Below are 72,089 nucleotides of genomic sequence, written 5' to 3' on the forward strand. Positions count from 1 at the left end.
ACCTCCGCAACCTTTAGTTGCACCTTTGGTAGCTGTAATACAGGCTCCTTTACCGCACTCACCGGCTACTCTTCAGCTGGCTCCTGTTTCTTTGGCACAGCCTCCTCAAGGCTCACCGATCGCATCTACTTCTCCTACCGTTCCTTCTAAAATTTCGCCTAGTGCTCCTTCTAGTCTCTCTGATACTCGTTCTACGAACATTTCTGTTTCTGCTTTGCGTGACTCTGTTCTACTGCCAGCTATTCCTTCACTTTCACCTTCCGTCTGGCATAAAATGGCCAGCATTGTTACTAACTTTCCTTCACCACTTTTTCGGTCGCCTAAAACGACCCCTAACACGGAACGAAGACAATTACGAAGCCAAATGCCTGATTATCAGGAAAGGGAAACATTGAATAAGTTAGCACGAAATTGGGCTATGGATACAGAGAGATATGATGTAGAGTCTGTCATGAACGTTTTCCGTCAATGGGATGAACCAACGCAAAGATACGTCTTTGAGCAGATGTGTGTTTTCCTGTGTGAGGATTTGGAAGATAATGGTCAGAAGAGCAACCTGCAGGAGTTGTGTAGGTTACGATTTAAATTTGGGGAGGGTATGATAGTTGGTCCCGACGTTGAAAGAGCAGTAGAGATATTATTATCACATCGAAGTACAGGTGGTAATTCTGGGTCATCCTCTGACAGTGGTACATCTAGTAGGAAAAGAGCGAGACAGTAACCTATGAGAGAGGTTCCTCCGGTTTGGAGGGAAGGTGATGCAAACGCAGTTCCACCGGTTCTGCCTCATTTCCAGCGTGTATGGGTACATGTCCCCTGGAAAAGATCAGAAGTTCTAGCACTCAAGCAGACACTACCCGATCCCCGTAAAAACCCGACTGGGTATTATAAGGAGTTGTCCCAAACTGCAAGCTCATGTATAATGAATTTAGCGTATATAGATATGTTGTTCGGGAACATTGTTCCACATCCTTTATGGATTAAGATACGTCATACGGATCATGACCAAGAATTAGGTGACTCATGGGCGAACATTGCGACTACAGATGCTAGACAAATCGGTGGTTTCAAGCCTGAGCCGTTAATAGCTGAACTTCCTGGTAGAATTATTGCATACATGAAGACAATTATGCCTGAAGTACGTGTAAACTGGGACAAGCTATCCGCGTGCAAGCAGAAGAAAGACGAGAATGTGTCTGACTTCTTTACGAGATTTGAGGAAACTTTCACTGACCATAGTGGTCAGGATATGGCTACCGAGGGTGGCCAAAGACTGTTTGTAGACAAGTTTGTACACAATTTGCTTCCTGAATTGTGTGCTAAACTAAAAGACTCAGAAAGTGCTTGGGCTGTCTCTACGTCAGCGCAGATTCTAGCAACAGCCCAGTACTATGAAAATAGGCGTAAAGACGAGTTAGACAAGGCAGACAAAAAGACGAAAGATTTGAAAACTAAAGTTCTTCTCCAACAGGCCTATCAGCCTCGTATGGCTAGCCAGCCTAATTATCAACAGAATCAGCAGTACTCTAGAGACGCGCAAGGAAACAAGCTTTCCCATCAGCGTCCTACGTATGGCCCGAATCAATGTGCGTATTGCAAAGAAGAGGGTCATTTTAGGAATAATTGTCCGGCTCTTGCACCACGTTTAAACGGTGCACAAGGTGTAAGGGGAAGAGGTGTTCAGCATGCCTCTAGAGGTAGAGGCCGTGGAAATTTCACTCAGAATATAACTTCTTTTCCACCTCAGAAATCCATGAATAGCTTTGATCAACAGGGTAATTCATCGTCCAAGTCAGCTCAGTACTATGCTGACGACTATTACACCGAACACGACAATGAGGGTAACGATCACTAGGACAGCCATGGACAAAGAGAGGGAGTTGTTTCAGTTCCAGTAGATCAGGATGGACCTTATGTCGAGGTAATTACCTCAGGAGTGTCAGAGCCATTTCTGCTGGATACTGGTGCTACAAAAAGTTCTATTATGCACTCAAAACTTCCTGGCGCACCTTTGTCTGGCGAAATGAATGTCTCAGTAGGCTTCTCTGGCGCCCCTGTTAGAAACCCGATCTCTAGTCCAGTTTCCCTTTCTGTTGGCCCCTGTGAATTAGAAGCACCCCTCATTCTTACAACAAGTTGCGGTGAAAATTTGTTAGGATTGGATTTGCTAAAGAGGTTGTACGCGACTTTGTACTGTTCTCCCTCGGAAGTACAGCTTACTTTAGGGAGAAAAGTCATTTCTCCAATGTACTTGTCAAAAGAAGGTATCCCAACCGAATTGTCATCACTTCCAGATATACTATGGGCTAATGGTTCCAACGATGTAGGTCGTTTAGAGATAGCACCGTATGTCATAACTTTGAAAGCAAACATCAGATTGCCACGTATTCCCCAATACAAAATTTCTAACGACTGCGAACAGGCATTGTTAACGATCGTTTACGATTTGATCGATAAAGATGTTATCGAAGAAACAACAGGAAACATTTCCCATGGGGCACAGGGTCAGCGCTGATTTGCATATCGCCATTGTCTAACCCAGGGTGGTGTGGAGTGGAAAAACGATGGATTTGGGCCCAGATCTTTGGACTGGGGTGAATGTGTGACATTGATCCACATTCTGTCCATCACTGTTGTGTTTGCAATTACCGCTCTAAGTGTACTGGGGATGCTCAGACGTGAGTCCCAGGCACTCCACACCACTGGATTCAAGCTAGCCGGGCTGAAGAGAGGTGTTACCTCGAAACCGGGCCGGTCCTCGGATGCTTGTTTCCGTTCTGGGAAGGACATGGCTTTTGTAGTTCGGACTGGACTGTTCCCATGGGGCACAGGGTCAGCGCTGATTTGCATATCGCCATTGTCTAACCCAGGGTGGTGTGGAGTGGAAAAACGATGGATTTGGGCCCAGATCTTTGGACTGGGGTGAATGTGTGACATTGATCCACATTCTGTCCATCACTGTTGTGTTTGCAATTACCGCTCTAAGTGTACTGGGGATGCTCAGACGTGAGTCCCAGGCACTCCACACCACTGGATTCAAGCTAGCCGGGCTGAAGAGAGGTGTTACCTCGAAACCGGGCCGGTCCTCGGATGCTTGTTTCCGTTCTGGGAAGGACATGGCTTTTGTAGTTCGGACTGGACTGTTGTGGTTCCCAAAATCCGGACCCTGTGGTTTTCCCGATATCGAGGTCCAATACCCGTGTCACGAAACCTCAACGTACCGAGACGATTTTGGTGTCTACGAACCGATAATGATTAGGACATCATTCCTATGTATTTGCGTTACAATCGAGGGTTGCCAACACCCCTAAATCACAGTTTCCGTCCCATCCCTTAAACTCCATTTTATGAACGGCATCCATCTTGCATCTTGCCCTCATGATAAGTCAATTAAAGGTCGAGCTTGATCCAAATAGACACGTCCACCTTTCGTGACTTTCCCCTGACCTGTCCCAACTGACTCCACTGTCTTCGGCCAAACCTGTTTAGGCAGCTCCTCGCCCAGTGGCCGAATACGATAGCATCTACGCATAACATTCCACGAACCATTCACTACATACAGCCCATGTTTCCTTCAAACACGCACCTGTCCCCGTATCTTGTTTATGGCCCTTTTTATGGCTGGGTTGTACCTTCCTTTATTGGTGGTTCATCGATATCTGATGGGAGTTCCCGATCCAACTGGGTAATCTATCAGCAAACTGGACATCTAAAATATGGGCTTGCTTACATGACTTCGCTCTTTGTATTGTTGTAGAAATATGTGTGTTGCCATACCATAAACTCAAGAATTCTTGCTTGAAGCCCTATATTTGATATATAAGGAGACGGCTGGTTCTGTAAAAACGAACAGTCTCCCAAGAACCTACTCTCTGTGTGGTGTACTTCTGGGACACGTGTTACTTGGTAGCTACCAATAAAACTTGATCTTTGACTGCGACTAGAAGACTACGTGTTTCTGTGGTCCGGAACAAGGGAACTCAGAGGTCTTCGGGTGTTATCCCCTGACACCAGCGGGTTCCTAAAAACCCGTTACCTCAGTTGGCGCCCAACTCGGGGCGATATCAAGCGGTGACGGTCCAAACCAGATGTTCGTGAGGAGCTTCGTGTGAAAATTCCGGAGGACGGCCAGCCACTTCAGCGACCCCTGTATGTCGACGTGGTTCCGAAGGTCTTTGCTGCGAGGTTCCCCGCGTCCCGACGGCTACGAAGGACTGCTGCCCTGACTATCGCCTTGTTTTGGACCCAGTGATCCTTGGTAGAGCGGAACGATAGACGAGTCTTCTAGCGACGTCATCGATCTTCCAATACTTCAGTTAAGTATAAGTGGAGCTTCTCCCAGTCCTTAGTTTGTTCTTAGTTTTTGGTATCCTTGAGATACGACTTGATTTGGAACTTGCAAGCCCCAAAGCCGAAGGACTCGTGTATTCACGAGAAATATCGTAATAGATAATCCTTTGAAGTTTGAAGCTAGACTAGTGAGCGAAGATGCCTGGTTTTAGCAAACTTGGAAACTTGTTTTGTCTTGGTTGTAGTAAGGACTCCCAATTGGAAGATTCTTGTCCGGTTCCTCCAATTGGAACTCCAACTTATGAACTCTATGTAAAGCACGGCGTAGGTCCTATAACATATAACGAGGTATGGATAAAATACACCCGCAAGGATGGTGTTTTAAAATGGCCCCAATATGGTAGTTTCGACCAAGAAATATTAGATAACTTAGAGGTCAAATTGTTCAAGAAGAAAGCCCGGCCGGCAATGTTTGACTCTTTCCGCTTATGGCGCAAAGAAGCCAAACAGAAAGAAATAAGATTAGCAAAAAAGAATAAAAGAGGTATGTCAATGGTGCAAGCTGCCGTTGCATACAGAGATAACGAGGAAGAGCAGGAGAGCGAACAGATGCTTAGGAGCAAGAAACTAGCGATAGATAAATGTTACCCGATGCTGCCAAATAGAGGAAAAGGTCAAAAGGAAGGATCCGAGAAAGATCCATTAATGTCCCACCTATTAAATTCTCCGCCACCCTATGCACAAAATGCCACAGCACCTCCGCAACCTTTAGTTGCACCTTTGGTAGCTGTAATACAGGCTCCTTTACCGCACTCACCGGCTACTCTTCAGCTGGCTCCTCAAGGCTCACCGATCGCATCTACTTCTCCTACCGTTCCTTCTAAAATTTCGCCTAGTGCTCCTTCTAGTCTCTCTGATACTCGTTCTACGAACATTTCTGTTTCTGCTTTGCGTGACTCTGTTCTACTGCCAGCTATTCCTTCACTTTCACCTTCCGTCTGGCCTAAAATGGCCAGCATTGTTACTAACTTTCCTTCACCACTTTTTCGGTCGCCTAAAACGACCCCTAACACGGAACGAAGACAATTACGAAGCCAAATGCCTGATTATCAGGAAAGGGAAACATTGAATAAGTTAGCACGAAATTGGGCTATGGATACAGAGAGATATGATGTAGAGTCTGTCATGAACGTTTTCCGTCAATGGGATGAACCAACGCAAAGATACGTCTTTGAGCAGATGTGTGTTTTCCTGTGTGAGGATTTGGAAGATAATGGTCAGAAGAGCAACCTGCAGGAGTTGTGTAGGTTACGATTTAAATTTGGGGAGGGTATGATAGTTGGTCCCGACGTTGAAAGAGCAGTAGAGATATTATTATCACATCGAAGTACAGGTGGTAATTCTGGGTCATCCTCTGACAGTGGTACATCTAGTAGGAAAAGAGCGAGACAGTAACCTATGAGAGAGGTTCCTCCGGTTTGGAGGGAAGGTGATGCAAACGCAGTTCCACCGGTTCTGCCTCATTTCCAGCGTGTATGGGTACATGTCCCCTGGAAAAGATCAGAAGTTCTAGCACTCAAGCAGACACTACCCGATCCCCGTAAAAACCCGACTGGGTATTATAAGGAGTTGTCCCAAACTGCAAGCTCATGTATAATGAATTTAGCGTATATAGATATGTTGTTCGGGAACATTGTTCCACATCCTTTATGGATTAAGATACGTCATACGGATCATGACCAAGAATTAGGTGACTCATGGGCGAACATTGCGACTACAGATGCTAGACAAATCGGTGGTTTCAAGCCTGAGCCGTTAATAGCTGAACTTCCTGGTAGAATTATTGCATACATGAAGACAATTATGCCTGAAGTACGTGTAAACTGGGACAAGCTATCCGCGTGCAAGCAGAAGAAAGACGAGAATGTGTCTGACTTCTTTACGAGATTTGAGGAAACTTTCACTGACCATAGTGGTCAGGATATGGATACCGAGGGTGGCCAAAGACTGTTTGTAGACAAGTTTGTACACAATTTGCTTCCTGAATTGTGTGCTAAACTAAAAGACTCAGAAAGTGCTTGGGCTGTCTCTACGTCAGCGCAGATTCTAGCAACAGCCCAGTACTATGAAAATAGGCGTAAAGACGAGTTAGACAAGGCAGACAAAAAGACGAAAGATTTGAAAACTAAAGTTCTTCTCCAACAGGCCTATCAGCCTCGTATGGCTAGCCAGCCTAATTATCAACAGAATCAGCAGTACTCTAGAGACGCGCAAGGAAACAAGCTTTCCCATCAGCGTCCTACGTATGGCCCGAATCAATGTGCGTATTGCAAAGAAGAGGGTCATTTTAGGAATAATTGTCCGGCTCTTGCACCACGTTTAAACGGTGCACAAGGTGTAAGGGGAAGAGGTGTTCAGCATGCCTCTAGAGGTAGAGGCCGTGGAAATTTCACTCAGAATATAACTTCTTTTCCACCTCAGAAATCCATGAATAGCTTTGATCAACAGGGTAATTCATCGTCCAAGTCAGCTCAGTACTATGCTGACGACTATTACACCGAACACGACAATGAGGGTAACGATCACTAGGACAGCCATGGACAAAGAGAGGGAGTTGTTTCAGTTCCAGTAGATCAGGATGGACCTTATGTCGAGGTAATTACCTCAGGAGTGTCAGAGCCATTTCTGCTGGATACTGGTGCTACAAAAAGTTCTATTATGCACTCAAAACTTCCTGGCGCACCTTTGTCTGGCGAAATGAATGTCTCAGTAGGCTTCTCTGGCGCCCCTGTTAGAAACCCGATCTCTAGTCCAGTTTCCCTTTCTGTTGGCCCCTGTGAATTAGAAGCACCCCTCATTCTTACAACAAGTTGCGGTGAAAATTTGTTAGGATTGGATTTGCTAAAGAGGTTGTACGCGACTTTGTACTGTTCTCCCTCGGAAGTACAGCTTACTTTAGGGAGAAAAGTCATTTCTCCAATGTACTTGTCAAAAGAAGGTATCCCAACCGAATTGTCATCACTTCCAGATATACTATGGGCTAATGGTTCCAACGATGTAGGTCGTTTAGAGATAGCACCGTATGTCATAACTTTGAAAGCAAACATCAGATTGCCACGTATTCCCCAATACAAAATTTCTAACGACTGCGAACAGGCATTGTTAACGATCGTTTACGATTTGATCGATAAAGATGTTATCGAAGAAACAACAGGAAACATTTCCCATGGGGCACAGGGTCAGCGCTGATTTGCATATCGCCATTGTCTAACCCAGGGTGGTGTGGAGTGGAAAAACGATGGATTTGGGCCCAGATCTTTGGACTGGGGTGAATGTGTGACATTGATCCACATTCTGTCCATCACTGTTGTGTTTGCAATTACCGCTCTAAGTGTACTGGGGATGCTCAGACGTGAGTCCCAGGCACTCCACACCACTGGATTCAAGCTAGCCGGGCTGAAGAGAGGTGTTACCTCGAAACCGGGCCGGTCCTCGGATGCTTGTTTCCGTTCTGGGAAGGACATGGCTTTTGTAGTTCGGACTGGACTGTTCCCATGGGGCACAGGGTCAGCGCTGATTTGCATATCGCCATTGTCTAACCCAGGGTGGTGTGGAGTGGAAAAACGATGGATTTGGGCCCAGATCTTTGGACTGGGGTGAATGTGTGACATTGATCCACATTCTGTCCATCACTGTTGTGTTTGCAATTACCGCTCTAAGTGTACTGGGGATGCTCAGACGTGAGTCCCAGGCACTCCACACCACTGGATTCAAGCTAGCCGGGCTGAAGAGAGGTGTTACCTCGAAACCGGGCCGGTCCTCGGATGCTTGTTTCCGTTCTGGGAAGGACATGGCTTTTGTAGTTCGGACTGGACTGTTGTGGTTCCCAAAATCCGGACCCTGTGGTTTTCCCGATATCGAGGTCCAATACCCGTGTCACGAAACCTCAACGTACCGAGACGATTTTGGTGTCTACGAACCGATAATGATTAGGACATCATTCCTATGTATTTGCGTTACAATCGAGGGTTGCCAACACCCCTAAATCACAGTTTCCGTCCCATCCCTTAAACTCCATTTTATGAACGGCATCCATCTTGCATCTTGCCCTCATGATAAGTCAATTAAAGGTCGAGCTTGATCCAAATAGACACGTCCACCTTTCGTGACTTTCCCCTGACCTGTCCCAACTGACTCCACTGTCTTCGGCCAAACCTGTTTAGGCAGCTCCTCGCCCAGTGGCCGAATACGATAGCATCTACGCATAACATTCCACGAACCATTCACTACATACAGCCCATGTTTCCTTCAAACACGCACCTGTCCCCGTATCTTGTTTATGGCCCTTTTTATGGCTGGGTTGTACCTTCCTTTATTGGTGGTTCATCGATATCTGATGGGAGTTCCCGATCCAACTGGGTAATCTATCAGCAAACTGGACATCTAAAATATGGGCTTGCTTACATGACTTCGCTCTTTGTATTGTTGTAGAAATATGTGTGTTGCCATACCATAAACTCAAGAATTCTTGCTTGAAGCCCTATATTTGATATATAAGGAGACGGCTGGTTCTGTAAAAACGAACAGTCTCCCAAGAACCTACTCTCTGTGTGGTGTACTTCTGGGACACGTGTTACTTGGTAGCTACCAATAAAACTTGATCTTTGACTGCGACTAGAAGACTACGTGTTTCTGTGGTCCGGAACAAGGGAACTCAGAGGTCTTCGGGTTTTATCCCCTGACACCAGCGGGTTCCTAAAAACCCGTTACCTCAGTTGGCGCCCAACTCGGGGCGATATCAAGCGGTGACGGTCCAAACCAGATGTTCGTGAGGAGCTTCGTGTGAAAATTCCGGAGGACGGCCAGCCACTTCAGCGACCCCTGTATGTCGACGTGGTTCCGAAGGTCTTTGCTGCGAGGTTCCCCGCGTCCCGACGGCTACGAAGGACTGCTGCCCTGACTATCGCCTTGTTTTGGACCCAGTGATCCTTGGTAGAGCGGAACGATAGACGAGTCTTCTAGCGACGTCATCGATCTTCCAATACTTCAGTTAAGTATAAGTGGAGCTTCTCCCAGTCCTTAGTTTGTTCTTAGTTTTTGGTATCCTTGAGATACGACTTGATTTGGAACTTGCAAGCCCCAAAGCCGAAGGACTCGTGTATTCACGAGAAATATCGTAATAGATAATCCTTTGAAGTTTGAAGCTAGACTAGTGAGCGAAGATGCCTGGTTTTAGCAAACTTGGAAACTTGTTTTGTCTTGGTTGTAGTAAGGACTCCCAATTGGAAGATTCTTGTCCGGTTCCTCCAATTGGAACTCCAACTTATGAACTCTATGTAAAGCACGGCGTAGGTCCTATAACATATAACGAGGTATGGATAAAATACACCCGCAAGGATGGTGTTTTAAAATGGCCCCAATATGGTAGTTTCGACCAAGAAATATTAGATAACTTAGAGGTCAAATTGTTCAAGAAGAAAGCCCGGCCGGCAATGTTTGACTCTTTCCGCTTATGGCGCAAAGAAGCCAAACAGAAAGAAATAAGATTAGCAAAAAAGAATAAAAGAGGTATGTCAATGGTGCAAGCTGCCGTTGCATACAGAGATAACGAGGAAGAGCAGGAGAGCGAACAGATGCTTAGGAGCAAGAAACTAGCGATAGATAAATGTTACCCGATGCTGCCAAATAGAGGAAAAGGTCAAAAGGAAGGATCCGAGAAAGATCCATTAATGTCCCACCTATTAAATTCTCCGCCACCCTATGCACAAAATGCCACAGCACCTCCGCAACCTTTAGTTGCACCTTTGGTAGCTGTAATACAGGCTCCTTTACCGCACTCACCGGCTACTCTTCAGCTGGCTCCTGTTTCTTTGGCACAGCCTCCTCAAGGCTCACCGATCGCATCTACTTCTCCTACCGTTCCTTCTAAAATTTCGCCTAGCGCTCCTTCTAGTCTCTCTGATACTCGTTCTACGAACATTTCTGTTTCTGCTTTGCGTGACTCTGTTCTACTGCCAGCTATTCCTTCACTTTCACCTTCCGTCTGGCATAAAATGGCCAGCATTGTTACTAACTTTCCTTCACCACTTTTTCGGTCGCCTAAAACGACCCCTAACACGGAACGAAGACAATTACGAAGCCAAATGCCTGATTATCAGGAAAGGGAAACATTGAATAAGTTAGCACGAAATTGGGCTATGGATACAGAGAGATATGATGTAGAGTCTGTCATGAACGTTTTCCGTCAATGGGATGAACCAACGCAAAGATACGTCTTTGAGCAGATGTGTGTTTTCCTGTGTGAGGATTTGGAAGATAATGGTCAGAAGAGCAACCTGCAGGAGTTGTGTAGGTTACGATTTAAATTTGGGGAGGGTATGATAGTTGGTCCCGACGTTGAAAGAGCAGTAGAGATATTATTATCACATCGAAGTACAGGTGGTAATTCTGGGTCATCCTCTGACAGTGGTACATCTAGTAGGAAAAGAGCGAGACAGTAACCTATGAGAGAGGTTCCTCCGGTTTGGAGGGAAGGTGATGCAAACGCAGTTCCACCGGTTCTGCCTCATTTCCAGCGTGTATGGGTACATGTCCCCTGGAAAAGATCAGAAGTTCTAGCACTCAAGCAGACACTACCCGATCCCCGTAAAAACCCGACTGGGTATTATAAGGAGTTGTCCCAAACTGCAAGCTCATGTATAATGAATTTAGCGTATATAGATATGTTGTTCGGGAACATTGTTCCACATCCTTTATGGATTAAGATACGTCATACGGATCATGACCAAGAATTAGGTGACTCATGGGCGAACATTGCGACTACAGATGCTAGACAAATCGGTGGTTTCAAGCCTGAGCCGTTAATAGCTGAACTTCCTGGTAGAATTATTGCATACATGAAGACAATTATGCCTGAAGTACGTGTAAACTGGGACAAGCTATCCGCGTGCAAGCAGAAGAAAGACGAGAATGTGTCTGACTTCTTTACGAGATTTGAGGAAACTTTCACTGACCATAGTGGTCAGGATATGGCTACCGAGGGTGGCCAAAGACTGTTTGTAGACAAGTTTGTACACAATTTGCTTCCTGAATTGTGTGCTAAACTAAAAGACTCAGAAAGTGCTTGGGCTGTCTCTACGTCAGCGCAGATTCTAGCAACAGCCCAGTACTATGAAAATAGGCGTAAAGACGAGTTAGACAAGGCAGACAAAAAGACGAAAGATTTGAAAACTAAAGTTCTTCTCCAACAGGCCTATCAGCCTCGTATGGCTAGCCAGCCTAATTATCAACAGAATCAGCAGTACTCTAGAGACGCGCAAGGAAACAAGCTTTCCCATCAGCGTCCTACGTATGGCCCGAATCAATGTGCATATTGCAAAGAAGAGGGTCATTTTAGGAATAATTGTCCGGCTCTTGCACCACGTTTAAACGGTGCACAAGGTGTAAGGGGAAGAGGTGTTCAGCATGCCTCTAGAGGTAGAGGCCGTGGAAATTTCACTCAGAATATAACTTCTTTTCCACCTCAGAAATCCATGAATAGCTTTGATCAACAGGGTAATTCATCGTCCAAGTCAGCTCAGTACTATGCTGACGACTATTACACCGAACACGACAATGAGGGTAACGATCACTAGGACAGCCATGGACAAAGAGAGGGAGTTGTTTCAGTTCCAGTAGATCAGGATGGACCTTATGTCGAGGTAATTACCTCAGGAGTGTCAGAGCCATTTCTGCTGGATACTGGTGCTACAAAAAGTTCTATTATGCACTCAAAACTTCCTGGCGCACCTTTGTCTGGCGAAATGAATGTCTCAGTAGGCTTCTCTGGCGCCCCTGTTAGAAACCCGATCTCTAGTCCAGTTTCCCTTTCTGTTGGCCCCTGTGAATTAGAAGCACCCCTCATTCTTACAACAAGTTGCGGTGAAAATTTGTTAGGATTGGATTTGCTAAAGAGGTTGTACGCGACTTTGTACTGTTCTCCCTCGGAAGTACAGCTTACTTTAGGGAGAAAAGTCATTTCTCCAATGTACTTGTCAAAAGAAGGTATCCCAACCGAATTGTCATCACTTCCAGATATACTATGGGCTAATGGTTCCAACGATGTAGGTCGTTTAGAGATAGCACCGTATGTCATAACTTTGAAAGCAAACATCAGATTGCCACGTATTCCCCAATACAAAATTTCTAACGACTGCGAACAGGCATTGTTAACGATCGTTTACGATTTGATCGATAAAGATGTTATCGAAGAAACAACAGGAAACATTTGTAACAGTCCAGTTTTACCGGTCTTGAAACGTACTGATCCTTCACAGCCCCCTGTGTATAGGTTTGTGATTGACCTCCGAGAAGTAAATAAGGTAGTTATACCGCAGTTTCCAGTCGTCCCCGACATTACTGCTTTATTGACAATGGTTCCAGCTTCAGCAGCTTGGTTCTCGGTGATTGACCTGAAGAACGCTTTCTTCAGCATCCCGATCGCCGAAGAGAGTAGAGACCTTTTCGGCTTCAATTTAGGAGGACGAAGCTTCCGCTTCAAATGCGCTCCTCAAGGCTACTGCGAAAGTCCATCAATATTCAGTCAGGCTCTGAAAACACAACTAGACACAATTGTATTGCCAGATGGGTCAACATTGATTCAGTACGTAGACGATCTACTGATCGCTGCAGACACTGAAGAGATTTGCAAGGAAGCTACGTTGTCGCTATTACGTCACCTATGTGACATGAAGCACAAAGTCTCCCTTTCAAAACTGCAATTTTGTCAACAAGAAGTAACCTACCTAGGTCACATCTTATCGAAGGAGGGAAGGAGACTGACACCAGAAAGAATACAGGCAATCACAGAACTAAGTGCCCCAAGGACACAGAGAGGTGTTCGAGCTTTTTTGGGCATTACATCGTACTGTAGACAATGGATACCGAATTTCTCACTACTAGCCAAACCATTACTGTCACTACTCCGCAAAGACACGCCTAAACCTATGCCTTGGTCTGAAGATTGTCAGACGAGTTTCCGCGAGTTGCGCGATGCATTGTGTTCGGCTCCTGTGTTGGGAAACCCCAACTACAGTAAGCCTTTTACATTGTATGTCCACGAAAAAGAAGGTTGTGCATTATCAGTCTTAATGCAACTCTTTGGGGACAAACAGCGCCCATGCGCGTATTTTTCGGCAACACTGGATCCAGTGGCTAAGGCACTGCCAAGTTGTCTAAGAGCAACAGCCGCAGCAGCTGTCTGCATTCGACAGTCTGCTGGATTAGTCATGAATAACACTTTGATCGTTATGGTTCCGCATGCAGTAGACATTTTACTAAATAGGACAAAGACACAACACCTTACTAGCGCTCGACTATCCAGTTACGAACTTACCCTGCTAGCAAGTCACATCCATATAAAGAGGTGTGATACACTCAATCCCGCTACGTTATTACCCATCCCGACAGAGACAGACAAGATTGACAAGCATGACTGCTGTTTCAGGACAGAGGAAGAGACAAAAGGGAGAGTAGACTTACAGGACACTCCCCTTCCCGAATGCAATGATACTCTATGGGTTGATGGTTCATGTTTCAAGTTGCCGAATGGTGATACGACTACAGCATATGCCGTAACGACGTTACACACCATTGTAGAGACTGCACGCATTCCCCACAGTTCTGCACAAGCTGCAGAGTTGATAGCGCTTACTAGAGCATGTGTGCTGGCGAAAGGAAAGCGAGTGAATGTGTACACTGACAGCCAATATGCCTTTGGTGTGGCTCACAGTTTTGGGAGATTATGGCGTGAACGTGGGTTCCTTACGTCCCATGGTGCAAAGATACAACATGGCCAGCTAGTCAATGAGCTCCTTGAGTCACTCACCTTGCCCCTACAAGTCGCCATTCTAAAATGTAGTGCACACAGAAAGATTCAGGATGATGTTGGCCGCGGAAATGCATTTGCAGATGAGGTTGCGAAAGGAACTGCAAGGAACACAATGAGTCGGATGTATGTCATGGGTCCCGCTAGATGGATTGCTGATGTGGGAATGTGTGAGGACACCATTGAAAGCGTAAAATCAATACAAGCCGAGGCCACTGAGAACGAGATGAATGAATGGAGAGAAAGCACAGGTAGATTGGATGCGAATGGTTGTTGGGTCGAACTATCGGAACACCAGCGATGGTTACTACCTAATGCATACGTACTTGCAGTGGTAACGATGGCTCACGGAATGGCACACATCAATTCGAGAGGAATATGTAAACTATTGGCCCCAGTATGGCAGAATAGCAATATCCCAAAGTACGCAGAAAACGTGGTCAGAAAGTGTATGGTATGTTTGAAGTACAATCCCGGTAGGGGAACGCCAACTCCAGCTGGTCATTTTGCGCCTCCAACGTACCCGTTCGAGGTTTTGCAGCTAGATTTCATCCACATGTAGAGGTGCAACAACCTGAAATACGTTCTCGTTGTTGTTTGCGCCTTTTCAAGGTGGGTGGAAGCGTACCCCCTTAAGGACAACACCGCCTTATCAACTGCCAAAGCCCTTGTCAAAGAGTTCTTCCCTAGATTCGGTATGCCTAGAATTGTCTGGAGTGATAACGGAAGTGAATTCGTAGGATGCGTGATGAAGAGAGTGTGTGAGTGTCTAGGCATACACCAAAAATTCCACGCTGCAAATCACCCCCAATCGGCTGGATTAGTAGAATGCTACAATGGCACTCTAAAACTCAAACTAGCCAAAATCCAAGCCGGTACAGGTCTTAAATGGCCTGATGCCTTGCCTCTAGCACTTTTGTCAACCAGGACGACTGTCCACTCCAGGTTAGGACTTAGCCCCCATGAAATCGTGTTTGGCCGCCCAGCCAACGTCTGGGGCGTGCCAAGACCCAAGAAACTGAGCGAGATAGAGCACCCCGTACTGCTTGACTATTTGTGCGAATTGACAACTAAATTGCGTGTTTTACACCAACAGGTTCACAGTTCTTCTCCACCAGCCTCTGACGATCCAGGTCACCTCATCGAACCCGGTTCGTGGGTTTTGTTGCGGAATTTTCAGCGCACCAACAACGGACAACCGAGGTGGACCGGACCGCACCTGGTACTACTTTCAACAAGATCTGCTGTTCGGGTTGAAGGCAAGAAGAACTGGGTACATGGGACCCACTGCAAACGGGTCCCTCTACCGCTTCCATACGACCGGTGGGTCAACAAAGGACTTGCTGACTCTGAGACAGAATCCGTACCTCGCTTCATCCCTTTCAGCGATGCCCGTTTGAAAGAAACTAGTACCGAAAAGGAGAGTGATCCTATTTTGCAAGGACTTGTGTCACCATCTATGCAATTGGACACTACTGAACCTGAAACGCTGTTTGAAGATCACACCGTACCTGGGAAACGACGATACAACCTGCGGTCTAGACAAAAGAACTAATAAAGTTTGATCTAATGTAATTTCCTTTCTCCCCTAAGAACTATTTTTGGATTTTCAGCTCTCTCGTCCCAAGGGAACTAGCTCATTTTTGATTTTTCGAACCGCCATCCGGTTCTGCTGCTAGGGTCGCGGTTGAAGTCTGGGGAGTGCAACTGGGAAGTTCTAGGTCCACGGTTCTGATTGGTCCACGGGAGTTACCCCGGACTGAGCAGAGCGCGCTCCCTGGGAGAATCAATCAACCACCGCGGGCAGCAACTAGAGGATGGAGTTTCCAAGGGTAGAGAGACCTGTCAGACTCACGAACTTTGAAAAACAGTTATGCACGATACTGTCCAGAAGAAGATTCCTGATATTATGTGTTTTAATGTTATGTAGCATACTTGTGTTTTTTATTGGTTATACTTTGTTCGTATTTAAAGTTACCTTTTCGAATGACACCCAGACACCACCTCCTCCCACTATTTCTCCACACTACTTTCACCCTTTACCTGAACACGAGTCTGCCCGAAGACTCGAATTTGTAAACAACTCTTTCATCCAGCTTCTACACCAACACCAGTCCATATTGAACACGTCAAACTGTTGGATATGCGGACTTATGCCACACACAACCGATAAGGGGATCCCATACTTCATTTTGCCATTTAGCTACTATGGTTCTCTGTGGGCTTTCCAGACCCTGTTCTTATTCGCCCTAGAACCATACCCGACCCGTTCCGCTGCGAGCGACTCCAGTAACAAGGCGCTAATCGCAGGGATAAGGAACATGAGTAGGGATATCGACACCTATCTGACAATGCCCAAAGATGAACTGAGTCCCTACTCCCGTTGGAATGTGACTAAACATGGGGTTTACCTGGTCAAGAGCCAGGCAGCAAAGAAATCTCGCCCAGTTTGGATAGTTCCCCACCGAGGTCACTTATGCTTGCAGGGTATTGGTAGGAACCCCACAGCACAGTTAGGAAAGAGCGTTTGCACGGAAACATATGTATTTGCTTCCCGAACTTCCCCTATACTCCTGGCAGCCAAAGGCACGTATTTCGTTTGCCACGACCAAGCCTACACGTGGTTGCCCCCTGATTTCTCAGGTTCATGTTTTATTTCATTTCTGCTGCCTCCCACCTATACGGCCCGAGCAGATTACCACCGGACAAGGACAGCTAGAGGTGTCGTGAGTAAAGACGACACCGCGGGTCAGGAATTCGCTGACTTCGCAAAGGGTTTTCTGCCATTTTGGGGGCCTATGGTGAACAGCAGGAATATTCGCCAGTTAGCGAGGGTAGTTGAATCCGCCGCGACTACAACGGCCGGAGCACTTGGCAATTTGACAACAGAGCTTCAGTCGGATCGACTTATGACCCTTCAGAACCGAATTGCCTTAGACATTATACTCGCCGATCGTGGTGGTGTGTGTAGAGTCATCCAATCCAGTTGCTGCATTTTCATCCCTGATAACGCACCAACAGTATACCAGGCCATCTCCAAACTACACAAAATATCTGGTTCCCTTCACATTGAGAAAGGGGATTGGTCCCTGCTGGGGTGGTTCTGGGAACTGATCACTGCCTGGGGATGGAAAACTTTGATTTTCATTGGGATGATCTTGGCACTTCTGTTCATGTTTTGCTTGTGTATACTGTGTGCTCCTGCACTATGTGGCCTCTGTGCTACCTTGTGTGTACGGAAGCCTGTGTCACAGGACGAGCTGAGTAACAGAATGATGCTCCAGCAACATCTCCACGAATTTCTTCATACCGATTTGGACTCAGATTAGCATGAGTTATTGCCTTATATGAGGGCAAAAGGAGGGTCTGTGGTTCCCAAAATCCGGACCCTGTGGTTTTCCCGATATCGAGGTCCAATACCCGTGTCACGAAACCTCAACGTACCGAGACGATTTTGGTGTCTACGAACCGATAATGATTAGGACATCATTCCTATGTATTTGCGTTACAATCGAGGGTTGCCAACACCCCTAAATCACAGTTTCCGTCCCATCCCTTAAACTCCATTTTGTGAACGGCATCCATCTTGCATCTTGCCCTCATGATAAGTCAATTAAAGGTCGAGCTTGATCCAAATAGACACGTCCACCTTTCGTGACTTTCCCCTGACCTGTCCCAACTGACTCCACTGTCTTCGGCTAAACCTGTTTAGGCAGCTCCTCGCCCAGTGGCCGAATACGATAGCATCTACGCATAACATTCCACGAACCATTCACTACATACAGCCCATGTTTCCTTCAAACACGCACCTGTCCCCGTATCTTGTTTATGGCCCTTTTTATGGCTGGGTTGTACCTTCCTTTATTGGTGGTTCATCGATATCTGATGGGAGTTCCCGATCCAACTGGGTAATCTATCAGCAAACTGGACATCTAAAATATGGGCTTGCTTACATGACTTCGCACTTTGTATTGTTGTAGAAATATGTGTGTTGCCATACCATAAACTCAAGAATTCTTGCTTGAAGCCCTATATTTGATATATAAGGAGACGGCTGGTTCTGTAAAAACGAACAGTCTCCCAAGAACCTACTCTCTGTGTGGTGTACTTCTGGGACACGTGTTACTTGGTAGCTACCAATAAAACTTGATCTTCGACTGCGACTAGAAGACTACGTGTTTCTGTGGTCCGGAACAAGGGAACTCAGAGGTCTTCGGGTGTTATCCCCTGACACCAGCGGGTTCCTAAAAACCCGTTACCTCACTGTTCCCATGGGGCACAGGGTCAGCGCTGATTTGCATATCGCCATTGTCTAACCCAGGGTGGTGTGGAGTGGAAAAACGATGGATTTGGGCCCAGATCTTTGGACTGGGGTGAATGTGTGACATTGATCCACATTCTGTCCATCACTGTTGTGTTTGCAATTACCGCTCTAAGTGTACTGGGGATGCTCAGACGTGAGTCCCAGGCACTCCACACCACTGGATTCAAGCTAGTCGGGCTGAAGAGAGGTGTTACCTCGAAACCGGGCCGGTCCTCGGATGCTTGTTTCCGTTCTGGGAAGGACATGGCTTTTGTAGTTCGGACTGGACTGTTCCCATGGGGCACAGGGTCAGCGCTGATTTGCATATCGCCATTGTCTAACCCAGGGTGGTGTGGAGTGGAAAAACGATGGATTTGGGCCCAGATCTTTGGACTGGGGTGAATGTGTGACATTGATCCACATTCTGTCCATCACTGTTGTGTTTGCAATTACCGCTCTAAGTGTACTGGGGATGCTCAGACGTGAGTCCCAGGCACTCCACACCACTGGATTCAAGCTAGCCGGGCTGAAGAGAGGTGTTACCTCGAAACCGGGCCGGTCCTCGGATGCTTGTTTCCGTTCTGGGAAGGACATGGCTTTTGTAGTTCGGACTGGACTGTTCCCATGGGGCACAGGGTCAGCGCTGATTTGCATATCGCCATTGTCTAACCCAGGGTGGTGTGGAGTGGAAAAACGATGGATTTGGGCCCAGATCTTTGGACTGGGGTGAATGTGTGACATTGATCCACATTCTGTCCATCACTGTTGTGTTTGCAATTACCGCTCTAAGTGTACTGGGGATGCTCAGACGTGAGTCCCAGGCACTCCACACCACTGGATTCAAGCTAGCCGGGCTGAAGAGAGGTGTTACCTCGAAACCGGGCCGATCCTCGGATGCTTGTTTCCGTTCTGGGAAGGACATGGCTTTTGTAGTTTGGACTGGACTGTTCCCATGGGGCACAGGGTCAGCGCTGATTTGCATATCGCCATTGTCTAACCCAGGGTGGTGTGGAGTGGAAAAACGATGGATTTGGGCCCAGATCTTTGGACTGGGGTGAATGTGTGACATTGATCCACATTCTGTCCATCACTGTTGTGTTTGCAATTACCGCTCTAAGTGTACTGGGGATGCTCAGACGTGAGTCCCAGGCACTCCACACCACTGGATTCAAGCTAGCCGGGCTGAAGAGAGGTGTTACCTCGAAACCGGGCCGGTCCTCGGATGCTTGTTTCCGTTCTGGGAAGGACATGGCTTTTGTAGTTCGGACTGGACTGTTCCCATGGGGCACAGGGTCAGCGCTGATTTGCATATCGCCATTGTCTAACCCAGGGTGGTGTGGAGTGGAAAAACGATGGATTTGGGCCCAGATCTTTGGACTGGGGTGAATGTGTGACATTGATCCACATTCTGTCCATCACTGTTGTGTTTGCAATTACCGCTCTAAGTGTACTGGGGATGCTCAGAAGTGAGTCCCAGGCACTCCACACCACTGGATTCAAGCTAGCCGGGCTGAAGAGAGGTGTTACCTCGAAACCGGGCCGGTCCTCGGATGCTTGTTTCCGTTCTGGGAAGGACATGGCTTTTGTAGTTCGGACTGGACTGTTCCCATGGGGCACAGGGTCAGCGCTGATTTGCATATCGCCATTGTCTAACCCAGGGTGGTGTGGAGTGGAAAAACGATGGATTTGGGCCCAGATCTTTGGACTGGGGTGAATGTGTGACATTGATCCACATTCTGTCCATCACTTTTGTGTTTGCAATTACCGCTCTAAGTGTAATGGGGATGCTCAGACGTGAGTCCCAGGCACTCCACACCACTGGATTCAAGCTAGCCGGGCTGAAGAGAGGTGTTACCTCGAAACCGGGCCGGTCCTCGGATGCTTGTTTCCGTTCTGGGAAGGACATGTCTTTTGTAGTTCGGACTGGACTGTTCCCATGGGGCACAGGGTCAGCGCTGATTTGCATATCGCCATTGTCTAACCCAGGGTGGTGTGGAGTGGAAAAACGATGGATTTGGGCCCAGATCTTTGGACTGGGGTGAATGTGTGACATTGATCCACATTCTGTCCATCACTGTTGTGTTTGCAATTACCCTGAATCGAGTAGGCACCGGAGCGAGAAATGTCGAGTCCATGGACATTTTAGGACTCAAGACTCCGCCGAGCCGGGAATTGAACCCTGGTCCCGGGCTGACCTCTGCTTCCAGGTCTGCCTCCTCTAACCAGTGAGCCACACTTCTCCAGATATGTTTTATTCTCTTTTCAAGTAACGTTTTTACCCACTGTACAGCCTACACCTTCTTCTACTGCCTCCTCACATTCTTTTCACCCTCTGCCTGAATCCATGAACATGAATCCATTAGACGATTAGAGTTTGCCAATAACTCCTTCATTTAGCTTTTACACCAACACCAATTAGTAGTAAACACAACTAACTGCTGGGTGTGTGGTCTTATGCCTCATACAACAGACAAAGGTATTCCTTATCTAGTCCTGCCATTCAGTCATAATGGTTCCATGTGGGCATACCGAACGATGTTCGTGAAGTCCACCCCCTACGTTCTGTAAGAGATAATCCGAAGAATAGTGCTCTAGTGAAGGGTATAGTAGACTTGATCAGAGGAGCTACTTCCTATGAAACTATCCCGAGAGATGAGACACTAGCATATATTGGATGGAACGTAACCGGATATGGAGTTAGTCTGAGTGAGAACCAGCGAGCAAAAAGATCTTCCCCGATTTGGGTTGTACCCCATCAGGGTCACTACTGTCTGCAGGGTAATGGCAAGAATCCGAGAGCTCAGCTAGGGAAGAGTATTTGCAATGAGACATATGTCTTTGCGTCCCAGACTTCCCCTTCGTTCCTAGCAGCTAAGGGTACCTATTTCATCTGCTACGATAGGGCGTATACATGGTTGCCCCCTGATTTCTCGGGCACATGTTCTGTCTCGTTCCTGTTGCCTCCTACGTATACAGCTGCGGCAGATTACCACAAGACAAGGGTAGTTAGAGGTTGTCTTCAGTCAGGAAGACACTGCAGGACAAGAATTGGGAGATTTTCTAAAGGGTTTTCTGCCGTTTTGGGGACCTATGGCAAACAGCAGGAACATAGAGTAGTGGAGTCTACCGTAGTTGAAACTGCCGGTGCCCTTAGTAACCTGACTGCTGAGCTCCAGTCGGATCGTCTTATGACTCTTCAGAACAGAGTCGTGTTAGACGTCATACTTGCAGATCGAGGTGGGGTATGTACAGTGATCCAATCTAGTTGCTGTGTTTTCATTCCAGACAACGCTCCGACAGTGTACCAGGCCATTTCCAAGCTACATAAGATCTCCGATTCCATACATGTGGATAAAGGAGATTGGTCGTTGATGGGATGGTTCTGGGAACTGTTATCCGCCTGGGGATGGAAGATTCTGATGGTCATTGGGGTGATCTTAGCAATTCTTTTCCTTTTCTGTCTTTGTGTACAGTGTGCTCCTACTATATGTGGCCTCTGTGCTACATCATGTGTAAGGAAACCTGTATCGAGGGACGAGCTACATCTCAATGATTTTATGAATATAGACCTGGACTCAGATTAGCATGAGTGTAGGTTATTGCCTATGTAAGGGCAAAAGGAGGGGCTGTGGTTCCGTGAATTCTGGACCCGTGTCATAAACATCGTCGAATCGTGGCGATTTTGGTATCAAAAGACCGAGAATGACGAGTATACTATATACGAGTGTTTTCGTCATGTTCGAGTGACGTGATCACCCTGAAACCAGAGATTCCGTTCTGAACCCTCGGGTTCCGTTTTCTATAGGGCAGCCATTTTGTGGTTGCCCTCACATAGGCCAATGACTAAGGCCGAATGAGTCTTTGGGACATGTACACCTTTTGCTGACTCCTGTGTGACCTGGGCAAGCTGACTCCACTGCCCGAAGCCAAACCTGTCCGGCCAGTTCCTTTCCCAGTAGCCGATCGAGATTAAGATCAAGGCACAGCCTGCCATAAACCCTTTACTGCACACAACTATGTCTAATCTTACACACACCTGTCTCTGCTCCGTTCTTTATGACCTGCTTTACAATGAGGAGGTGCCTGTTTTTATTAGGGGTCCGACCATCTATCTGATGAAGAGTGTTGGGTTTTTTGCCAAGTCATTGATGGTGGGCTGGACGATGAAACGTGGGTTTGTTATGCAATACGTGATGGTGGGTTAGACGATGGAATGTGGGCTTGTCATGCAATGTTTATTGTACACATGGGATTGGTTTACTGTAAGGAAATAATGTTTGCCTGAAGCATAATATTTCGTATAAAAAGGGTTGCCTGACTTTGTAAATTTGAGCAGTCTCCTACGAATATACAGCCACTGTACTTCGTGGACCTCTGTTGCTGGTTGCAGCCAATAAATTTGAACTTTGACGTCACCAAGAAGTTGCCGCATTTCTGTAACTCTGAGACAGGTGCATCTAGGAGATTTCAGGTGCTGTTCCCCTGGCACCACTGTGTCCATAAAAACCCAGTTCTCCATTGGGCATACAGTATAGAATATATTCTATGGCGGTTGGGATATGTATTACGAGTTGGTAGAAAACAGTTTTGGTCTCCGTGAATCTGGAATCGCATATGGGGTAGTAACCTAGACGCTAACATTTTACTGAGTATTTTTAAGTCAGAGTTCAACATAGAGAGGGGTCGAAAGTCCAAAGGCGCCACATCCCACATGCTAGATTTGGGTAGGGGCTCCATCAGAGCCTTCCTCGTTGTTGCGGGAAGCATACCCATTTCATTAACTTCCATGTACATTTCTGTTAATTTAGTCACCAGTTCGCTCATGAACATCTTGTAAAACTCCAAAGACAGGCCATCTGTGCCAGGCGTCTTACCTATCGCAAAGTCTTTGATATCGTTTGTGATCTCCATGTCTGACACTGGGGTGCCTAGTGATTCTTGTTCCGCCTGAGGGAGAGACCGAAGTAGGAGTCCCTCCAAGAGAGATTCCAAAACTTTCGGAAGGACCAACTTCAGCAGGCGATAGAGGGTCACGTAGTAAATTCTGAATACCTCATTAATAGCTCTCATCCGAAAGAAAACCGCCCCCACCATCGGCACTAGGTGAGTAATAGGGGTATCCCTACACTCTGCACAAACCAACCAGGCAAGGGGCTGTTCCGACCTGTCTTCTCTTCATGTACTGTATTTACATAATTTGTATAGTCATGGCATCAAAGCCACTCCAGAGCCACATCATACAGTTCAAGTGTCTTTGGCAACTGTGGAATGGCACCCAGGCTACCACCCAGCTCATTAACCAGCTGAGGCAGATCAGCCTCAAAACTCTAGATGGTTCTCTCCACGTCACATCAGGTACCCACCTGGGGTACCCCAGGCAGCCCCAGGCAGTGCTCCTGCAGCACAACCTTAAATGTCCCCCATTCTAGGCTTTGACTCAATGCCGAACCCAGGTTAGTGGTGAAGAATTCAGCGATTATGGCTGCTACGGAGTCTCTAAAGAAAGCATCCTCCAGTGAAGTTGAGCATAACCGCCATGATGTTATAAGTGGGCATTGATCCACTGGTTTCAGCATCAAGAGGAGAGGGCTATGCTCTGACAGTATTCTGTGTGTAATATACAACTGTTAAGGAACTTAGAGCAAACAAAGCGATCAATTCTCTCATGAACTTGATAAAGGCTCGAGAAGAAAGAGTAATCCCTGTCTGTGGGATGTTGTGTATGCCAGGGGTCCTAGATATCCCAGTGAGTAGTCCAAAAGGCCAATCCAGCAGCTGTTCTATGGGCTGATGCCCTGGGAGCGGCCGAGTCGAGCGGTAAAAAGATGTGGCTAAAACACAATTAAAATCGCCTCCATTGAGGTGAGCTAATCACCAGACAGGGTATAAAGAAATGAGGCCTGATCATAAACACTGCCCAGTACCAGGGGCCTCCTGCAAAGACATAGCTCTTTATCAATATCGACTGCATTTATTTAAAAAGGAAGTCCCACCTGCTCCCAGAGTAGCACCCCATCTTGCAAAGGCAGAGTATGTAGTAGCATGAAGCTGACCAATCCATCGCCTGCAGAGGTGATCAGCCTCAGCCAATGTGATTTGCGACTCATGAATTACAGCAACATGCACACTACGTCTTTTAAGAAACATCGGGATTTCATTCGCAGAGCCCATGCAACGTATGTTTCATGTCATCACTTTTTAGATATTGAGTTGGTTGGCCATAGCGCTAGCTATGTGGTAATCTGGCACAGGACACCACCGTGAGGACGGATGGCAGTAGGACGTAATGTTAATTTGTTTTTGTTAAAAAACTGATTCCCATATATTTGCCCCTTTTGTGAAAAAGTTTATTTGTGTCGAGTACTTGAAACCAATGTAGCATAGTAAGTCAATACTGCTAGCTCACTGAGGCATAAACGTGGGTACTTGTTTTAAGTTTTAGGTCTCACCTAGCGTGGCAGCGCGCATGCGCTGCTCGCTCTGCGAGGCGTCTTGTAATCGATACAATATTAGAAGTGAGTATAGGCTTGGACCTTTTTTCCATTGGCTTGCATCATTGTGCATGCAAAACGCTGGCTTTCAATTGCACGTGAGGCTTTTTAGTCCCTCCTTGTTGCCGTCCTGTCTCCTTGTGGCCCCGCCCATCCGGACTCGATCGTTTACTGGCGGAGTTACACGGTCTCCATTATATGTCTGTAAGCACGCTTTCATTTTCCTTTTCAGCGCGGTCCGCTTCGGCTGTGCTTGTTTATTTACTTATTTATTTTCTCACACAAGCAGAGGCTGCTCCGGCTTTTGGCATTGACGTTTTTCTCTGCCATAAAGAAAGAGGCTTGTTCACCTAGACGTCTATTATTCCAGTCTTTGCTCCCACACATACATTCGCTACATTAATTTTACAGTGCCCAGAACGGACACCTTGTTAGACCGACACAGTGATTCCAGGTCACTTCGCACACGGTCAGCAAGAAAACCAGCTAGAGCGCTACAAGGAATCGACAAGGCAGGCACTATATGCTAATCCTCTCAGCAAAGAGCGCGGCAGTGTGCCATTCTACGACTTGAGGTAGCGGGTTCTCACTGTGCTGAAGTCCGTTCCTCCTATGTACACTGAAGTTAAATAAACTCGCTGTACATTGTAGAAGGAGCGTTTATCAAACTATGCCCAATAAAGCACCAAGAAGCGCTTGTGCTCTTGTTAAATACTACAAAGGGATTGCCAACGGGTGGGAGTTCACAGCCTGTGCTCGCTGCAGCACCATTATGCTCAGATTTCTTTGCATAGTTTAAAATTGCAACAAAGGATTGAAACGTTAAGTTGTTTGTTTATTTTTGTATTCAAGTGTAAAATGTATCATAGATTTAAACCCACCCACTCTGCCATCAACCAGCCTGTACACTCTGTGCATGAACTGGTGCCGCCGCCCGTGCAGTACGCTCCGGGTACCGGAAGTCCTGTTAATTGACGGGTTTGTGTTCGCACTGAGTCTGCAGTGCGAAGGTGGGAGGTTTTGTAACACGATAGGAAGTGTGTGTGGGAGTGAAAGCGGTGGCAGCAGCGCTGACAATGGAACACAAGTAAACCTTTTGTATGAGCAGGTCTCCTGAGGCACTCAACAACAGAGCGACAAAAAGTGAGTAAGTGTAGTGCCTGGGCGGGGCCAAACCCTGATGCATGGATGAGGCCTGTGTGGCTGACGATGGTGATGCTGCCGTCCAAACAGGCGAACGTGGGGTCTTCCACGGGGGAGTTCAGATCATATATTATTCATTAAAAAAAAAATTATTAAATAGAATGCACATTTTGCGCAATTTCTGCATCAAATATTGAGTATATTTGGTTAAGGCTAACGGAAGACTCCATATCTGTAGTGACATCATTTGAGTAATAGGCATTCATTTAACCACACAGTGCATTTTGGGAGCTGGTGTCCTAGTTCACAACTGGCCTAGCGGTACAGATTACAAGGATTTCGAGAATTAAAAACTGGATGGATTATGATCTGGCTATTGTCACGCGGTGCGGGGCTGTCATTAGTTTAACGCAGTGCATTCTGGAAGCTGTAGTCCGTGGCTCACACCAAGTGCCTGTTGGATTGCAGTTCAAGGTGACCGTAATTTTCAGAATAAAGAACCTGTAATCTAAAGGGATAACTGGGTAAACACGTGATCCGCAGAGGTGGGGAGCAGCTTTCCGTCTTCTGGGGGATGGAGGGTTTGGGGAATCTGGATTATCCGTAGGCATTTAGCTGTGAAATGCCTTCTCGATTGGGCACTTACCATCCAGGGGTAGAATAAAATCCACTAGGTTTATTCATTCGTGTCGGCAGAAGCAGCAAAGCCTTTTTTTGACCAGAAATCCCTAAAAAAGGTTGGGTGTGGTACATCATGTTGGATATGATGGAATAGAGAAGTGGGAGAAAAGTGAGGTTTTCAGCAAAGAAGCTGTTTTGTGACGAAGAGGGGATGGTACACGCTAGAAGGAAAACGCGAATAGTCCAAGGTGTAGTGACCTGACGGGCCTGTTTACACTTTTGGTGCTGTATGTATTCTTATTGTGCTCTCAACTCATCAGATGGCTTTTCAGGAAACTTCTTTACCCAATGAGTGGGCAGACTCTGAAAACCGGGTGCACGGAAAAGGGATGTGCATTTGCAGTAAAATCCAGCAGGTTATTGCAGTAAACTAATTTACTGAGTACTATTGAACTTGTGACTCGGTGGTGCTGGGCAGCAGATCTTGGGGATATTGTGCCAAGATTTAACTAACAAAAAAAAGTGGACCACCATTTCTTTTTCTATTTGGTTACTCTTGATTTTTAAGATGCCAGTGTCTAACAGGGGCATGACGGTGACTCCAGTGCAGCTATTTCATAGGGTATACTTACAGCCAATCACACGCTGTCCTGCAAGCTTAAGCCTGCTGTAGCCATCAGTAGAACGCACAACCATCCAATTGCATCAGTCGGGGCTTTAGGGAATAGTCATGAGCTCATCCTCTCCTGCAAACCCTAATCCCTCCCTCTGTGCACGTCGGCTCCATGACCTCCTATAGCAAAGATGTACTGACGCTTCTGGTTCATAAATGCCAGGCCCGCTTTATAATGCACTGAAGTGTGACCGTCAGCATCTCTCACTCCTGTGATCCCACAGCGCTTCGAAGTGACCATGGGTGACATAACAACACAGGACCGCAGCAACTGGCCCATGTAACCCCACTGCCTTGCGCCACATGCACCCAGCCCCTTCCCGGAGGCGCCCGTTCACTCCCCAACCACCTGCTCAATCCACCTCCAGCCTCCCCTGCATTCCCCCTGCACCGCACTCCTTCCTCCCTCCCTGGTCACGTTCTCCTGAGCACCACCAAAGGCACCATGGTTATATGGAACCTTGCCTCATTGTCCAACCCGCCCGACGCATCACTGTTCCCGCCATGGCGCATCGACCCCACCCTCCAACCATCTTAGGGTGCTGCATCCTCGTTACCCTCCTTCCTGCATCCCACCATGTTCTGCCACTGGCACCTCAGTGCCACAGCCGCAGCACAACACCAGCTGGGAAACTAAACTTTAAGCCCAGCACCAATTCATCACAGCGGCACATCATCCACTTGGAAACGTTACACTGCAAGCCTAAAGCGCTTCATCCGCGCCCCCCACATCAGCGCGCCACAACAATTGCAGGTTGTGGGGGCACTGCTCTGCTCGATGAACGGCCAACCCTCCCGTAGGTCGACTTTAAAAAAGAAAAACAAAACATTATCATTTACAATGTCAATAACTCAAACTAATGTAATTGCGAGACCTATTGCATTGCAAATGCTTGTTGCTTAGGAGATTAAAGTATTGAATTACAAATAGACCAGTTGCGAATAGCGATTACAATTTGTGCATGGTTTGTTCAGTTTGTGCATCATCTCTTTGAATGCATCCTTTGCAGTAATTGGTCGCAGAGCAACCTGTCTAATGTGTATTATTTAGGCAGGTTAGGATTTGTGACCTCCTGTGATTGGATATAAACACAGGGATGGTGATGTACAAACAGGAGACCACCATGCCTGTGTTTGCATTCCCGAACTAGAAACATTTCTTTAAAACAGCTCACAATAGAGTAGTTTGATGTGTTTCAAGGCATCACATTGGATACAAGCACTAATTAAATATTTTACTATTAAAGGCACACACACCTACTATAGAGGAGCGCATTGATTTAAAGCACTGCATATGATATGGATCTGCCCACGTGAGAGGTGGGCAGGCAATATGTATTAATCTCCTTGTCACTTTATCTCCTTGAACAGATGCTACGAGTCTGATATCAACCGTATGTATTTAATTTTGGTGCTCACACATTAGGTGTGCGCCTGTTCTTTATTATTATTTTCTTTAGTATAGACTTGTTTTCTCACGGAGTGGTACATGTGGGGCTGGCCCCCATGTGGGCCTGAAGAAGAGGTTTAGGGGACACCTTGAAAAATGTCGACCAAATAATAGGGATAGTATACACATAACAGTTACATTTCCTCCCTATTATTAACCCCTTTTTATCCATCCCAACTAGGAGCAGGAATAAATTAATCGCTCACTAGCCAGGTATTTTTAGCATCACCATCACTTCTCCCTCCAACACTGCGCTACACATTTTTTCACCAAAAACGTGCTCTTAAGTAGTTCCGCAAGCCACAGCACGCCCCTTACAGTAGTTGTCTGGGATGGCCGCAATGATGAAGCATGTCACCTAGGGGCAACCCTGGGTGAGTGAGGGGACTTAAGAAAATAATTTTCTCTTCTTAGATTTGGGCCGTTGTTTCGCACATCTAGCGGAAGCCTTTCCCTTAGGGTAGGTTCTCAGATCTGTTATTTACAGATTCTTTAATAATTATACATAGTCTGGAGGATGAACCTAACGTCTACCTCCATCATCCCCCATTTTTGTTTACAAATAAAATCTGCACCATTCTTTAGTAGACCTCGGAAACATTCTGTGAAATCAGCAGTTTTTATGAACCTCACATAGAATTCGCATAACCCCATAAAATACCTTAGTTGTTCTTTATTGGCAGGATGGGGAGCATTGACAATACCTTCAACAATGCTGGGCTTCGGTTTGACACCCTCATCTTAAAGAATGTGACCTAAATATTCGATTTTGTTCACAGCAAAGATGCATTTGTCCTCTCTGAGTGTTACACCATTCGTTTGTAAAGTAAGAACAACTTTTTCAATGATCTCATTGTGTTTCTCTTGTGTGTCGTATGCACCAATATATCATCTTGAAAAATCACTACATTGGGCACATTTTTGAACATGTTAGTCATCACCTTCTGAAATACAGAGGCCGCCGAGGCCGATCCAAATGGCATGCAGCAAAATTGAAAGATACCATCAGGTGTAACGAAAGCTGTCAAATGACAAGAACACTCATCTAAAACCAACTACCATGAGTAAACGCAAGGGAGTAGCGGGCACTCTGGATGCATTCATTGTCAGGGATGAGTCACTGCTAAGTCACGAGATTGAAATGACGGAACAGTGACTCTCATTAGATCCTTTAATACTACAGAGACGCTCGTCACTAGGCATCGCCAATCCGGATGGCGTCCCCCAAATGTGTTTATCTACTATGCCTTCAAGTTTGTCTTCAACCCCATCTGCACCAACTCCTGCACCCAGCTCGGCTGCATCCCCCCCGGTCGTTCCTAATGAACCAAGCACAGCCACAAGAGCACGATTCACCAAATCCCTAACCGAGAGTAATGTGAGAGAGCCACCAGTGAAGCGAAGGAGGGGTGCTGGCACTCCAAAAACTAAAGCTATAAAGGGGCTTTGATCCGCTGACTCTGAAGCAATACAAACTAACTCTGTGAACACATAGACTGATGCTGTATTTCCTACACTAAATTCTGGAATTATAGGGGACGCTGCTTTTATCACTGCTGTGGAGACTGCCTTGGAAATTGCACTAGCTCGCATCAAGGAGTCGATAAACAAGAACTTTACCCTTCTTTGGGAACATTTAAAACACGTGGGCAGAAAAGTGACCTCACAGTCGGATGTTATTGTGGGGGAGGGATTGCCAATTATAACAGATGCCAATCCAAGCCTCAACCCACCAATTCCAACCCCCGCCCAGTATAAAGAGTCTTTTTCTGGTAACTCATGTGCAACATGCTGTAAAGTAAAAGAACTCTTTATGCTGAAACCTAGATTTGAGCAGGGAAATATACGGGATGTTTCCCGGGAACCCAACATGGAGATCCCGGAATCACGTAGTACCTACCCCAAACACTCACATTCTGGACCCTTGTAACGTAACTCAAGTAGGAGCACAATAGATAGCCTAAGGAGCAATCATTTGAGACCCAACACAGATGTCTTGAGTTTGCCACCAGCAACTTGTCCATATGTACTAGTTTTGGCCGGTGTTCCTACCCTTACATGGGAGCAGAGGGAGTCTTGGGCTGACTTACATAAAAAGAGTGTGGATTGCCTAAAAAGCAATAAAGGTTTCACCCATCCGACATGAATGAGATTATTATGGCCCATAGAGTTGGGTGGGTTGGCCCAAACCCTAAGAATATAGACGGTGACTGTATTGTGATTAACTTTCGTAAGCCCCACATGGTTCGCTGCCTATTGAGACCTTGTGAGCAAACATCTAGTCAAAGCACTAGTATCTGTGTGATACCTCTAGGTTATTTATATAAACCAATACTTAGGCCTATTGTGATGAGTTTGCTTCCCCTTTTTATCCAATCGGTTTGAGGCCCTATCAGAATCAGACACCCAGGATTGACAACCACCATTATTGGAACACCAATTATATCCCTTGGATCATTTCCTGGCCCTCTGTATCTCCCCCCCCCCCTCATTGGTAAGCCAGCCGATCTGCAAGTGCTGACCAAGGCCCAGGCTGACACAGAGTTGAGTATTCTGAATTGGAATGTAGCAAGCCTTCATTCGAGGTTGGGGATGTAGACTTGTTAAACCTAGTAAATGAACAGGACATAGTTATGTTCCAAGAGACCTGAGCAACCCAGGAACTATACATCAATGGGTTCCAATGTTATAATATCGTAGCTCCCACCCCTAGGTTTGGTCGCCCTTCGGGGGCCTATCTATTTGGATCAATATAGCGGCTGTTGGCAGTATTAAGGTTTGTTTTTTTTAAATTTGTTTTCATTTATTTTATAAAACAATGAGCCAAACATCGTTAAGCGATCAAAGGACATATAATCAGGCGGCATAGTATGACATGCTTACAACCATCATAGACTAACATACATTAACAGTGTTGGGTATCCATAAGTGTCCTCCAATGGCAACACATAGCGGACCAGTATCATTCAAATAAGTCTTTAACGGTATGCCAATACAGATGATTCTCAGCATTCTTGTTGACAACAGAAGTTTAGCAAAACGGTTGGTAATTTGTTAAAGCTATCAGGATTCAATGCAGTTAAAACATCTTAACAAAAACAGTTACCCAACCTCCCTCCTCTCATGCTTGGCCCTCAATATCCAATAGTAGCATTTGTATATCCATAGGTGTGTGTTTCTCGGTTCTAAAGGCTGTCGTAGGTGAACGGCACAGTGCTGTTAACTTACCCAGCATAGCACACAGATAATGTGAGGTGCTCAAGTGTCCTGTACCCTCAGAATAGGTCCCCATGTGACAAACCCAACATCCCCTAGTAGGTCAAAATATCCATTGCAGCGTATTCTTCTAGCATTGCATACCAGCTCAGCGAGATCGGTGTTTTCCTTAGGCCTCTATATTCCTCCCTTTTCAGTTCTGTCCCCTCCGCTTTACCCCCATCTTAGCATTTCGGCGTGCCATTCCTGAAAGGACGGTGCTCTAGTGACCTTCCATCGTGTGGTTATGGCTCTCTTGGCTAGAAGGAGCACAAGGATAGCAAATTGTGAGGTACGGCTGCCCTTCTTTTCACAGGGTCCCAGACCTAGGATGCAGTATTCCAAGGTGTCATTCTGGGGAGCCACTGCAGTCAATATTTTGCATAACGTTGCCCAGTAATGTCCCAGTCTAGGGCAAGCTCATACCATGTGTACCAACCGCACGTCAGGTGCATTTCAGCGGGGGCATTCATCATTTGCCCCTGGAAACATAGCGCTTAGCCAGTGTGGGGTTAAGTATGCCCTGTGTAGTAACATCATTTGGATAAATTTAAATTTGGGATTACGAGAGACCTTTTTGGGGAACCCCAATATAGTGTCTCATTCCTTGTCTGTGAATGCACGGCCCACGTCCCCTTCTCACTTGTCGTGTAGCGGCTGTAATGAGATCGCACTCTCCACTCGAATCCCGTGGGTTAGCCATTTTGTCAGTCGAGCCCCATTACCCATTAGGTATTGCATGGTAACTTTATTTGTTAATTGTTCTCCCCTGAGGCGGAAGCCGGGGGATTCTCCTCCTATTCTTTGATCAAAACGCTACCTGTTCATGTGATTGTCCGTGCAGAGGACATTTTATTGTGTGCTTTTAAACTGTTGGAGTACAAACAATTGCTCACCTCACTGCGAGAAACGCTTCGCTTGAGGCGCGATTTCTGCTTTCACCTGACAATAGCGCTGCCCTTTCCAGGCGCGGTCACGTGACCTGACCCACCTCACCTGCCATCTTGAGGAGGTAAGGGTTGCGCTCTAGTCCATCAACCCACCCGCCCTCCCCGCCCCTCTTATGTATAAAACTGGAGGATTATCCCGTCCGCGCAGCGGGCGTGCGCAGCGGGCGCGCCGGCGAGCCCGTCTGCGCCTGTCCGCGCCGGGACCGGGCCCAGGGCCATGACCCCTGCCCAACCAGCGTCAGACATCAATAGGGTGTATACTAGCCAAGCTTTACTGGCACTTCGGCCAGCCCCCAGTACTCGCTGCACAAAAATAACACCCTCAGAAATATACAGCCACCTCGCCGCCTCCTGCCCCTATTGTAACTGTACCATACCGTTACGATTACCTGACGTTAATACTATATCAACAAAAAACGATAAAGGAGCTGTCTTAACCATTGCCCTTATCAATGCGCGCACACTCGGAAAGCACAGGCAGGAGATCTCAGATCTCATAACAGACTTGAAATTAGATGTTCTGTTTGTCACTGAGACTTGGACCGATGATACATCACAGCCAGACCTAGCTATAGCAGTACCGGATGGATACAAAGCATACCGCCAGGACAGGCCCAGACAAAGAGGGGGTGGGCTGGCCATAATAGCCAGAGATTCATATCCTGTTAGAACGACCCCCATCCCATCAACTTCTTGCGAAGCCATGCAATTTGCTATTAAGCCATCACCTTTGTTTAATTTCAAAGGAATACTAATATACCGCCCCCCGGGAGCTAAAACAGCTTTTCTAACCAGCATTAATACTATGATGGAATCAGTGGCCACGGAAAGTGCCTTTACGGTCCTAGGTGACCTACATTTTCACTTGGATCAAAGCCATTTAACCGACTCGGTCACCCTCATCTCCGATCTGGAAACACTAGGGCTAAAACAACGGGTTACGTCCCCTACCCACCTAGCTGGCCACATCTTAGATCCCATATTCTCCAACTTAGAGGGCTTACAAATAACTAACATCTTACCCATGCCTTGGACTGACCATCATGCAATTTTTGCTACTATAACCACCAACCCTTGCAATAACAAACCCACTCCTACTCCTAAACAGCCTTTCAAAGATTGGAAAAATATCAATCAGGACGACTTAAAGCTAATACTGGATCACACCCGCCCAACGCTGTCCACAGAGCCCAACTTAGCACTTCAGCAATTTTACACCTGGCTGGGTCAGGCCACGAATCAGTCAGCCCCTACCAAAGAACTATCCAGAAACAGATCCAAACCTACTGCTCCCTGGTATAATGAAAAACTAAGGGCACAAAAGCAAATTAACCGCAATAAGGAAAGACTATGGAGAAAAAACTATGATACAGCTAGCAAAGCAACTTACAAGGAAGCTCTGGCACTCTACAAAGGCATGATCACTAAAGCCAAAAAAGACTATTACACTGACCAAATCCAGAAAGCCAAAAATTCCAGAAGACAGTTGTATCAAATTACCAAATCACTGTCAGGTAACTCCCCGGACCTCACTCCTCCCCCATTGCAACTTTTATGTGACTCTCTAGCTTCCTTTTTCTTTACCAAAGTTGATGACATTTACCAGTCATTCTCTGCAAACTCACTTTCCAGGACAGCCAACCCCCCCATTCTATCTCCAGCCAACATGTTCCCCAGCTTCCAACCAGTTACCACAGACCAAATAAAAACTATATTGTCCACTATCAAATCAGGATCAGCCCTGGACCCCTGCCCACTCTCAGTACTCCTGCCGGTAATGGACTCTATTACACCACTACTCACTCAGGTCTGCAACTCCATTCTCCTTTCAGGTACCTATCCAGACCCCCTAAAAAACACCCTACTAAAACCCCTGTTAAAAAAACCTTCCCTGGATAAAAACGAGCTAAAAAACTACCGACCCATTGCGAGTCTCCCATTCATGGCGAAGTTGATCGAAAAAGCCATGAATATTCAGATTTCTGAATTCATTGAAAAACACCATCTCTTGGACAACACGCAATTTGTATTCAGGAAATATCATGGGACAGAGGCTGCCGATGACATCAGGGTAATCAGGGATCAGGGGGGAACAGCCATTTTGGTAATGCTGGATCTATCAGCAGCTTTCGACACGGTCGACCATACCATCCTGGTCGACCGTGTCGAGGGATTTGGCATCTGCCACACTGCCAAAGACCTTATTGCGTCCTTCCTAGCCAAAAGAACGCAGGCTGTTATCTTAGGACCCTTTCAATCGGCCCAACTTTCATCTCCTTGTGGAGTACCTCAAGGCTCATCCCTTAGTCCGACACTTTTTAACATTTATGTGTCGGACCTTGCTAAAACCATCAAAGCACACGGGATGAGCCTAACCTCCTACGCCGATGATACCCAACTAGTGTTGGCTATCAAGGGGGACGGAGATCTAGTGGCTGAAAAATTCAAGAAAGGACTTGTAGACATAGGAGAATGGATGGCTACCAACTGCCTCAAATTAAACTCAGAAAAAACCGAGGTGCTCATTTTCGGACCCCTTCTTCCAGCCTGGCCATCAAGCTGGTGGCCAGATGCCTTCGGTACCCCTCCCACCCCAACCGCTAAAGTCAGGAACCTCGGAATCATCTTCGATGAAGGTCTAAATTTCATGGATCATGCTAACAAAACAGTGTCCACAGCACACTTAAAACTGAAGATGATAAGAAAAATACGTCCTTTTCTTCCTGATTCAGCCATCAAAACACTGGTCACCTCTCTTGTCCTTTCTGCTCTGGACTACTGTAACGGCCTTTTCCTCAATGCCCAATCCAGAGTAATCACCAAATTACAAACTATCCAGAACGCAGCAGCACGTCTGCTTTCTGGCAAAACAAAATACGAATCAATATCCAACAGTATTAAGGATTACCACTGGCTCACTATTCGAAACAGAATCCATTTCAAGTCCCTCTGTATCGTGTTTAAGGCGCTTAACAACCAAGGACCCCATTTTTTGAAAGAACAGCTACAACAATACAAACCTAACAGAGTTCTACGCTCAGCTAACCTCAGCCAACTGGTCATTCCCCGCACAAAAACGGTTTCATGGGGCGATTGACGCTTTCTGGTGGCTGCCCCAAAGCTTTGGAACACTCTACCCCTAAACATCAGGGAGAGTTCCTCTCTCCTTCAATTCCGTAAGCTTCTAAAAACTTGGCTGTTCGCTCAATGATTACTCTTTCCTCATGTTAACCATCACAAATAACTGGTTTTACTAGCGCCAAGACGCCTAAGGGTAAATGATGCACTTTACAAATATCAAAAATAAATAAATAAATAAAGCAGTGTGTTCGTGCGTGGTTCTGTATCTTCGGGCGACCATGTGATGCGTATATATCTGAAAATATGTGAGTGTAACAGGAACAACGTATCGGGGCACCATGTACGCATACAAACATTTCATGTGACATTAGTACACCCTCTGTAAAAAAGTCTCTAGTGTGGTAATGCCCGCCTCAGTCCACGCCTGTAGGGCACGGTTAGAGGTTAGTCCCGAATGTGTGGGGATACCCAGCAGCGGAATGGTGGGGGCATCAGTGCAGTGTACCTCACTGCACTCCGCCAATAAGTAATAGCTAATTTCAATAAGTGGGGTGTTGACGTCAGCAGAGGGGCTTGCGGTAGTAAGAGTCTGTGGATGATCCCCTTATCCCTATCTCGTGATGTCATATCCAGCTCGTGCAAATTGAGTCTTATACAATAAGATATTACAGTGGACTGAGGAAAACAGCATTTTGGAGTCTTGTAACTGGGCTTTCGATGCAAAGTAGGCACCAATGAGCAATTCCTAAATCTAAATTTAATTATGGGCAAATATACCATAGCGCGGGCCTCCCCAATCTATTTGACCTTCATGGATTGGACCTCCGCCTTCGACCTTGTCAATAGGTCACAGCTTTGGTCTATCCTTTTGGCCTATGGACTGGATGAGCCCTTGGTGCACTTTTTAGCGTATCTCCAAAAAGATCTTAAGGCCCGTGTCAGGATTAGCAGCGTGGGTGAGGTCACTGAAGCAATTTAAGTAGGTAGGGGGGTTAGACAGGGTTGTGTTTTTGCCCCCTTCCTCTTTATTATTTATATCAATGGACTGCATAAAACACTTAAATCATTGACCCATGACGTCCCTAAAATAAATGGTAAAACACTCCCTGTACTACTTTATAAGGATGATGCGGTCCTTATGGGCTGCACTCCTTATGCCTTATGTATCCTAGCGCAGGGTTTTGTTAACCATATGGATAGCCTGGACCTAAGGACCAATTAAAAAAAATCTTTTATAATGTTGTGTGGACCTCGGAAACACCATCCTTATTCTATATCTGTGGGAGACCAGAAACTGATGAGTACTAGTTCTTTTCCTTATCTTGGGTTGGTCTTTGCTGCAAAAGGCTCCTGGACTGAACATATGGTTCACTCCAAGAGCAAGTTCTCAAAGGCCTCTAGCTTGATTCTTAGCCTCCCACGCCCAAAGAGAACAGGTGCTATTTTAGTCATTAAATTTTTTTTAAAATACAGTGTGTACCAAGGGCCACGTACGGCGCCGATGTCTAGGATCATCGCCAAGAGCCACTGCATCCAAGAAAAAGAGAGCAGATTCTGCAGGAAGCTATTAGGCGTACCAATTTCTACAGCATAAGGAACTTACTTCAAATTTTATAGAGGATTTTATTAGGGCCCGCCCTGCTCTCTTTTGGCTCTCCCTATTGAAAAATTCGGCTGCATATCTAATGAGAGATCATAGGCGACGGAATTGGGTGTGAGAATGGGAAGGATATCCCATGGCTGTCAGGAGTGCACAAAGCTTATGTAGTGTTAACTAAGGAAATCTTTTTTTAAATCCTAGCACAGCTGAGACCCTGCATAAAAATGAACTTAGGAATGCACTCTATTCACTTTATAGCACGGAAAGGATCGAATGGGAATCTAAGAAATCCTCCGTCCTTACTTATATGACCATCGAACAGTCCATGCATCACCTAGCCAGCTATCTTACCCTGCCTATGAGTCATTGGGAGAGGAGCGGCCTCTTTCGCCTTAGGGCTGGTACTGTAAAATCTGCATTGTGCTTTCCCCTCGGCCATCACGCAAATCTTGATCTCTTACCTTGTCCGTGCCATGGCCAGAGTGGCCAAAGAATTTTACATTTTCTGATTTTCTGTAAATATTATTTAAAGTATAAAAAGTGTTTTTTTAACTCCGTTAAAAAAAAAAAAAAACTGACATGTATTTTTAAATTGTTATGTTTGTTGTGCTTTTATGGATATGACTGTATCTGAATAAAATTTTTTTGAACTTGAACTGAACACTAGAGCCACTGGTGTTGCACATCTGAGAGGTTTTATCCGTAGAACTGACACTAGCTAATTCAGCATAGGCGCTGCAACCTCTAAGTGCTTGGCATCAAGCTGTGAGCTTTCAGTACTTTTTGCTTTATTAATAGCTTCATCCAGAGATGGATTTTTGTATGACAACAATTTCTGTTGAATCTTTTTAGAGTGGCATCTACATACATTCTGGTCTCTAATAAGTTGAGAAGTGAAATTATCAAAATCACAATACTGAGCTATAATTTTTAGAGCAGTAGCATAGGAATCAATTGAATCATTACATCTTTGAACACATGTAAATAACTTGTTTCAGTGTACTACTAAATAGACTTTTCCTTCAAAGTACGTTCTCAATCGTTTCACGGCTAATTGTAATTCATCAAGGCCTTCGCTGTTGTGGCCTGTGTACTCAGGCATGTGGTCAAATACATTCTAACCTTCTACACCTAAGTAATAATACAAACGACTGTGTTTTCTGTCTGCTTTAAATTTAAGACCATCCATTTCTCCTAGATAAGCACTAAAAGATCTGTAACATAAACACCATTTCAAGAGTGGTTCACTTGGTTCCTGTAGAAAACGACTGGGGGGTGTAACTGTTAGAATCTTAAAAAACTGGCAATTACGTTTTTCCATTAAGAGAAACCTGGAAGGGAAAGGAGGTTAAAGGAAAAAAAAAAGGAGGAAACAAAAAATATGAACATAAAGAAGCCTGTCATGAGAAACGTGTTAGGACACAATGGAAATCATAATGCATTCAACAATGTTCAATCCAGAGAAAAGACAAAGAAAGAAAAAAAATAGTTCTGTGTGGATGTAGTACTGTGGATGCCCACACGGGGCGCTGAACAGAGCATGAAGACAATCCAGTGGGCACTCGCTGGTTGCTCTTGAGATTTGGTGTATCCGGGAAGCGAGGCAGTCCCGTAGAAGACTGGTGAGGATGCAGATGAAATGAAGGTGGCAGCTGAGACGGTAACATTTTATTGACTTTAAATGGAGTGGTGGTTTTGTTAGCATAGGGAGCAGAGAAAACAATGCAAGCTGGAGGATATCATTGCTCCGGCACGAATGGCAAAACGAGGGAAGACTCGATCAAGTCAGCCGCATAATCCTGAATGCGCGAAGTAGTAGAAACACATGGGCTTGAAAAACTTAAAGGCAATTATTCTTAAAACAGGTCGGGCTAACGGTATCCCCCGCACAAGTCGGGCTCACGGCAGACACATGTGAAGCTAGCGTGCGCTGCTCATAGATATGAAGGCACGAGAAGCTCGAGCGAAAACGAGCACAACCATGTTCCACAGGTAGTCTTGAGCCAGTCAAGGGCTGGTAATACACAACGCCAAAATGGGCATGGAGAGGGAGGCTGGAGGAAGAGCGCAAGCATGACAGTACATTAGTTACAGCTTTGAGGACAGACACGCTCGTAGGATATTGAACTGAGAGGCAATGTCACAAACAAGAAATCAAATGCTCATGAAGTAACCGACTTGGTAAAAAAAAAAATTAGGATGGGAAAAAGCAGCATACCACACGTAGTAATCCCTGGGCCCTTGTATTTCAGGTGGACAGTGCCTGAGTTTTGTAGGGCGGAGAAATCATTCCCAGTCAAAACAGGAGTTCATCCCATGCTTGTCGCCTCATTGTTAAGTACACTTTGAGACGCTGAAGTTCTCCAAGAAGCAAGAGTTTATTGAGCACGTTGTGTACAGGTCCAGAGGGCCCAAGGGATCAGCAACAACTGCCCAACAGTTCTAACAAACATTCCACGAACCACATGACTAATGAAAGCTCCCAGCAGAGAATGACCATTAAATATGCCAACCACTAACATATAATATAAGGTACAATGATAAATTAACATATACACCACAGTTCAATTAGTAGTGAATGGAATGTATAGAAAAAGTGCCTGGTTGGGCATATAGGAATATTACTGAAAAGGTAGAGCAATTTAGGCATGGTGATCATCTTAAGTATTAAAAAGGCTTGTAGAACTGCCTGTGATTCTGTTGCGATTTCAGACTCTATGATGATAATTTAATAATGTCAGGGGCTGCCCAGTGACCACACATTGGGGATACCAGTGGCCTGCCTGGATGCTCATCCTCGCCATATCAGTGCGGAGTATAATATTTGCATAGAAAGTGTATTTCTCGGTCTGTGTGGGTTATTGCACCTCCAGATGTCACTGAGCTTGAGATGTGTTCTCGTTTGGTCTAGTGCCCTAGCAGCCAGTGGCATAGTGTATTTTGCATCTGAGGTTCTATTGATCTGAAGGTCTAGTCCCAGGTTGAAATCTCTGACTCATAGTTACCGGCATCTGCTGTCCTCTAGGTCCTGGAAAAATGTAGGTGAATCAATATTTGTTTCGTAGGCATTGATTAAATTAACAGGCCTTATCTCTCATAAACCGTGTACTACCAGGAAGCGACTCTCAGGATCCTCAAGGAACACTTCCTGTAATAGCTACATAAAAAAGCAAAAGAGCGGTGCGTACTCCAATGGGACGCAAATCTTGTTTACATGTTTAGGGTTAAGAATGTTCCCTGTAAACGTACAATGTGCACATTGTGCCTATCACGATACGCCAGCACCTACCTGGCTTTACAGGCATTACTGGGCAAGTTACTTACCTTCAGTAACACCTTATATGGTGGACACTCTAGCCACAGATTCTTTACCTTAGAATATTCCCCAGACGTCAGACTGGATCTGGAAACTTTTCAAGCAGTACCTCTGTGTGCTGGTAGGTAACAATGAGTGGCTCTGAGTCTGCGTCATCTGCTCCGAATGCAGCCTGTGGTGCCTATATAGGACCCACCCCAGCACGCTGACATCTGTTACTTTTGGCAATCTTTCCACGCCAGGAGCGCAAAGCCATAAAGGATTCTGAGGTACACTAAGGACCTCATAATGTTTTCCCTGTATGGAGAAATCTGTTAGTTGAGGAGAGGATCAGTAAGTAATCTGCTGCTAGATAAAGTCTCTCCAAGATAAGGCGTTACTGATGGAGTCATTTGATACAGACTTCTAGCTGCAGATTTCTTACCTTAGAATAGATACCCAATCAATACCTCCCTGGAGGTGGGTCTGCCCACAGATTTAGACCAGGAAGTCCAAGAGGACAGAACAGGCAAAGTGCCCAACACAACAGAAGCGACTACCCAGGCAGTAATGTTTGGTAAATGGGTGCAGAGATGCCCACGTTGCAGCCTGGCAGATGTCCAGGACAGGCACTCCACAAGCTGAGCTAACGCAGTGTTCACAGACTTGGCTCTGGTGGAATGAGCCCTAAAGGGGTTACTTCTTGGGCAGTGCATAGCAGATTGTAATGAAGAGCACAATCTAATGTGAGATGGTCCATTTCTGCACTGCCTTTTTTCATCCCCGACAACCCCAGTGTAGAGTTGATCATTCACCTGGAATTCTTTGGTACAATCAATATAGAATGACAATGCTTCCTTTGGGGCCAGTCATTGGGATCTCTTCTACACATTGGAAGATGACAAAGAACAAAGAAAGTAGGTAATGTTATGGTCCGGCCTACATTGAATAGTGTTACCACTTGTGGCAGGAAAGAGACATGTTCTCAAAACCAGTGTGTCTTGGGGAAAAATGAAATGTAAGGAGGGTGCACAGAAAGCATCTGCAGTTCCCTAGCCCTCCTGACTAATATAATGGCGACTAGAAAGTCATTTTTTTTATGTTCAACATGCATAAAGGGCAATAGTGCAAGGGCTCAAAGGGCGATCACATCAGGAAGGTCAACACTGGGTGCAGGTACCAATGGGGAATGATTAAGTGGTTTGGAAGGAACATGTGCTCCCATGACAGTTATTTGAAAACTACAAGACATGCAAAATGCTGCTTCACACTTGATTTTAGTTATACCTAGGTATAAGTAAGCTAGGCAGGGTTGATTAGTTTTCATTGGTTACCTGTCACCCTAAAGGTTGAACTTAAATCCTTGTGCATATTATACAGAGCTTTTTATATGCACAGCCTTACATTTACGCAAAATGGTTAGGCTCTACTCCCCTAAGTTTTCTTAAATCAACCAATACATACCTAGTTACTGTCCCCACCACCAAAAGAGCTAGAAGTGGAGGAATATATTTTCCCCTTAATGTGGCCAAATGCTGGAATGCCCTCCCTTTACCATTCGGACCAGGAACAATGAGCTGAGTTTTCGAAAATCTCTTAAGACCTGGCTTTTCAAGAATTGGTCTTCTGTACCTATGACCTTAGTGGGACAGTTCTCTTTCTCTGTCAGTGCTGGGATGCCATCAACTTGCCATGTTCTCTATCAATCGCATAGCGTAGCATGTGTTGTAGTTCTTTTAAGAAAAGAGTCACAATGTGTGACTTGAACATAAAGGGCAGATACGGTAACCGAAGGAATGCTGATATGGCCAAAATGCACCTTTTAAAAGTCTTGTAGGGTTAGTGAAAGAACAACAAAAAACATTTCAGACAAGGGTGCAGATAGAAGATCAAAATTGTGGGAAAAACACCAAGCCACAAATGTGCCACAAAGATCAGGCGTATACTGTATACTGTCAACTGCTGTGGCTCAATCTCTACCCCTGAAGGATGAGCGTGCATACATTCAGGTGCAAGTCTCTGCCCTGTTGCGGCAACAGTAGATCCTCCAGAAGAGGCAGCAAGATTGGAGGACCAATGGTCATGCTCAGAAGTTTGGGATACCATATTGTAGGTGCCCAATCCAGGGCCCAGTAATTCCAGATCTTCTTGAGAACTCTGGGCAAGAGTGGTATCAGTGGAAAGGCGTATAGGAGGTCTGAGCTCCACTCAATATGAAATGCCTCTCTGACAGTGAGAATCGCCTTAGAAACTCCAGTGCGCAGAAGTGTAGACATTGCACGTTCCCTTTTTTAAATAACATTTTTTTATTGGTTTTTATTTGGCAGTGGAAAGTTGCAGAATACAAATACAAAAAAAATAACTCATAGTAAGAACAGAGAAAGGCAAAATAAATACAGAACCAATTTCCCATAAATGTTACAAATTTGGTACCAAATATAAAATAGTATTGTGCAGAAAAAAAAGAAGACAGGTTCACTTAAGTCTTTTAGAAAAGCAATAAATTAATTAGATCCAGTTACTAATGGGTGCCCATCATTTTTGACCATACAGTCTCTTACGTCGGCCTTTAAGTTTATATACCGCATTTTCCAGCCGATATACACTTAACAACTTGGATTGCCACATCCAACCAGCGTGAGGTGATACAATATCTGTACACAGACATAGCTATGAATAAAAAGCTTTCTTCTTCAATTGTTCTAATACCAACTTGTTCGGTCTGAATTCCTAGTATCACTAGTTCTGGTGACAGTACTATTGTAGACTCTAGGATACTATCTAAAAAACCTTGCACATATCGTATGAATTGGTTCAGTTTTGGGCATTGGATGAACATATGAATTGAATTAGCAGCGACATATCCACAGCGACTACAGTTTATGCCCCCCTTAGCATTCCTTAGCGCCAATTTCGATGGTGTATAATATAGGTCGAAAACAGCCATATAGTGTTGGCTTTTTAAAAAACTATTGAATAACACCAAGCTGGCCATTTCTGAGGATCTAGAAATATCAACCTCAGCTATTCCAAAATTCCTTTGCCATTTATCAGAAAATAACTCAAGATCATCTTTTAGCCTATTCAGCATCAATTGGTATATTGTGCCGATTTTATATTTCCTGATACAGCTTTCGAGTACATCCATTTTATTCATAGAACTGGTGTTAAAAAGATTTTTAGACACTATAAAGCTACGGATTTGGAGATATTTAAAAAAATCTATCCTTGTTAAACTATATTTATCCTGCAAGAACGAATATGGTACCATTTGTCCATTCTGAAATAAATCCCCAAAAGAGCTGATCTTGAGATTATTCCACCCCTGCATAACAGAATCCCCAAAAATTTCGGGGAGCGAGAAATTTTTCAAAAATAGTGTATAATAGTTCAGCTTCGGATTAAAGCAAAACTTTTTACTAAATTGTTTCCATATTTGCCAAGCTGAAATCAAGACTTTGAACTTTTTTTTATAGTAGCTTGGTTCTACCAATCTCAGAAAGCACTCACTGTCTGACCTCTGTTCCTAGCAGCATTTCATAAATAGAGGGAGCCATTGCTTCCTCCAAACAAATATCTAGAGAGATTAGAATGCCCATAGTCTTTAGAAAGATTGCCCTATAATATAATCAGAAGTTCGGGACCCCTAAGCCTCCTCTTAATTTAGACATAGTACACCATTTCAGAGATCGTCTTACTCTCCGGTACCCCCATATGAACCTAGAAGTGGATATCTCTAATTTATTAAAGAAAGCAGAGGAAAACACAAGTGGAATAGTGCAAAATAAATACAGAAATTTGGGGAATATAACCATTTTTACTACGTTTGTACGACCATATAATGATAAATGTAAATTATTCAGCCTCTCAAGAGTCCTATTAACAGATAATAATAATGTATCTGTGTTCAAACCAACAATATCTTCAACTTTAGCAGAAATTGTCACTCCAAGATAAGATGCAGTAGATGCAAATGTTAGATTTTCTGGTCTACCTTCAGCTGAATGTAGGAGCTGGGTCTTTGTAATATTTAATTTGTATACAGAAAAATCCACATATGCTTGGGCGAGTTCTATGATTTTAGGTAAAGCAATTGCTACATCTGTCGCCACGTCGTCGGCATATGCGAAGACTTTATGAGCTACATGATGTAGCATGACCGGAGTAATCTTGGGTTCTTTTATTAACCTATTTAGATATGGCTCTATATAAAGAGCGAACAGCAAGGGGGAGCAGGGACACCCCTGCCTTGTCCCCCTTGTGATCACAAAAGGATCTGATGTACCAGTGGCTATACGAATTACAGGTTTTGGGTTGTTATATAATGCTTGAACTGCACGGATATATACTTGAGGAAACCCTTTCTAAGCCAATACGGACCACATAAATCCCCAGTCAACCCGGTCAAAAGCTTTTTCAGCGTCTAAAAGTACAATGCCGACTGGGGGTCCTGTGGCCTGTGCCCAGTCTAACAGAGTAATAATGCGTCTGACATGGTCAGTAGTGTCCCGCTTTTTTCTAAAACCATGCTGGATCTTAGATTCTATCTTTGGCATTATATCATCTAATCTATTTGCTAAAAATTTTGAGAAAATGTTACTGTCTGATGTGATCAAAGAGATTGGCCTTTAAGATCCCATTTCCTTACTATCCTTCCCTTTTTTCTTAAATATCACAATAGTGGCCAAAGACCAAGAAGTAGGGGGGTGCCCTAAAAAGGCTTGCAGAAAAATCTCGAGTAATTGATGTCTAAGCATGTTTCGGAAGGTCCGATAAAACTCTAAGGGAATCATATCTGGTCCCATTGCTTTTCCTGGAGCTAAACTCAGAAAAGCCGCTTCGATTTCTTCCCAAGAAATAGGAGCACTTAAAGTCATTATATCTGCTTCAGCAATGGGAAGATTATCAATACTCTTTAAATACTCCGATGGAGCCCTATCTTGAATGCCCTCAGCCTCCTTTTTATTATATAATAGTTTGTAAAAGTCGCTAAAACGCAGCCAGTATCCCTGTTTTCATTTCTTGAGCTACGCCGGCTAAATCAATAATTTTTGTTATATCATTCGAAACCGCTTTTTGTCTCAACCGTTGAGCTAAAATTTTGCCTGTCTGATCGTTAAATTCATAACATTCTGCCTTGTGATGTTTAAACTTAATAGCGACCTGATCAGCTAGGTAAGTATATAAAATGGCTTGTTCAATAGTTAAGTGGTGTTGAGCTTCCTCAACTCCAAAACCCCAGCTGATAGAAATAGCTAATTTGAGCTATGCTGACCTAGCCCGATCAGAATTACTTTTAAATTCTTCTTGAGTTTTTTCCCGATAGAAATTAGAAAAATTAGTGGTTTCCCCTCTAACAACTGATTTAAATGTGTCCCAAACAATCTGGGTTGAGGTCGTCCCACTATTACGGATAAAAAACTCCTGAATAGTTTTAGACATGTGTAACAGATATTGATCGTTTAGAAGTAAATTCCTTTGGAACGACCATTGGCGGTTAGAATTGCAACTCGGGGATGATAAGGATAATTCTAATATGAGAGGATTGTGGTCAGAGAGTGATTGAGGCATAATATCAATGTCGGCCCTTTCCAAAAAAAAAAGAAGAGATAAAAAAATAATCTAATCGGACAATTTTTTGATGCGGTGATGAGAAAAAAGTATACCCAGGGTCAGTAGGGAAACAATTATTCCATACGTCAAATAACCCATTTCCAGTCACTAGAGCTCTTAAAGCTCTGTATGTCCTGATTTTTCGGCCAGCATACTTCCCCTGGGCCCGAAAATTCCAATCAGACTCCATATTAATGTTCAGGTCACCACAAAGAATTAATGGTTGACTCCAAGTAGCAAGTTCTAAGTTAATAGTATTGAATTACCTCGTTGTCATCCAGATTGGGATCATATAGACAACATATCGTAAATTTGTTACCTTCTACAATCATTTCCGCCAGCCCCCATCTCCCCCATTTGTCGGCTAAAAGGTCAAGACCCAGACTATTCAGTATATTTCTTTTCTCCCAAGAAATATGCGTCTCCTGTAGACAAAGGATATCAATCTGTGACAACTGAATTAATTCAGACAAGATCCCTAGCTTTTTAGGATCATTAAGTCCATTTATATTTAACGTACAAATTCTAATCTTTTTATCCATTACAGAACAAAAATATTGTCAGACTTGACATTAATGGCCTTCCTCTGATAAGGTTTGTAACAACTATATTGATTTTTTTGACTTCTTTAACAACTACCACTGCCTTACACTCCCACCACCCCGTGCCCTCCACACCCCCCCCACCCTGAACCCAGCCCCCCACCCCCCTCCCCAACATATGAGGCTCAGGAACTAGCAGTTCCTGTTTAGCAATGGATACCGTACCCCCCGCCCACAGGTACCCCAGGAGGAAAAGAACAACAACAGAAGGAAAAGGATTACTCTTCCGCAATTATATAGCAGCATAAAATACATTATAAATCCATATATCATAAAGCAACATAACATTAACTAACGCACAATACTTGCATAGTTAGATCAAAGCAGAGATGGAACTGAATTCTGATAGCCAAACTTCTAACTAAGCATCTTCATTAATTAATCCGACCCTTATTTTTCTAAGATTTTTTTTTTTTTGATCCTCATAGAGAATCTTCAGAGGGAATCTAAATATTCCTTTGCTTTGCTTTCAGAATAGAAAAATGTAGTCTGCCCTTTGATTGCTATTTTAAGTTTAGCTGGGTTCTGCAAAAACACAGTGGCCCCCTTCTTTTGAAATTCAGGTATTAGTTGCCTTAAATGCCAGCGCTGGGAAACAGTGGCTTGACAGAAATCAGGTCGTACAAAAAAAGTGCAATTCTTAGCCTCAGCTTTTTTATCAGGACGGGCTAGATTATAAATTGCTTCCCTGGCGAGAAAATTATTAAAGCAGACCAATATAGCCCTGGGGTATTCTCCCTCGCCCTGCCTAGGCTTTCTTACATTAAACGGAAATCTATGTGCTCTCTGCACTTCTTTTGACCAGTCCCAGGAAGTAAGATCAGGAAATGCATCAGTCAGTAGTTCAATAATAAATCTTCTTGCATCAATCCCCTCTTTTTTCTCTGGTATGCCAAGAAAACGCAAATTGTTCCTGCGTGTCTGGTTTTCCAGTCCAGACAGTTTATATGAAATATCCTCCTTATACGCTTTGACACTGTCTAATTCGTGCTTTTGTGCCAAGGTCTCTTCCTCAAGTACAAAGTTTGATGGCTCGATGTACAGCGTTTTTAACTTTAGAGCAGGTTGCCTGTGTACGCTGATTCTCTAATTTGCTCTCAGCACGATGACTCATCATGGTTTGGTAGATAGTAGTTAAAGTTATCTCATCAGTAATCAATGGAGTAGTCTCCTTTTCAAGATCTACACCAGTCTTTGATCCTGCTTGTTCCATTGACTCCAATGATATAGGAGTCATTAAATCAGCTCCTTTAGAGGTTTCAGCACAGACCTCACTGACCCTGCTAGTGCGTTGTGACCCTCGTTTTTTATGCCTTTTGATTGTAGAGATATTCGGAAGTGGCGGTGTTCCCTTAGGCCATGACCCTTCAGATTCTACTTCAGGAGAGCTGCTTTCTTCGCTGTACTCCGCCCAGTCTTTACTACAATCCACAGTCTCGTCTGATGAATGATCAGATAGAGAATAAAAGTTCTCTATTGCCTCCTGTGGTACAGGGTCCTCTGATGTCGTTGGTGTTAATTGTACTTCAGCCCGTTCATACACTTTTGGACTCTCCAACAGCACATCAGCACTAGAACCCAGCATTGCTTCACACTGTTCAGTAGGGACTCCATCCCCCAGAATGCAACTGTCTCCTATTGCCGAGACCGTTATTTCTGACTGCATTAACCCGTCAATATTGTCACTGTTTAAAGTTTGTGCAGACTCGTCTAAAGTCTCCTCCGTTCTAAAATTTTTATCAAGGTCACAAAGCGTGCTCACCTTACGGTTTCTGGCGTTCTGCTTCTCAAACAGCGCCGGTACAGTTAGAGCCCTCCCTTTCGCTGGATCAGGTAAGTCCGTGTCAGCTCTGGTGCTTAGCAGCATTTCTTTGCCGCCTGCCGGCGCCGTATCTGTGCAGTTTCCTGGAGCTCCGGTGGCTGCTTTTGAGGTAGTGCTTCTTGTCATAGTTTCGGTCGGCTCTGTGGGCTCCTTAGGCTCCTTAGGTGGCAATTTCTTTTTGAGGGTCCGTCCATGTAGGTTAAAAAACCGGGTATCAGCACAGGGAAACGCCACACCGGAGGGCGCCGCCGAAATAGGAGCAATCCGATCAGCATCCACAAGCCGCAGGCTGCAGGAAGCAGTACGTAATCACCAGCTGAGTCAGATGAGGCAGTGAAACACTCGGTAACAGTTACTCGGCATTATTTGCTACTTGCTACTTTCTTGCATCAAACACACACAGAACGAACCGAGGTTAGAGCTATAAATAATTTTCTCTGAAAAGCTGCGCTGCGCTATCTGATTGCAAAAATGTTCTTCCCTCCCGTGAGCCTGGAGCAGGTAGCGAGCTGCTCACACAGCCCACGCCACGGCAGCCATCTTGCCTCGACATTGCACGTTCCCTGTGGTTATGAATACATCTAATTAAGGTTCTCTATAATTTCTTAAGAGACCTTGTACCACCTCCTAGTGAGGCTGCCATGCGTGATCTACTAGTCATCAATAGCTTAGTTTGTCCGAACTGGCGTTCAGAGAGCCTGCCATATATTGAGCCACCAGGAAAATGCCTTAGTGTTCCAGCCCTGTCCAGAGTTGTAGAGTCTTGAGACCCTGCTTGTTGAAATACCAACTGGTGGTGGTGGTGTCAGTGAACATGTGAACAAGCTTTCCCTTGAAGGAAGGAATACAGGTTTTCAATGCCAGCCGGATAATTCTCAGCTTCAGTAGGCAGATATGGAGCTGAGACTCCACCGGAGAACAGAGTCTTCTGACCTTGACCTCCCCAGATGGTTGTACCAGCCGAGGAGTGAAGCATTTGTCACTAGGGTTAGCTCTGGGTGGGGGAGGGAGCGAGGTCTACTGCCGACCCAGTTGCGCTTCGTCAGATACCACTGCAGATATTTTGCACTTGCCTCCGATATCTGGACCAGGTCAGAGAGCACACTGGGACTTCAGGTCACACTGCTGAGCTGCATTTTCCAATATGCTTGTACTAGCAGCAGGAAGCCATAAGGCCTAGCAGCCTCAGGCTCACTGAAATCCAGGATAGAGGCCGAAACATCAGAATCATAGCCCGAATATCCTGGACTCAGACACAAAGTCCTGTGCACATGTTAAGTTAATTACTTTAAAACCACATATATCAACAGTTATTTAGTTTTAGAAGCAAAAATCTGAAGACGGGGTCGACAAACAGTAGTTGATTTTTTTCTTGTTTCATGTATTATTTGTCCTCCTTCAAGCGGAGATACCAAGAAGAAACTTGCCAAAAACAAAATAACTGTTGATATATGTGGTTTTGAAGTAATTAACTTGACATGTGCACAGGACTTTGTGTTTGCATTCTACAGGGTGGGTCTTGCCCACTCTTTTACAGGGGTTTGGGGTTCCTTCTCACCTAGTAGCACCGTCCTCATTTAGTACCTATTCCTACTTTTTCCGCTACCTGTTATGTGCACCAATTTTCCTGTATAATGAAAACCCTACGCAGAAGATTCATCCTGGACTCAGTGTTCTGGAGAATAGGCCAGAAACTGCATTGTATCCAGAACAGCTCAGATGAAAGGGAGCATCTGAGAGGGCGTCATGTGCGACTTTGGCATGTTTATAGAGAACCCAAGAGAATGATGATTTTCCGAAGCCTACTCTCCGTGGGGTGGACATAGCCTCGTGTGCGATGTCCCGCAAAAAGCGCATGGATGAACTGGTTTGAGCTGAGGCAGAAGTGGAGGCGCTCAAGTGTCGGAGCCGGGAGGCAGGTGAGGAGCAGGCGTTGTGACAATTGCTCCTGGTGCAGCAGTCCTACGCCTGGCTGGCAACGCGTAGGAGGATATGTCGGTGGGGTGACAAGTCTGGTAAGATGCTACATCGGCTATGCCAGGGCACTCTTCACCCCAGGCCCTTCCGGGTGTGCTGGTTGAGGGTGGGGTGCAGATGACGGACCCTATGGCCATAGCGTAGAGCTTTGCCGCATATTATGGGGACCTTTACGCCCCTTGGGAGTGCCTACCAGAGGTTACGGTTGACAAATTCATAGCTTATCTCCTGCCCAAAGCGGTGTCGGATGAGACGCGTCAACAACTGGAGCTCCCCCTGTCAGATGAGGAGCTGAGCAAGGCCCTGGGAGAGCTCAACTCAGGGAGTTCTTTCGACAGTATAACTTACAGCTAGCCCCTTATTATCGGGCGGCACTGGAAGAAGCCAGGGAGGCGGCCAGGCTCCCCCCAGACTGGAGACATACGGAGGTGGTGGTGTTCCATAAGCCCGGCCGGCCCCTGGAGCAGCACGCCTCCTATCGCCCCCTTTTCCTCCTCAATGTGGAGGCCAAAAGTTTTGGCCAAAGCATTGGCTAACCGCCTGTTACCTTACATTTGGGCACTTGGAAAATCCGGACCAGGCTGTGTTTATTTCCCAGAGGGCCACAAGACACAACATAAGGCGGGCACACGTGGCGTTGGTGGCTAGCCAACAGACTGGGCAACCGGCTGCACTCCTGCTAGTGGACATGGACAGGGCATTTGATTCCCTGAGTTGGCTCTACCTGTTTGCCCTACTACATAGACTTAATTTTGGCCCACACTTTCTATCATATTTGATGCTCCTATACACCGATTTGACGGCGTCGGTACGGGTGGCAGGAGTGATTTCATCCAGCTTCCCTTTCAGATGAGGCACCAGACAGGGATGCCACCTGTCGCCGTATTTATTCGCCCTGGCCATGGAGCCATTGGGGGCCTAGGTCTGCATTGACGCACAGATCAGAGGTTTTACAGCGTTGGATAGATCAGGGACACGGCTTCTGTGGATCATGCAAATATTCGGGGAATTGTCCGTGTTATATATGAACCCCTGTAAATCCACACTGTGGGTTCTGGGAGATCGGGTGAGAGTGGGCATGTGCGCATCTGCAATTCAGGTGGCGGTCGGGGGCCTCAAGTACCTAGGGGTATTCCTGTCGGCCATCTCTTGGGAGCGAAACTTGGCACCGGTTTGGGAGCGTGTTTGTGCGGATATAAAGACCTGGTCACATATGCCTTTGACAATATACGGCAGATCAGCAATTTTTAAGATGGTTGCGCTCCAATGTTTGCTATACTAGCTACAGAATCATCCGTACCCGATCGCATCTAGATGGTTCCAGCTGGTGAATTCTGTGCTGGGGCAGTTCCTGTGGGAGGGGGATGCAGTACGCGTAGCGATGCGCACATGCTTTTTCTCCACTTACTGCAGAGGACTCGCGACCTCGCATATTCTCTCTTACTACCAGGCGTCGTCGTTATTGGTCCTCAGTGAGTGGTGGTATCGGAATAGGGGGGACGCGGCCTATGCATTGGAGCGACACTTTATGGGGCCTCACACTCTGCACACTATTCTTTATTCAGTGCCATTGCGGGGTGCGCTGCTACCAGTCACGCAGGTAGTATTTCTAATCTGGCGGCAGTCGCTGATACGAATGGGGTGGTGGAATACCCTAACCTGAGAAACTCCTCAATGGCATAATGGGCGCCTGCCTGACCTGGCTGCCCTGCAGGGCTTTCGCGGCTGGGATGCTATAGTCATCTCAACCTTGGGGGATGTTGTGAGGGATGTGTCACTCAAGTCCTTCCGAGATTTGCAGGGGGAATTTTGTATGCCTCGGTCCCAGTTCTTTCGGTACCTACAACTCCACCATCAACTCTCCCCCAGTCTGGAGGGCCTGGAATCTCTCCCAGAATTTAGCCCGTTGGAGGCGAAGGTCTTCATGGGGGATCTGAAGACCAAGAAGATCTCCTGCATCTACCAGTCCGAAGTCACTCACTGCTCCCCCACACTTCAGAAGCTTCGGGGGGTATGGGAAGAGGATGTGGGTACGCTGGACTGGAGGGAGGCCCTAGCCGCCCCCGGGGAGTGGCCATAGCGATGCGTCTCCGCCTCATTCAATTTAAATATCTAAAATGGGTCTACTTTACTCGGGTTCGACTGTGGCGGGCAGGATTGATTGCAACCCCGGAATGTCTTCGTTATGGCCGGGAGGAGGGCACATTCTTTCACACTGTCTGGCAATATCTATCACTTGATCGATTCTGGAGGGTGGTGTTTTTCTGTCTGTCGGTCTTGGGGTGGACACTCCCACGTACACCACAGTTCGCCCTGCTTCATGTCATAGAGGGGATTGGGGATAATGTATATAAAAGACATCTTATACAACTGGGCCTCACATTGGCGAAAAGCAATATACCCAGGATGTGGAAGGATTCACTGGCCCCCTCGGTGGCCGCCTGGAAAAATGGCCTAGACTTTTGCATGGGGCTGGAACAGCCAATCTTTGTTGTCAGGGGGTGCCCATGTAAGCGCTATAAAATAAGGACGCGGTGGGCGGATTGTGCGTGGTGAGATGCATGGAAGTTTATGATGACAACATTGCACAATTTAGGGATAATGGAGTTGATCAACTGCTTTTATCTTATGTTAAACCCCATAAACCAGTCTCTTCAGCAACTTTAGCTAGATAGATACGTACCATAATGAGTGAAGCTGGTATAGACCTTTCTAGATTTGGGGTCCACACTTCTAGATGGGCGATGTCTCGTAAGGTGTTCTGGTCAGGTGGATCTCTTTCAGAGATTCTTAGAACAGCTGATTGGTCTAACGCAAACACCTTTGCCAAAATTTACTTAAGACCAATAAAGCATGTTAGGAGTATAGCTTTTAGCAGCTTTGAACAAGCATAATGGTAGCCTCCGGTCTTGTAATGAAATGACGATTCTCCAATTATGATGCAGAGAGAATCTTGATTTCATTAAAGACATACGGAGGCTAACATTATCCCACCCTCCTCACCCAGATATGAGGAGAAAAGGGATAAAACTGTTTCTTTGAGTTTTGTTAAGCTTGCTTAATGTGTACATTTATAACATGCTTATCACGCACGTTTTTTCGCCAATTATTTAATCTTTCTCTTATTTCAGATAATCCCACCTAGGATTGGGATATACAACAACTTGGTTTTTCAAAACTTCTTTATTTCCTTGGCACCAGAGGATTACTTTCATCCTTGTTTGTTTGCAGTATAAAGAGGAAGACAGCCATGAGCATTGGATAGTTATAATTGTTCATGAACATTCTACTTGTTTATGATATGTTAATGTTATTTAAAGGGTTGCAGGTTTGGGCAGCAAATAAAAGTATATAGTGTAGGAGGTTTGCCATAGTGGTGGTAGGAGACAATGCCTAGGGCAAGCCTTCCTCCAATCGTCAGTCATATAGCTAGGGGGAGACTGGAACCATCGACTTTCACAGGTGTGCTGCAATCACTGCCGTCGTCATGGTGAGCACCCGAGGAGTGCTCGTAAGGCTAAAAGGGAGCACAACTAAATTATAATGATCGTGAACCGCAGGTAGTGCCTGGACAGGCAGGTCTGGAATGTGGAAGTAGGCATCCTGCAAGCTCAGAGTTACCATCCAGTTTTCCATGGTCTAGGGCAGAAGGAACCAGAGCTAATGTGTGCACGGAAAAATGAATGGCAAAATTCTCACCATTAGATAATAACTCCTGCTTACGTTTACAGAGTATTGCTCAATTACCATGTTGCTTACTCGTATACAACCTTTACCACGCAACTTTTACCACGACCTACCTTTACCACGCAACTTTTACAACGCAGGACCCTTTACCACGCATACCATTACAACGCAGGTATTTACAACGCAGATACCTTTACAACACATACCATTACAACGTAAGTATTGGTAAGTATATAATTTTATTTAAAATATTTTAGGTTTGGGTTTTGGGTAAATGGGTATTTTTAGGGTTCAGGGTCAGTTTTCAGTTTTTGGGTAAAGGGGTATTTTTAGGGTTCAGGGTCAGTTTTCAGTTTTTGGGTAAAGGGGTATTTTTAGGGTTCAGGGTCAGTTTTCAGTTTTTGGGGTACAGGGGTATTTTTAGGGTTCAGGGCTGGGTTTGGGTTTTGCGGTACAGGGGTATTTTTAGGTTTCAGGGTTGGGTTTGGGTTTTGGGGTACAGGGGTATTTTTAGGTTTCAGGGCTGGGTTTGGGTTTTGGGGTACAGGGGTATTTTTAACATATATATTTAAAAATTAATAAATAAATATTAATATAAATAATTAAAATATTAAATATTAAAATAATAATTTATTAATTAAAAAAATATTATTAATAATTACATTATTTTACATATTATTTACTTACCTATACTTACGTTGTAATGGTATGCGTTGTAATAGTACCTGCGTTGTAGTGTATTGCGTTGTAAAGGTATTCGTGGTAAAGGGTCCTGCGTTGTAAAAAATGCGTGGTAATGGTCTGCGTGGTAAAAGAACGCGTGGTAACGTCATATATCCTGCTTACTCATACGGCCAATGGAAAATACAGCAAATGATATAACATGTTTTTGGTGCTAGGACAATATAATGTGCACAGTAAAGGTCTGCCCGAAAAAAGCCGGTCTTACCACCAACTTGCTTACTAAGCTAAACGTTTGGTGTTAAAAAAGTAGAGAACCCACACCAAAGAAGGAAAAAAATGTTTTTTATTATCCCAAAATAATAGATATCTTCTGAAAATAGAAGAGCAGCACAAATGCCATACAGTCACCAAACACGCTTGATCATGAAGACAAGCTTTGAGGTAATGTGCCAACAATGCCCAGCAACTGGAATTTTCTAATTCACTGCCCTAGAAACTACACATCCTCCCTTCCCGGTCAGTCGAAGGAACAGGCTTCAATCACAAAACTCAAGGAATACTTTTAGACCAGACACATGATTGTGTTTACAATCCAAGACTCAACGGTAGTTGTCTGGCGCTGGAATTTTATACAGAAACTGTCCCAATACATAAAAGAGGTTAAAACATCCCTACAGAGCACAACGGTGCGTGCTCAAGTTAAGCACTGCAATCGCTTAATTCGGTTTTATGCTACATAATGCGCCTACAACAAACACATGACACAGATTTTTTTTTATTAGCGACAAACACATGACAGAATTTTTATTGTATTTTATTAGTGGAACAATATTGGTTAAAAGTTCTGTAGTACTGAAAATCTCGATCTCGTGTAACGATTCTGGACTCGAGTATAAAAACTTCATCGTACCATGACGAGTTTGGTATCAAAAGACCGAGAATGACGAGTACATTATGCACAAGCATTTTCATCGCATTCGAGTGATGGTTTCACCTCTAAATCCTCACTGGTACCTTGAACCCTTGGCTCCCATTTTGTATATGGCAGGCATTTTGTGTGTTGCCCTTTACATAGGCCTTAATCCAGCTGGGTTCGACCTCAAAAGGACACGCACGCCTTAGTCGACTTTCCTGTGACCTGTACAAGTTGGAGCCATTGCCCCAGGCCAAACCTGTTAGGCCAGTTTCCCTCCCAGTGGCCGAACAAGATAACATCGAGGCCCGACAAACCATAAAACCATTTCAGTGCGCACACACCTGCCGTATCTTGCTCACATCTGTCTCTGCTCTTTTGCTTCACTTGTTTTATGGCGGGGAGGTGCCCGTTTTTATCGGGGGTCCACCGATATCTGATAAAATGTTGGGTCCTACTGGGTGATTTGTTGCATGCAGCAGGAAGTGAAATATGGACATGTCATCATGACTCTGCTTTTTCTTTGTATCAAAAATATGTCAATGACCTACCATAAAACCAAGAATGTTTGCCTGAAGCTTAAAAATCTGTATAAGAAGAGAAGCCCGATTTTGTAAGGGCGAGCAGTCTCCTGAGAATATACTTCCCGTGTGTTGTACTTCTAGGACACTTGTTACCTTGGTTGCAGCCAATAAAATCGATCTTTGACTTCACCTAGAAGACTCTGAGTTTCTGTGGTCTGAATCAGGAAGGACTCGAGGTCTCCGGGTGTACCCTGACACCGCTGGGTTGCCGGTTCTGTGCCGTTTCCTAAAAACCCAGTACCTCAGTTGGCGCCCAACGTTTGGGGCGATTCCAGCGGTACCGGTCAAGCCTGAGGTTCGTGAGGAGCTTCGTGTGAAAATTCTGGAGGACGGCCAACCACTTCAACGACCCCTGCATGTCGACGTGGTCCGAAGGTCTTTGCTGCGAGGTTACCCGCTTCCCGACGGCTACGAAGGACTGCTGCCCTGGCTATCGCCCTGATTTGGACCCTTGAAGTTTGGTAGAGCGAAACACTAAGACGAGTCTTCTAAGTGACGTCATCGATATTTCAGTTAAGTATAAGTGGAGCGTCTCCCAGTCCTTAGTAAACCTTAGTCTTGGGTATCCTTTGGGATAGTTTTGTTTGGTACTTGCAAGAACCAAAAACCGAGGGACTCATGTATTCACGAGAAATATCGTAATCGATAATCCTTTGAAGTTTGGAGCTAGACTAGAGAGCGAAGATGCCTGGTCTTAGACTTGGAAATTTGTTTTGTCTTGGTTGTAATAATAGGGACTCCCGATTGGAGGACTCGTGTCCGGTTCCTCCGGTTGGAACTCCAACTTATGAACTATATGTGAAACATGGAGTAGGCCCCATCACATATAACGAAGTGTGGATAAAATACACCAGAAAAGACGGTGTTTTAAAATGGCCCCAACACGGTAGTTTTGACACCGAAATCCTAGATAACCTGGAAGTTAAACTTTTTAAGAAGAAAGCCCGGCCGGCAATGTTTGACTCTTTCCGCCTATGGCGTAAGGAGGCCAAGCAAAAAGAAATTAAATTAGAGAAGAAAAATAAAAGAGAAAGGAGGTATTTCGATAATGCAAGCTGCTATGCAGTATAAAGACAATGAAGAAGAACAGATGAGGGAACAGTTGCACAGGCAACGTAAAATGGTAATAGATAAATGTTATCCAGTCTTGCCGACTCCTAAGCAAGATGCAGCAAAAGAAATTGAAAAACATTCATTAATATCGCATTTGTTAAGTTCGCCACCCCCCTATGCACAAAATGCCACGGCGCCTCCGCAACCTTTAGTTGCGCAACCTATAATTGCATTGCCTTCTGCTCCTCCACAGCACCCACCAGCTACTCTTCAGCTGGCTTTTGCTCCTCTGGTACAGCCTCCTAAAGGCTCACCGATCACCTTTGTTTCACCTGTGCTGTCTACCACTTCGTCTAGTGCACCCTCTGTTTCTCCTAATGATCCCTCTGCTATTGCTTCTGACCCTGTCTTGTCTCACCCCGTTTCTCCGCCTGTTCTCCCTTCAGTTTCACCTTCCGTTCGGCAGAAAATGGCCAGCACTGTTACTAACCTTTCCGCACCTCTTTTCGGGTCGCCTACTACGACCCCTAACGTGGGCGCAGACAGTTGCGAAGTCGACTGCCTGACTATCAAGAGAGAGATTCACTAAATGGTTTAGCACGTAAATGGGTTATGGATACTGTAAAATATGATGTAGAGTCTGTCATGGAGGTCTTCCATCAATGGGAAGCACCGACGCAGAGATAGGTCTTTGAACAAATGTGAGTTTTCCTTTGTGAGGATTTGGAAGACAATGATCTAGAATGCAACCCGCAAGAGTTGTGTCGTGTGCGGTTCAAGTTTGGAGAGGGTATGATTGTAGGTCCTGATGTCAAAAAAGCGGTTGAAATATTGTTGTCATATCGGAGTAAGGGAAGCGCTTCTGGGTCACAATCTGAGTATGGCACGTCTAGTAGGAAAAAGGCGCGACAGTACCCCATGAGAGAAGTTCCCCCACAGTGGAGAGAGGGCGACACAACTGTCGACCCCCCTATTCTGCCACACTTTCAGCGCGTATGGGTACATGTCCCATGGAAGCGAGCTGAAGTTTTAGCACTCAAACAGACATTACCTGATCCGCGTAAAAATCCTGCAGGGTATTACAAAGATTTGTCACAGACTGCTGGTTCATGTATTATGAATTTAGCCGATATCGATATGCTATTTGGGAACGTTGTTCCACAGCCTTTATGGGGAAAAATTAGACATACAGATCATGATCAGGAATTAGGCGACTCATGGGCTAATATCGTTGCTGCCGATGCCCTACAAACAGGTGGTGCTAAGCCTGAGCCTTTGATAGCAGAACTGCCTGGTAGAATAATTGCTTACATGAAAACGATTATGCCTGCGATACGTGTAAACTGGGACAAGTTGTCTGCGTGTAAGCAGAAGAAAGATGAAACGGTGTCTGACTTCTTCACCAGGTTTGAAGAAACGTTTATTGACCACAGTGGTCAAGATATGACCACAGAAGGTGGTCAGCGATTGTTCGTTGATAAATTCGTGCACAATCTGCTTCCAGATTTGTGTAAAAAGTTAAAGGATTCTGAGAGTTCATGGGCTGTTTCCTCTTCAGCACAGATATTGGCTACTGCCCAATATTACGAAAATCGAGACAAAGACGAGAAAGATAGAGCAGACAAGAAAACTAAAGAGTTGAAAACGAAGGTTTTGTTACAGCAAGCATATCCACCACGTGGTGGTAGCCAGAATAATGGTGGTCAGAATAACTATCAGAATAATTATCAGCAGCCTCGACAGTATCAGAGGAACTCGCAAAGAGTCGAGTATACTCAGCCACGTGTCCCCGTAGGACCCAATCAGTGTTCATATTGCAAGGAAGAGGATCATTTTAAGTATAGTTGTCCTATTTTGTTACAGCGTGCGAATGGTGTTTCAAACACAAGAGGTAGGGGCGTTCAGCAAGCGCCTAGAGGTAGAGGACGTGGAAACGTCCCCCAGAACACGCAGTCTCTTCCACCACAAAATTCCATGAATAAGTTCGATCAGCAGAATAATGCATCTGGTAGAACAGCTCAGTACTATGCTGATGACTACTATACAGAAAGTGAAAATTGGGAAAGTAACGATTGCTAGGACAGCCATGGACAAAGAGAGGGAGTTGTTTCAGTTCCAGTAGATCAGAATGGACCATACGTTGAGGTAATCACATCAGGTGTGTCAGAACCTTTTCTGTTGGATACTGGTGCTACAAAGAGTTCTATTATGCACTCCAAACTCCCTGGCGCACCTTTGTCTGGCGAAATGAATGTTTCTGTAGGTTTTTCTGGCGCCCCGGTTAAGAACCCGATTTCTGACCCTTTGTCTCTTTCTGTTGGTCCCTGTGAATTAGAAGCACCCCTTATTCTGACAACAGGTTGTGGTGAAAATTTGTTGGGATTGGATCTGTTAAAAAGATTGTATGCGACTCTGTACTGTTCTCCTTCAGGAGTACAGCTTACTTTAGGTAAGAAAGTGGTTTCTCCAATGTATTTGTCGAGGGATACACTCCCAGCAGAATTGTCGTTTCTTCCAGATATTCTTTGGGCGGCTGGTCCAAATGATGTGGGTCTTTTAGAAATACCACCATATGTTATAACATTAAAAGCCAATGTTAAAATGCCACGAATTCCCCAATACCGAATCTCTAGTGAGGGTGAAAAAGCGTTGCTGGCGATCGTCCACGATCTCATTGAAAAAGATGTCATTGAAGAAACACGAGGCAACGTTTGCAATAGTCCTGTTCTGCCTGTTTTTAAACAAACTGATCCCTCTCAGCCACCTGTGTACAGATTCGTGATTGATTTGAGAGAAGTGAATAAAATAGTTGTGCCACAATTCCCAGTTGTCCCCGACATTACCACATTATTAACTATGATTCCAGCTTCTGCCACTTGGTTTTCCGTGATTGACCTGAAGAATGCTTTCTTCAGCATTCCAATTGCTGAAGAAAGCAGGGATATTTTTTCCTTCAGTTTAGGAGGTCGCAGTTTCCGCTTTAAACGCGCTCCTCAGGGCTACTGTGAAAGTCCATCAATTTATAGTCAAGCTTTAAAGACACAGCTTGATACAATTGTTTTACCTGAAGGTGCTACTCTTATACAGTATGTGGATGATTTGCTCATTGCTGCAGATACTGAGGAAATATGTAAGAAAGCCACATTGTCATTGTTGCGTCATTTGTGCGATTTCCATCATAAAGTGTCACTTTCCAAATTACAATACTGCCGACAAGAAGTGACCTACTTAGGTCACCTCTCGAAGGAGGGAAGGAAACTGACCCCAGAAAGAATTCAGGCAATAGCGAAATTGAGTGTGCCAAAAACACAGAGAGAAGTACGTGCTTTCTTGGGCATTACATCGTACTGTAGACAGTGGATTCCGAATTTTTCGTTATTAGCCAAACCTTTGGTGGCATTAACGTGTAAAGATACACCCAATCCCATTCCTTGGTCTGACGAATGTCAGAAAAGTTTTTCTGAATTACGCACAGCATTATGTTCGGCCCCTGTGTTAGGTACCCCCAACTATAGTAAGCCTTTCACATTGTATGTCCACGAGAAGGAGGGCTGTGCATTGTCGGTTTTGACTCAGTCGTTTGGAGGAAAGCAGCGTCCATGTGCCTATTTTTTGTCGACTTTGGATCTGCTAGCTAGAGCGTTGCCCAGAGCCACAGCAGCAGCATCTGTTTCTATTCGACAGTCTGCTGGTCTAGTAATGAATAATACACTAGTCGTGATGGTCCCACATGCGGTAGACACGTTATTAAATAGAACCAAGACACAGCACTTAACTAGTGCTCGATTCTCAGGTTACGAATTAACATTGTTAGCGAGTCATGTGCACATAAAAAGGTGCAATACTTTAAACCTAGCCACATTATTGCCTATTGTAGAGGAATCAGGCGTTTCAGAACAGCACGATTGTTTTCTTAGAACAGAGGAAGAGATGAAAGGGAGAATAGATCTGTCCGATACTCCTTTTGCTGAATGTGATGGTACATTGTGGGTGGATGGTTCATGCTTCAAGCTCACGAATGGTGACACGACTGCAGCATATGCTGTCACGACTTTGCATACAATTGTTGAAACTGCACGTATTCCACATAATTCAGCTCAAGCAGCAGAACTAATTGCACTTACAAGTCAAGTCAAGTCAAGTCAAAGAATTTATATAGCGCACTACATACCCGGAGGGTTTCAAGAGCATGTGTGTTGTCAAAAGGAATGAAAGTGACTGTCTATACCGACAGCCAGTATGCATTTGGAGTGGCCCATAGTTTTGGATGATTGTGGAGAGAACGTGGGTTCCTGACTTCGCATGGAGCTAAGATTCAGCATGGTCAGTTGGTGAATGAGCTTCTTGAGTCACTGACCTTGCCTCTACAAATGGCGATTGTGAAATGTAGTGCCCACAAGAAGGTGACTGATGATGTTGGTCGTGGGAATGCATTTGCCGATGAGATCGCGAAGGAAACGGCAAAGAATGTGATGAGCCGAATGTATGTTGCAGGCCCGACAAGATGGACTGGTGATGTTGGAATGTGTGAAGACACGATAGAGAGTGTGAAGTCCATCCAAGCTGAGGCCACAGAGAAAGAGTTGAGCACGTGGAGAGAAAGTACGGGCAGAATGGATACGAATGGTTGCTGGATTGAACTATCAGAGCATCAGAGATGGTTGTTACCCGATGCATATGTGCTTGCAGTGGTTACAATGGCGCATGGAATGGCTCATATCAGCGTAAAAGGGATTTGCGAGTTGTTGGCCCCAGTATGGAAAAATTCAGGAATTCCCAAATGTGCAGAGAATGTCGTCAAGAATTGCATGGTTTGTTTGAAACATAATCCCGGTAGGGGAACCCCAACTCCAGCTGGTCATTTCGCACCTCCTACGTATCCGTTCGAGGTTTTGCAGCTAGATTTCATTCACATGGAGAGGTGCAACAACTTAAAATATGTACTCGTTGTTGTTTGTGCCTTCTCAAGATGGGTGGAGGCATACCCCCTAAAAGACAATACTGCCTTGTCCACAGCGAAAGCCCTTGTGAAAGAGTACTTCCCCAGATTCGGAATTCCTAGAATGGTCTGGTCTGTCAATGGGAGTGAATTTGTGGCCCGTGTGATGAAGAGTGTATGTGAAGGGCTAGGCATTCGGCAGAAGTTCCACGCTGCAAATCACCCCCAATCAGCTGGATTAGTGGAATGCTACAACGGTACTTTAAAACTTAAATTGGCGAAAATCCAAGCGAGCACGGGTCTTAAATGGCCTGACGCTCTTCCCTTAGCACTCCTGTCCACCAGAATGACTGTGCATTCACGAGTGAAACTTAGCCCCTACGAAATTGTTTTTGGCCGCCCGGCCAACATATGGGGAGTGCCACGACCCACCAGATTTAGCGAAATTGAGCACCCTGTTTTGCTTGATTATCTGTATGAATTGACGGCTAAATTGCGTGTTTTGCATCAACAGGTTCACAACACCCTGCCTCCGGTCTCTGAGACTCCGGGTCACGACATTGACCCTGGATCCTGGGTATTGGTGAAAAACTTCCAGAGAACCAAGAACGACCAGCCCAGGTGGACCTGACCGCACCTTGTCCTTCTTTCCACGAGGTCAGCCGTTCGGGTGGAGGGGAAGGCCAACTGGGTCCACGGGATCCATTGTAAGAAAATCCCTTTTCCTCTGCCGTATGACCAGTGGGTCCAGAAGGGTGTCGCTGACCCAGAACCTGAAACCGTGCCACATGCCATACCTTTCAATGATGCACACATAGAAGGAACCAACTTTGGACGTGAAAGCAAGAACATTTTGCGCAAGGCTGTGCCACCATCCACGCGATCGAACACTACAGAGCCTGAACTCTTGTTCCAGGACCAAACAATACCTGGAAGACAACGGTATAATTTGAGACCGAGAAATACGAACTAATAAAAGCAATTCCTTATCAATTCAAGACATGGACTAATAAATCCTTTTTCCTTCCAAAACACAATTTTTTTTGTGCAGCTCTCCCACCTGAAGAAAACTTGCTTATTTTTGTTTTTTGAACCGCCATCCGGGTTCCGCTGCTAGGGCCGCGGTTGCCTGAAAGTCTTTGGGGTGCAGCTAACGACGTTAGGTCGGTAGTTCTGGTTGGTCTAAGGGAGTTGCCCTGGACTGACAGAAGCATCCCTTAGCAGAATCAACCTCCCACCGCGGGCAGCACTCTGGAGAGGATGGAGTTTTCCGAGGTGGAGAGACCTGCCAAACCAACAAACTTTAAACGCAAATTATGTAAAGTAATGACAAAGAAAAGTTTTTTAATACTGTGCATTTGTATGTTATTCAGTATGATGATATTTTTAATAAGTTACTTTTTATTCTCTTTTCGTGTAACATTTGCACCCACTACATCACCCATACCTCCTTCTACTGTCTCCCCACACTCCTTTCAAACCCTTCCTGAACACGAATCAGCTGGAAGGTTAGAGTTTATTAATAACTCCTTTGTTCAGCTTTTACACCAACACCAACTGGTAATGAACACAACTAACTGTTGGGTTGGTGGATTTATGCCTCACACTACGGACAAAGGCATCCCTTATCTAGTCCTGCCTCTCAGCCATAATGGTTCTGTGTGGGCATTCAGAACAATATTCATATATGCACAAGAAATCCAACCCCTACGTTCTGTAAAAGACAACCTCAAGACTAGCGCCCTAGTCAAAGGTATAGTTGACATGATTAAGGAAGTAATTTCTTATGAAGATACTCCAGATGATGAGATATTTGCATATGTAGGTTGGAACGTGACCGGATATGGAGCTACTTTAAGTGAGAAACAGCAAGCGAAGAGGTCTTCCCCGATCTGGATCGTACCCCATCAGGGCAACCTGTGTCTGCAAGGTATTGGCAGGAATCCCAGAGCTCAGTTAGGGAAAAGTGTCTGTACAGAAACATATGCTTTTGGGTCTCAGACTTCCCCTGCATTTCTAGCAGCCAAGGGTACCTATTTCATCTGCCATGATAGAGCCTATACATGGTTGCCCCCTGACTTTTCGGGCTCATGTTTTGTTTCATTCCTGTTGCCCCCCACCTACACAGCAGCGGCGGATTACCAAAGGACAAGGATAGTTAGAGGTGTCTTGAGTAAAGAAGACACTGCAAGTCAAGAATTTGGGGACTTTGCAAGAGGTTTTCTGCCGTTCTGGGGATCCATGGCTAACAGCAGGAACATAAGGCAATTGACAAGGGTAGTTGAGTCCACCGTGATTGAAACTGCTGGTGCCCTTAGTAACTTGACTGATGAACTCCAGTCGGATCAACTTATGACCCTTCAGAACAGGGTCGCGTTAGGTGTCATACTTGCAGACCGAGGTGGGGTATGTAGATTGATCCAATCAAGCTGCTGCGTTTTCATCCCAGATAACGCTCCAACTGTGTACCAAGCCATCTCCAAACTACATAAGATTTCCGAATCTATTCATGTGGATAAAGGAGATTGGTCATTTATGGGGTGGTTCTGGGAACTGATATCCGGCTGGGGATGGAAAATTCTGATGGTCATTGGGATGGTTCCCTGTTCTGTCTGTGCGTGCAGTGTGCTCCTGCACTATGTGGCCTCTGTGTCACATCATGTGTAAGGAAACCTGTATCAAGAGACGAGCTAAGTACTAGGATGATGTTACAGCAACATCTCAATGACTTTAAGAATATCGACCTGGACTCAGATTAGCATGAGATTAGGTTAAATTGCCTATGTAAGGGCAAAAGGAGGGTTTGTAGTACTGAAAATCTCGATCTCGTGTAACCATTCTGGACTCGAGTATAAAAACTTCATCGTACCATGACGAGTTTGGTATCAAAAGACCGAGAATGACGAGTACATTATGCACAAGCATTTTCATCGCATTCGAGTGATGGTTTCACCTCTAAATCCTCACTGGTACCTTGAACCCTTGGTTTCCATTTTGTATATGGCAGCCATTTTGTGTGTTGCCCTTTACATAGGCCTTAATCCAGCTGGGTTCGACCTCAAAAGGACACGCACGCCTTAGTCGACTTTCCTGTGACCTGTACAAGTTGGAGCCATTGCCCCAGGCCAAACCTGTTAGGTCAGTTTCCCTCCCAGTGGCCGAACAAGATAACATCGAGGCCCGACAAACCATAAAACCATTTCAGTGCGCACACACCTGCCGTATCTTGCTCACATCTGTCTCTGCTCTTTTGCTTCACTTGTTTTATGGCGGGGAGGTGCCCGTTTTTATCGGGGGTCCACCGATATCTGATGAAATTTTGGGCCCTACTGGGTGATTTGTTGCATGCAGCACGAAGTGAAATATGGACATGTCATCATGACTCTGCTTTTTCTTTGTATCAAAAATATGTCAATGATCTACCATAAAACCAAGAATGTTTGCCTGAAGCTTAAAAATCTGTATAAGAAGAGAAGCCCGATTTTGTAAGGGCGAGCAGTCTCCTGAGAATATACTTCCCGTGTGTTGTACTTCTAGGACACTTGTTACCTTGGTTGAAGCCAATAAAATCGATCTTTGACTTCACCTAGAAGACTCTGAGTTTCTGTGGTCTGAATCAGGAAGGACTCGAGGTCGCCGGGTGTACCCTGACACCGCTGGGTTGCCGGTTCTGTGCCGGTTCCTAAAAACCCAGTACCTCAGTTCCACCCAATAAAGCAGAGTTAAACAAGCACGTTTTAAATGTGTGCAGCCAGGGTAAGATAAGTATCAGTAAACAGTAAAACAGCCTTAATGTAAGAAAAAGAGTTCCACAATTGTTGAGCCTGGTGCCACAGCACCTGCTGCACGATTTAAATCATGAACCTAGTGCCTTGGGGAAAACGGAACTTCTGAAAGCCTGTTTAGTTGTAAAATATGTGAATAATCTGTGTTTAGTGGTGTGCCTAGAGCTTTTGGTCATGGTGCCAATACACCTGCTGCACTATTGAAATCATAGCCCTAGTGCTGGTCACCACTGGGCCTCCAAGGACGGAGTCAGGCCGCGACTGCTGTCAGGGTGCCGAACGGCGATCTCAAGTGGCATTAGATTATATAATCAAGATCCCATGCACTCAGAGCATTGAATCAAATGTTATGCGGAAACAGAGAGCACTCAGCAGTGCCGGCAGGCATCCGTTTACAGGCACATTCTCCAGAGTTTCACAGCCGAGTGGCCATCTTGGTCGCCAGCTTGGCCATGCCCCTGGATACAGCTTGTATTACAGTGATGTTTTACGCTATGTGTTTCATTGGTCTTGGGGATGCTCAGTGCCAGAGGTTATTTATTCTTGAGCGGACTTCCAAATCTTTGTCTTTAGTTTTGATGTCAGTCTGTTACTACATTTGGTTAGTTGGGTATCATGTGCCGCCACTTTGTCCTCACAGTCAGTTTTCTCTTGTTCTACCATATCAATTCTCTCTCCCGGTTTGTGCATGTGGACCATGTAAAGGAAAGAATGGTCACTCAATGAGTCGTTTTTCCCTATCCATGATGGACGGCCAGTTTTCAGGTCCACTGGAAGAGCTTTGCTACCGGCTGTGTACAGGGATATATCTGTGTTTTCTTGTTTCATCACACCCATTTGCTTTAGATTTGCACTGATCTGGTTTACCCATGTTTGGTTTCAGAAGATCCACTGGCTTCAGCATCTGATTAGATGAGACTCTGCTATCTCCCATCTGCCAGCCCAGCACATTTCCGGCTATTCCTGCCGCGGCTAGACGGTCCACCAAGATTGTGTGGGAGACCGCATCGAACGCCGCGGACAGGTCTAAGAGTACCAATACTGCTTTCTTTCCCCGGTCCATTGCGGCTCTTAATGTTTCGGAGGTGAAGATTAGTGCTGACTCCGTTGAGTGCTGAGCCCTGAAACCCACTTGGTTAGGGTGCCAGATGTTTTTAGCCTCCAAGAATGCAGTAAGCTGCTTATTAACGGATTTTTCTGTTAGTTTGCAGAAGATAGGAAGCAGGGAGATGGGTCGCAGATTTGTCAGAGTTGTAGGACCTGGTAATTGTTTTTTCTGCAGTGGTTTCACTAATGCAAGTTTCCATTCTTCAGGGACTGACCCTAGGTTGAGCGAAGAGTTGATGATGCTGTTTATGATGGGGTTGGCAATTTCCACCATTGGGTGGAGGACAAACGGAGGGCAGGGGTCAAAAGGCGACCCTGATTTGATCTTTAGGATTTCTGTCCGGGATTCCTCTAGACTAACCGATTGAAAGGAGGACATGGAGGCCATCATTGTGCCAGCTCTATTTTTTGATGGCTCCTCTTGAGGCAGAGGATGAGGGAAATCCTTAGTGAGCTTTTGAATGTTATCCTCAAAGAAGTCCGCTATTGTATTACATAGATTCTGAGAGGGGAGGAATTCCCTCTGCATGGTTTTAGGGTTAATAAAAGTGTTGACAATTTTAAAGATTTCTTTCTGTTTATTATTACTTTTTATTATAGCCTCCGTAAAGTGTTCTTTTTTAGCCGTTTTTATCAACCCATGATAGTGGCGGCGTGCGGCTTTATAGTTGATCTGATCTGATTCCACATAATTTAGGCACCACATCCGCTCTAATGCCCTAACCTTCCTTTGCTCTTCTTTTAGGGCTGAAGAGAACCAGCGGGCAGAAGGCCTCTGCTTCTTTCTGGCACCTGGCCTCGGTGCAGCGTAGCTGTTTTCTGAACTTAGAGCATTTATCCACTCCCTGAAAGACTGACTGTCCCTAATGGGATCTCCCGTAGGGGTTGGTCTGGATTCTGCTTCTGTGGTAAGAAACTCCGACTGTCCTATCATATTTTTCCAACATGGTTCCCCCTGGGGGAGTCCGGACTTCCTACCCAAGTTATTTATAGTTTTGTTAGCCATCACTGAGAGGTCAAAAGGAAAAAAGCTGTGATCTGTCCATGTTAGTACTTGGGGTGTTTTAGCCTTGAGTGTCTCTAAGTTTGAGTAGATGCAATCAAGGATATGACCCGCCTTGTGTGTAGTGATAGTTGTAAGTTGAGTTAGGCCTAGGACATTCATCGTGTCCCTGAAACATATTGCAGCCTGGTCCGTGGGGGAGTCTAAATGAATATTGGCGTCTCCAAGGATTGTAAAATTGGCCAATTTAAGGGCTAGGTCACTAACAGCTTCTCCGATGCTTTCTGTAAACTCTGTATGTGTCCCAGGTGGACGGTATACTAGTGCTCCCGTAAAAGTAAAGGAGTCATGTACCTGTATTGCGAAGCCCATATTTTCAGCGCCTTTAAGGCCTGGGATCATAAAATTCAGGCAGTTGAGTGTATCCCGATAGACAATCGCGATCCCCCCCCCCTCTGGTCCAGTCTATCCTCTCTGGAAATGAGGTATCCAGGGGGGAGGGAGTTTGTGACGTCCAGGTTACTGTTTGGTGTCAGCCATGTCTCTGTCATGAAAAGGCAGTCCAGCTCCCTTTCTGTTATTAGGTCGAAGATGTGTAGGGCATGCTTGTCCATAGACCTCACGTTGATAAGCCCGCATCGTAGGCCTTTCATTTGCCTGAGTACCTGGGTGTTTTTGTTTGGCCCGAACCTGTTTTTGCATATCTTGCAGCTCCATGGTCCTACCCAGTTTGTCATATTTAGTGGCTGTGTGCAACTAATTGGGCCGGAATTAATCCCTAATAAGGATTCCCTTGTATATTGTATGATTTGACTAAGGGGTGTGGCCCCGGGCCCGGTCGAGGCGCGGACGGGCTTACCTTTGGCGCACCTTTGGTGCGCCACCGGTGCGCCCGCTGCGCGCGTCCGCTGCGCGTAGGGGAGGACATGTTCTTTTTGTCCTTGCCGTATGACCTGTGGCCCGTGCGCACCGGAAGTCTACTCGCTTCCGGTGTGTGAAAGGTAGATGCCGTCCTCCCTCCACTACAATCCGGCCTAGTGTCGGTGGTGGAACGGGGAGGCGGCGAAAAGGTAGGTCAGTTTATTTAAAAAGTGACAAACGAAATTATAAAGGTGCAGTTATTCCGTTTAAGAACTGAGCCACTAATAGCTAGGACTTGAGGCTCTTAATTGCTATTGATGCGAAACACAAAACCCAAGAGTGCGGCAACAGTAGTTCAGCAGTTTGATCTTGCTTTCGCCTAGGCATATAATAACCCCTGTGGCCCACAGTCGGACCTCCTACCCTAGCCTCAGCGGTGAGGACACAGGCCCAACAATGAGCTGTTACTCTGCAGGCAAAGTAGGTACATATACTCATTAGCACTTGCAAGGTGCAAACAGATACGAATCCGCTGACTTCAGAATCTTGTTTTGCGATATGCAGCATGAATTGGGGCTCTCAATGACTTGGACAGAATAGGCACCAGTGATAAAATAGGTCTCCCTCGTTGGCTTTTTGTAGCTGTGTTCCCATGCCTTTAATCTCCCACCTTCAATTGGTCAGCAAGGTGGTCACGCCAAGTACCCTCTCTGGCTTCAGTACGCGCCAGTCACATTGGGGCAGCAGTGGTCCAGGCCCACATGCCAGTCCAGGCAGCAGATTTACTGCTCTCCAGAATCAGCAGACGACACACTGTTTCGGTATGCTGTTGTTTGATTTTTTTTAGCATGTTAGCTGTAGGATGGAGGTGAATTTTAGACTCAGTTCGCAGGTGTTTAGTGCAGAGTGGCCACCGGTGGCAGCAGTTCTCTGGCACCACCCTCTGCACAAACATAACCCCTTGTGCTTTCGTTAAAGCTAAATAAATTGGCCAATACGTAATCCACAACATGACAAATCATTCAATGCAAAGCTGCTGAATACAGTCTGCTACTTATTATCTTTGCTGATGGATGACTGAGTTAAGATTTCCCTACTCAAAATACATTTTCCCTTCCAACATACACACCATATTACATTATGTGCATCAGCATACATACTGTTTTAATTATTTACATAAAAAGGACTTTTTAACATTTAGCATTAGTTTCAAAGGCCATTTTTCAGAAACAAAATCACCATGTAATATTTGCTGTAAAGCATAGCATTCTTAATCAAATAAATACAATGAAACAAAAAGTAAGTATTTGTACATTATATTGGGCTTCCACAGAGTCACCTTCCACACAAAGTCCAGCTCTACAGTGTGGCAGAGTTAGCAAGAACTCAATACTCGACCCTCATTTGACACGTACAAATCAATGTCAACTGACAGTAGACTGTATAAAGTCAGCATGGAGGTACATGGGGTGCATGATGCACACTTCCATATTTAGTTTTGCATTTTTCAAAGAAAAAGAGTTGAAATTGAATTGAAATTGAGTGCTTAGCAAGTGGTATACATTATCTACATCTTTCCATAGCATATTCTGCTTTTCTTAGAAGAAGTTTCATTTACTTCCTCATTCCCATGTGGGTTTGTTACAGTCCAATCTGTTAAACCTAGGAAGCACACACTGCTTCTCCTGGAGTTTATTAGAAACAAAAGAAATGCATTTATGTCCCCGAGAACATTCTTGTGCCAGAGTGTGCTCTACAGTCAGAGTACCATGAAAGTTAAAATTGCTGTTTAATAAGACAAAATGTATTAACATAAAATCATTTTAACAGTATTTCCCAATAAAGCTCAAAGACGACAAAGTGTCATCTGTGCACAAGAGAAAACTTTTCTAATCTATATTGTTGTTTACAGATGTGACAAGATTACTAACAGTTAAATACTTTTTTTATTTAAAAAATGCATTCAGAATCATTATTTCTTATTAAATATACTTAGTGGGACACCATGAGGATGGTCAGATGAGTCAATGGCAAGTGGATGCTGCTCGAAAGGTCATTCATTTATTTGTGCATTGTAGGTATTATAATAATGTTTCATTTTCAATACAAACTGACAGACTGTATAAAATGATTGTTAAAAGAAAGTCTAAGACTTGACAAGTTCTTGCCAAATGGTGACATCTGATCACCCTACACATCCTTATTCCTAAAAAAAAGAAAAATATACATAAAAGAGATAGATGTATCCTATCCTCAACACATTGTAGTCTTCTATTTACAATCATACAGAATTCCCAGATCTGAGCAATGAAATGACATCACACTATAATAGAAGACAAACACATAGCAGGTTATCATGTAATATGCTCTTATACTGACCCCATGGGGTTCTGGAGGCATTTCATGGTTTCCTATGACATATGGGTTTCATTAGCAAGTGGA

The sequence above is a fragment of the Lissotriton helveticus genome, chromosome 8 (genome assembly GCF_964261635.1).
Source record: "Lissotriton helveticus chromosome 8, aLisHel1.1, whole genome shotgun sequence".
In the NCBI taxonomy this organism is placed as follows: domain Eukaryota; kingdom Metazoa; phylum Chordata; class Amphibia; order Caudata; family Salamandridae; genus Lissotriton; species Lissotriton helveticus.